At 41.8% G+C, this 72,089-nt stretch overlaps 1 long non-coding RNA gene and 1 other non-coding gene across 3 annotated transcripts; both read right to left on the bottom strand.

Moving 5' to 3' along the window:
• Positions 1 to 24,435: 24,435 nt before the first annotated feature.
• LOC114811065 lies at positions 24,436 to 47,405 on the bottom strand. Of its 2 annotated transcripts, none has more exons than XR_003758757.1 (3): positions 47,333 to 47,405; positions 26,673 to 26,839; positions 24,436 to 24,622 (listed from the first exon to the last, which is right to left on the bottom strand). It is a non-coding gene; the product is annotated as an uncharacterized LOC114811065 (long non-coding RNA). The 2 variants fall into 2 exon arrangements; XR_003758758.1 differs by lacking the exon at positions 47,333 to 47,405 and adding an exon at positions 42,871 to 42,939.
• Positions 47,406 to 62,309: 14,904 nt separating this feature from the next.
• On the bottom strand, positions 62,310 to 62,447 carry LOC114811673. Its single transcript, XR_003759369.1, has one exon. It is a non-coding gene; the product is annotated as a small nucleolar RNA SNORA7 (small nucleolar RNA).
• Between the last annotated feature and the right edge of the window lie 9,642 nt (positions 62,448 to 72,089).

Genomic DNA, 72,089 nt, shown 5'->3' with positions numbered 1-72,089 from the left:
AAACCTGTCCATGAAGCTATGAAGGAACCGCTGCATTTGTCAGGGTAGAAACAGTTCTAGATTCACTCCCTCAGGAATCTGTGTGTAGTTAATCCGCTTTCTTTGTCCTTGATTCTCTATGAGCTAATCACTTTCTCTAATGGTGTCCATTTTTGCCTTAATCACCACCTACATCCTAGGAAACCTTGCTGGTTTCTCAACTGAGTGTAGGATTTTTCAAAGAGTTAACTTGAGGTTTTAGTAACTGGAGGTGTACCCATTTTCTTTTGCTCACTTTGGAGGAAAATAGTTGAATAAAAGGATGAAATTCATTTTATACCCGCTGATATTAGTAATATAAATTTAATCCAGTGCAAGTCAACTGCAAATCAACTATCTAATTTAGTAATAGAGAGGATTATCTGGGTGGAACATTAATAATTATGGAACTAGGGAGCAGTAATACCCAGTAGAATAAAGCCCAGTAACTCAAAAATGCCAAATTATTATCCATAAATCAAAGAATTTAGTTATGTGAGAACATAAATTATATTTAATATATCAGACCACCCATAAGAAAATCATGAAAAGCAAAGAAAAAATTAAGAAAAAAAATATGAAAAACCTTTGGATTTCTCTGAAGGGAAAAATAGGTAGTTTTCAAGCCATTTATATCTAAACCATATTTTTTTCCCAATTTACTACATTATAGTCAGTTACATGCCTAGAAAAATTTGTCCAGGTTCAAAACCAAGACACAAAGCATTTTAATTATGAAAGAAAAATTAAGGCCATTCCCTAAAATAAGCCTCTATTATGGGACACAAAAAAGCATTATGAAAATAGAGCAGAACCAAAGAAGATAATGAATGGATTAATATAGAAAAGCGTGTATAACGATCCTACACCTACTCAGCCCTGACCACCTGGGCAACCCGAGGCACACTGTCTTCACACCCTTCAAAATGTTGGGAAGCTTCCAGCAGCTACATGCTGCATCATCCTGAGGGAAGACCTGTATCATGCCGATTATCTCACTATGTCCTGTCCTCCTCCAAAACCTCTCCTATCCATTCTTGTTACACTAACTCACCACCCCAACAATTCCCCACAAATACCTTCCGGCACCTCACCACTATATGCTGCATCCCGTGCTCTCTTCTTCCCCCACTTTATAATTCTGTTCTGCTGTATCTAGGGAACCCCTACTGCTCCTTTATCCTCTTTTTCTTCAAAAAATGGTATTTGTTAAGTGGTTATTATGGCACCACACTAACTGCTGGGATGGATACACGATAATCAGGTTGGACACAGTCTATGTCCCACATAGGGCTCATAGTCTTAATCCCCATTTTACAGATGAGGGAACCGAGGCCCAGAGAAGTGATTTGCCCAAGGTTACACAGCAGAAAAGTGGTGGATTCAGAATTAGAACAAAGGTCCTTCTGACTCCCAGGCCTGTCAGGCCTCTCAGCCACGCTGTTGCTCTAGTCCCTTCTCTACCTGTTTCTGTTTTGCTCACTCTTCCCACATGTCATCACCAACACTTGGCTCTTGCCCGATGACATTGTCTCCCCTGCTGCCCTTTCCCAAGATGATATCATCTTCCAAGCTTCCCAACTCATATGGAGAAGGGAAGGAGTTGCTTCTCTTCCTTTTTTCATCTCTCCATGTGCCTATGGCCAGTCTGCTCTCCCTGTTTTCTATTTTTAGAATGAAAGCACCCAGAGGACAGGGACCGTGTCTAATTCCCAGTAGTGTATTCTTTCCCAGACCTTAATAAAGTGCCCTGCAGACAGTAAGCACTTAAGAAAAATACTCTTACTACGACTTAGCTTACAATTCAGCTTTTACTTTCTTTCTGTGAATTTCACGTCATTCATTCAATAGTATTTGAGTGCTTACTATGTGCAGAGCACTGTACTAAGCACTTGGAATCATCCACCTTTGTAGTTAGTAGCTGCTTTCGATAACTGTCCTTCTCAAAAGCCTAATAGACTTTGGTTTTACTGGCATAATATCAACTTGGATGGCTCTTCTAACTTTCTGATTGTTCCTTCATAGTTTTGTTCACTGGCTCCACTTCATAAGAATTATGGTATTTATTAAGCACTTCCTATGCACTTAAACTCCTGGAGTAAATATGTATTTATCAGATCAGAGTCCCGCATGGAGTTCATCTTTTCTGTGTTTTACAAATGAAGAAACAGTTTCTCATCCTCTTATGGTGGGCTATTCACAAGACTCTGTTCTGGGTCTCTTTTTATGCCTTTGCTCTAAATTCACACCCTTTGGGAGTTCATTTACTCAACATGACATCAATTACCATTTCTATGCCAATTACTCCCAAGTCTACTTTGACAGCCCTGACCTCCATCCATCCTACAATCTCATTTCTCTTGCCACCAAGACAACACCAACTTGATATCACACCATCACCTTCAACTCAGTATGTCATTTTCCCCACCAAAACACACTTCTCCTGTAACTTTCCCATCTCTACTGATAACACCATCTTCCCAATTCCAGAAGTCTGCCACTTCGATTTTATGCTGGAATTTTCACTGTTTTGATTCTCACATTCGTTCTACTGCTGAATCTTGCCAACTCTTCCTACATATCTTCCAGACCCATTCCTTCTCCACCCAAGCAGCTACCTCTCTGATTTCAAGAGTGTAATGGAAATACATGCTATAGCATTCATTTATTCAATTGTATTTATTGAGCGCTTACTGTAGGCAGAACTCTGTACTAAGTGCTTGGAAAGTACAATTCAGTAACAGATAGAGGCAATCTCTAGCTAACAATGGGTTCACAGTCTAGAAAGGGGAGACAGACAACAAAACAAAACAAGTAGACAGGCAACAATTCCATCAAAATAGATATATACATATCCTTAAAAAAATAGAGCAATAAATATGTACAAATATACACAAGTGCTGTGGGGAAGGAAAGGGAGTAGAGCAGAGGGAGGGAGTAGGGGCAATGGGAAGAGGAGGAAGAGCAGAGTGAAAGGGAGGGCTCAGTCTGGGAAGGCCTTGCGGAGGAGCAGAACCCTCAGTAGGGCTTTGAAGAGGGAAAGAGACTTAGTTTGGCAGATGTGAGGAGGAAGGGCATTTCCAGGTCAGAGGGAGGACACAGGCCAGGGGTCAACGGCGGAATAGGCGAGAACGAGGCACAGGAGGAGGTCAGCGGCAGAGGAGTGGAGTGTGCGGTGTGGGCTGTAGAAGGAGAGATGGGAGGTGAGGTAGGAGGGGGTAAGGTGATGGAGAGCTTTGAAGCCAAGAATGAGGAGTTTTTGCTTCATGTGACAGTTGATAGGCAACCACTGGAGATTTTTGAGGAGGGGGGTTGACAGGCCCAGAGCGCTTCTATAGAAAGATAATCCAGGAGGTGGATTGAAGTATAGACTGAAGCGGGGACAGGAAGCACTGTGTAGCAGAACAGGAACAGGACGGTCAACCCTAATACACTAAAATAGTTAAATCATTAAACAGTATCCTTGTGACCTGAAAAACTAATGCATCCTCCAAAAAAAAATAGTATTTGAGTGTTCACCAGGTGCAATGCTATGTACTAAGTACTTGGGAAGTGACACATTTTCTGATCCCTCTAGACAGCATCACCATCCTCCTTGTCTCACAAGCTTTGGCATTATCCTTAACTCATCTCCCTCATTCAACCCATACATTCACTCTATCATGAAATCCTGTCAGTTCTACCTGCTCAATATCTCTAGAATCCACCTTATCCTCTCTATTCAAACTGCTACCTCCCTGATCCAAGCACCTATTTCCTGCCTTGCTTACTGCACCAACAACCTCTTCTCTGACTTTCCTGCATTCTGTCCCTCTCCTTTCCATCCACACTTTGCTCAGCTGCCTGGATCATTTTTCTGAAAAGCTGTTCAGTCCACATCCTCCCATTCCTTAAAAATCTCCAATTCCTGCCCATTCACTTTCACACCAAACAAAAATTCCTTATCATCCCCTTAAGGCAGTCTCCCTTCTACCTAACCTTGATGATCTACTACAGCCCAATGCACACACCTTTCTCCTTTAACACAACTTAATCTACCTAATTTAAACTACCCCACCACTGACACCTTGCTCACATTCTCCTTCAGGCCTGGAACTCCCTTCCCCTTCATATCTGACAGTCAACCATTCTCCACACCATGAAAATTCTCCTAAAAGTCACACCTCCTTCAAGAGGCCTTCCCTCATGAAGGCCCTTTATTTCCCCTATCTACCCTGACCACTGCATCACCTATGAACTTGACTGTGTACCCCTTGAGAAGATTTGTGGTGGCTGTTGAGCACTTACTATGTAGCAGGCACTATAGTAAGCACCGGGGGAGATACAAGCAAATCAAGTTGGACACAGTCCCTGTCCCATGTAAGGCTCACAGTTTCAATCCCCATTTTACAGATGAGGTAACTGAAGCACAGAGAAGTGAAGTGAATTTCTCAAGGTCACGCAGCAGACAAGCAGGGGAGCCGGGATTAGAACCCACAATGCTGACTCTCAGGCCTGTGCTCTATCCACTAAGCCAGGCTGCTTCTTGAACACTCAACCCAGCCCAACAGTAATTATGTAAATATTCTTATATCTATTTCTCCCATCTGCAATATTTTAATGTCCCTCTCCCCCTATAGACTATAAGCTCTTTGTGGGCAGGGCTCATATCTACCAACTCTGTGTTCTCTGCACTAAGTTCTCAGTATATACTACTGAGTGATTTATAAATTTCTGCCTACAGGGAATTTACACTCTAATGAAGGGGGGAGACAAAGAAAAAATATTTACAAATAGAGTAATCAAAATAATTAAGTCTTTAATTGAATAGCATATGTGTGAACACGATGAGGATGAGAAAATTTTGTAAGTATTGGAGATTTCTCATTGTTTGTATGATTTGGGGGTTCTGGGAATTGCCAGCAGGTTGGTGATCTGAGATTGGAGAGTCGTGAAGAAGAGGAGTTTTAGTAGGGGAGAAGAGTAGCTCAATTTTAGATATTTTGAATTTTAGGGGCTGGAGAGACATTCAAGGTGGAGATATGAAACTGTAGATTAGAGAGCTCAGGGTGACAGAAGAAGATTTGGGTGTTGTCCTCCCAGAGGCTGTAGCTGGTGATGCCATATGAGCAGCTTAGTTTCCCAAATAAGTAAGGGTAGAGCAAGAAGAGTAGGGAGCCCAGAACAGAGCCTTGCGGCATATCCATAGAAAAAACCTCCCGTCTCTCCCCACTTCAGTGTATACTTCGCACTGCTGCCCGGATTATCTTTCTACAGAAACGTTCTGGGCACGTCACCCCGCCCCCCTCAAAAATCTCCAGTGGTTGTCTATCAACTTTCATTTCAAGTAAAAACTCCTCACTACTGGCTTCAAAACTCTCCAGTTCCTTGACCTCTCCTACCTCACCTCCCTTCTCTCCTTCTACGTCCCAGCCCGCAGACTCCACTCCTCTGGTGCTAACCTTCTCACTGTGCCTCTTTCTTGCCTGTCCTATCCACCCTGGGCCTATGTCCAACCTCTGGCCTGGAATGTCTTCCCTCTTCACATCTGCCAAAGTAGCACACTTTCCCCCTTCAAAGCCCTTCTGAGAGCTCACCTCCTCCAGGAGCCTTCTCAGACTTCCTCTGCTAATCTTCCTTTCCCCATCGCCCCGACTCCCTCCCTCTGCTCTACCCCCTTCCTGCCCCACAGTACTTGTGATATGTACATATTTGTTATATTTATTTTATTAATGATGTGTATATCTCTATAATTCTATTTATATTGATGCTATTGATGCCTGATTACTTGTTTTTGATGTCTATCTCCCCCCTTCTAGACTGTGAGCTTGTTGTGGGCAGGGATTTTCTCTACTGCTGAATTGTACTTTCCAAGCTCTTAGTTCAGTGCTCTGCATGCAGTAAATGCTCAATAAATACAATTGAATGAATGAATACGATTGATTGAATGAATGAATAAATGAAAAGAGGAGTCAGTGAGATAACTAAGATGGTTAAAAGAGAAACAGGCTAATATGGTGTCTGCAAAACTGAGGCCTGATAGGGTTTTGAGGGCTTCCCTGATTAAATCCTTATTCCCCTGATCTGCCTACACTCCAGTGTCACCTATGAACTTGGCTATGTATCTTTTAAATACTCTGATACTCACCCCAGGCCCACGACCCTTATGTGCGTATCCTGGGTACTCTACTATTTGGCGGGGAACATGTCTACCAGCTCTGTTATACTGTACTCTCCCAAGCGCTTAGTACAGCAAGTACACAAAAAATATGATTGATTGATTTACCCTATCTGTAATTTATGTTAGTGCCTGTCTCCCCCATGTAGTCTGTAAGCTCCTCAAGGGCAGGGATCAGATCTTTTCTTGTCTTATGCCATCAAGTCATCTCCCACCCATAGAGATGCCATGGACACATCTCTTCCAGAACGCTCCAGTTCCATCTGCAATCATTCTGATAGTGTATTCACAGTTTTCATGGTAAAAATACGGATGTGGTTTACCACTGCCTCTACCAAATTTTTTATACTGCATTTTCCCAAGAGCTTAGTTCAGTGCTCTGCACAAAGTAAGCATTCAATAAATACCATCCATTGATTATCTACTCTAAGCACGCAAGAGGCTGAAGAAAGAATGCAGGCTTTCAAGTTGGCTACAAAGCAGTCGCTGATGAGTTTAAAGATAATATTCTCAATGGGTTCAAAAGTCTCACTGTAGTGAGTTGGTCAAGAAGAATGGTGGAGAGGAAATGAGGGCAGTGGGTGCATATAGCCTAATGGGTTCTCAGGGAAATATTGTGTACATCAAAGCAAATAGCTTCCTCTCAAACAAACATATCCTTCTCCACTATTCTCAGTGCTACTGTTCTTTGATGAGGTAGATGTAGGATGTTAAGACTCATCTAAGCTCCCATTTTGAATTCTATATTTTCAATTTTAAAATGCATTTTGATATTGTTAGGCTCAATCCCCTTGCACTCTTTTGAAGACAACTCATGAGATCTGTAATGTAAATTATGCTACAATAATAAAAACTTAAATTTCAATCAAATTCTATTTAAAATGGCTTTGTTCCATGCAGTGAATCTCACTGGCAAGAAAAATATAATGAACTTTAATGGAAACAAAGTTGGATATGTTTAGCTTTGAGAGATATGTTAAAGAGATATCTTCCATACTCTAGATGGTTTCGTGGAAATGCAGACATGCCAGAACATGGTAGAATGTGATTCTCTTCTCAGAATGTTTGTAATTTTAGAATCCAGTTAAGTTTACACTTAGGGTTTTGGGGGGCCTGCCAGAGATACTAGCCTTTGGGTTTACAGGCAGGGAATGTGCCTATTATATTGTTGTATAGTACTTCTCAGGCACTTAGTACAGTGCTCTGCACTCTCCCAAGCACAGTAGAGTGCTCTACATACAATATGTGACTGATACGTTATGTGATTATTTTAAAAATGGTATTTCTTAAGCTCTTACTATGTGCCAGGCACTGTTCTAAGCACTGGAGTAGATACATGATAATCAGGTTGGACACAGTCGCTGTCCTATATCGGGCTACAGTCTTAATCCCCATTTTACAGAGGAGGTAAAAGACACAGAAAAGTGAAGTGACTAGCCCAAGGTCATACAACAGACAAGTGGTGGAGTCAGCATTACAATCCGGGGCTGCTGACTCCCAGGCCCACTAGGCCATGTTGCATCTTTCCAACATTTCAGTTTACTAGTGTATAATCTAAATCAAACACTTAAAAAAAATGGGCAGTGAAGTTTAGTTGTACTAAAATTACATTCTGTGGAGAAAAAAAAAACTGCCCAGGGAAAGTGCCACCCAAAAGGCTGCAGTGTTCTCTCAAACATCTATTTTTTTCTCCTTAGAATAGGTATAGATGAAATATTGAGTACCCAGTCAGTGGACCGTACTGGATGTTTGGCAAATAAACAGTTAAAAATGACATATTCCCTTCCCGGAAGGAGTTTACACTCTAACAGAGGGAGATAAATGTAAAAATATTTAGAGTAGTCAAAATAAACAGTTGAAGCTACAATTAATTGGCCAGGTACATGAGGTTGCTAAAGCACTGAGGACCAAGTACCTCCTTTTTTATTTTCTATCAGTTTAAAAGACTGGCTCTTGGCCACTTATGAACCATGTCCTGTGGATTCCACAGACAGGATCTTAAAGATGGGCACATCTGCCAATCAGGGATTCCAGGCCCCATCTTCCCAATTGGTTCCCACAGACAGGATGTTAGCAGTGGGCACACCGGCCAAGTGCCAAGTCCTCTGCTTCCTGCAGAATAGATCTCTGTGTCGGGAATGGTGGGAAGAGGGATGAAAATGGCAATTTATTCTGACCTGAGCATCGACAGCTAAAACGGGGCCTGAAGACAGGTAGGGGTTGGCTCCCATCGTGCCTGTCACCAGAGCCCCTGGCCAGGCACCATGGGGCAGCTCACCCAACTGGGTGAGCACATCTAGTGGTCCCATCCCTCAAATAGCACTCCACATTCCACTCTGAGGACTGGGAGAGGGCCAGGAGCAGCCAGGCAGCTCACTGTGGGGAGGAATGTTTCTGTTATATTGTCATACTGTACTCTCCTGAGCGCTTAGTAAGTGTTCTGCATAGAATAAGCAGTTAATAAAAACGATTGACTGGTGAGGCAGTGACTATGGAGCGTGGACTCCTTTTCCTGGGGGGTGTTTTTATCTGCAATCCGTAATCCACATTTTCCTTACATGAGCACAGGTGCTATATTTTTTTTGGCGGCGGGGGTCGGAATTCAGAGCTGCAGATCAATGTATTTCTCAGTACGATGTTGCTACACCAGGTTCAGTGCACAGACTGTAAAGCACTCTAAGTTCCAGCTATTAAAACACAAAACAGGCTCTTATTTTCAAATGCCATTTTCATAAGATTCCACCTACCATTTTTAATTCAAATGTCAAAAAGAACTGAACAACCTCCTTTGAGTATCATTAATTCAAGTTACCTTATCAGGGAGAAACCAATTATTGTTATAAGTATTCATATTAGTAGTCTTTGGTCAGACAACTGTTTGATTCCCGCCAGAAACAATCTCAATTTTACCAACTTTGGCCAAGGCGTTCTCAGCATTCGTGGAGCCAGCCCCTCATGATTGACATTATCACAGCCTTGCTCCAGCTTATTGCACTGTTTGTAAGCAGAAAATTCTGAGGCTGTCATGTCAACTGCCTACTGAATTTCCAGAAGCTTTCACTGGCATTCTTCTTTGGCAAGAAATAAATTGTTCCTTTGTTGTTGCACAGTCTGATTGACACGCCTAATGTGAATAGGTTCCATTTCAGCAAAGCAGAGATGCTCCTTCTCTCTTGACTTATTCGGAACTCCTGCAGAATGGCCTCCTGGTCACTGTCAATCACTGGGCACAGTGGCACAGGATGTACATATGTGTGTCACTCACAGAGACTCACATGACTTCAGTAATAATAATGTTGGTATTTGTTAAGCGCTTACTAGGTGCCAAGCACCGTTCTAAGCGCTGGGGGAGATACAGGGTAATCAGGTTGTCCCACGTGAGGCTCACACACTTTTAATCCCTATTTTACAGATGAGGGAACTGAGGCACAGAGAAGTTAAGTGACTTGTCCACAGTCACACAGCTGACAAGTGGCAGAGCTGGGAGTCGAACTCATGACCTCTGACTCCAAAGCCCAGGCTCTTTCCACTGAGCCACGCTGCTTCTCCAATGAGGCACTATTTACAGCACCAAAGAGAAGGAATAAGTTGGTTTCAGAAACTTACCCTTCATGTCTCTCTGAGTCTGTCTCTCTCTGTCTCTCTCCAATGAACAGTAGGGTCTCGACATATTATGGTAAACTCTCAAACTAGGAGTCAGAACCCCATAAGGATCCCAGAGAACAGTCTCAAAGGTCAATCCAGCCTTTTCTCTCTTCTGAAATTCCCCTTGACTCCCTGTCCCTCCAGTCCCTCCCTCCTCCTGCCCCTTCTTCAATTTGCCCATTTTTCCCATCAGTATCTCAAGAGGACATCTACTGCCTTCTCTCAAAGTCCAACCCCTTCATCTGCGCATCCAGCCACATTGCCTCACATCTTATCAAAATACTTGCTGTCTCCCTTCTTCCTTCCCTAACCACCATCTTCAACTCTTCACTCTTCAGTGGCTTCTTCCCTACTGCTTTTAAATGAGCATGTCTCCCTTACTCTAAAAAAAAAAAATCCCTTGACCCCACAGCTCCCTCCAATATCACCCCATCTCCCTCCTACCATTCCTCTACAAACTCCTTGAGCAAGTCGAGGACCTCTGTCTCAAGTTCCACTCCTCCAATTCTCTCCTTGACCCCCTCCAATCTAGCTTCTGTCCCCTTCACTCCACAGAAACCACCCTCTCAAATGTCACCAATTATCTCCTTGCTAAATTCAACAGTCTCTACTCCATCCTAATCTTCCTTGACCTCTCAGCTGCCTTAGACTCTGTTGACCACCCCCTTTCTCCTGGAAACTTAATCCGACTTCGGCATCACTGACACTGTTCTCTCTTGGCTCTCCTACCTCTAGCCACTTTTCAGTCTCCTATGCTGGCTCCTCCTGAGCGTCACCTCGCTCCTACTACAACTCAGGCTGCCCAGTTCACTTCTCTAATGCTAACCTACTCACTGTATCTTGATCTCGTCTATCTCCCTGCCAACCTCTTGTCCATGTCCTGCCTCTGGCCAGGAATACTCTCCCTCTTCATACCTGACATTCTCCTCCCTTACCCCCATTTAAAGCTTTATTGAAGACATCTCCTCCAAGAGGCCTTCCCTAAGCCCTCATTTCCTTTTCTTCCATTCCCTTCTGCATTACCTTGACTTGCACCCTTTATTCACCCCCACTCCCAGCCCCATAGCACTTATGTATATATCCACAATTTATTTATAATCAATCTTTGTCTCCCCCTCTAGACTCTAAGCTCACTGTCATCAGTGAAAATGTCTGTTATATTATTATACTCTCCCAAGCACTTAGTACAGTGCTCTGCACACAATAAGTGCTCAATAATTATGACATTTTTAAAAACTATTTTTTCAATCAATGGAATTAGGTCCTTTTTGTATGCAGAGCACTAAGCACTTGAAGGAGTACAATGGATTAAACACCTATGCTCCCTGCCCTTGAGGACCTTACAATCTAAAGAAGTAAATTTTTGCTTCTTCCAATTCAGAGACCCATGTTTGCAGAGATGAAATACAAATGAGTCATTTTCATCTACCATATCAAGAATACTCATGCTAAAAAATTTCCTGAACTGAGATGCTACTAGGTAAGCAAGCTCTGTAGCTATCATTGTCATCATCAGTGGTATTCACTGAGTGTTTAATGTGTGCGAAGCCTTGCACTAAGCACTTGCAAGAGTAAAGTGCAAAGAGTTGGTAGACACAGTCCACGACCACAAGCTTACTCCCTAGAAGGGGAGATAGACATAAATATAAGTGAATAATTTATGATATACACTGATGTGTTGTTAATTTTAGGGTAGGGCAAATATCAAATTCCCTAAAGTCATAGTGCACTCTGTGGGGAGGAAAGAGAGAGACTCCCCTCCCACATTTCTCTTTTTTCTGAGAGACAGTCCAGGTTTAGTTTCTAAAACAGAATTATCTTTAGCTTAATCCACTCCACTTTGAGAGAAAGCAATTAAAAGAACAATTATACAGGGCTTTAGTTATAAAAGTTCTAGAGCTGGCATTAATGCTAAGTACTTAGAGGATACTAGAGAAGCAGCGTGGCCTAATGAAAAGAGCTTGGGTTTAGGAGTTAGAGGTCATGAGTTCAAATCCCAGCTCTGCCACTTGTCAGCTGGATGACTGTGGGCAAGTCACTTAACTTCTCTGTGCCTCAGTTACCTCATCTGTAAAATGGGGATTAAGACTGTGAGCCCCACATGGGACAACCTGATTCCCCTCTGTCTCCCCCAGCGCTTAGAACGGTGCTCTGCACATAGTAAGTGCTTAACAAATACCAACATTATTATTACTCGCTTTCACATCCTGGCTGTTACCACCTTTCTTTATAGTTTCATAACGTGACATTGTTGTATTCCACCTTTCCCCACTCTCACACCCAAGCTGTGTGCTGAGTGGTAACACTGATAATGACAAAGACCTCTTTTTTTCTAGCCAACCCATATATCATTAATATGTCCCTGTCCCTTTTTCTCCCTTTCTTCTCTCCCTTCCACCTCACCAAACTCCTGAATCGTAGCAACATAGTCAAGACTGCTATAATACTAAACCTCTAATGGTGTGGTTTAGCGTGAGTTGAGACCAGATAGACAAGGTAGACTTGGCTAAAACACTGTAAGCGTGAGACACTGCACCTTGAAAAGGAGACTACTTCCAGTTCAGTCTAGATTCAGTTCAGTCTAGTATGTATTCATTCATTCAGTTGTATTTATTGAGCGCTTACTGGGTGCAGAGTGCCGTGCTAAGTGCTTGGAAGAGTACAATAAAACAAAAAACAGGTAAACTCCCTGCCCACAACGAGCTTAGAGTCTAGAGGACTCTCCCCCCTTCTCTGTCTCTACTGCCCACTCTGTACACTCCTCTCCTCTGTCGCTCACCTCCTCACTGTCCCCTGTTCACTCCTATCCCGCCAACAACCTCTGGCCCAAGTCCTCCTGCTGTCCTGGAACGCCCTCCCTCCTCACCTCTGCCAAACTAACTCTCTTCCCTTCTTCAAAGGTCTACTGAGAGCTCACCTCCTCCAGGAGGCCTTCCCAGACTGAGCCCCCTTCCCTCTGCTCCCCCTCCCTCCCTGGCTCTTTCCCCTTCCCCTCCCCTCAGCACTGTGCTTATTTGTATATATTATTTATTACCCTATTCATTTTGTTAATGAGGTGTATATCTCCTTGATTCTATTTATCTTGATTATGTCTTGTTTTTGTTTTGTTCTCTTTTGCTTTGCTGTCTGTCTCTCCCGTTTAGACTGAGATTGTCTCTATCTGTTGCCGAATTGTCCATTCCAAGCGCTTAGTATAGTGCTCTGTGCATAGTAAGCACTCAATAAATACTACTGAATGAATGAAGATAGGTTACTGAGTTAGGAGCGTAAATGAAGTCTGTGACTAGGATCTGTTTAAACTATTTTTTAAATTTTTTAATTGGTATATGGTTCCTTGAAGTCCTTGGAAGAGACAGATAAAAATCCATCATAAAACCCTGCCAAACACCTGAAGTTTGGAAAATATGCTGGTGGCATAATCAAATTGAAATCATCTTCCTTCTGCTACTTTGCCACATGCTCAGGCCAAATTCTGGGAGTTACAGATGCTGCTAGTTAAATGCCATTATGACTCTTTCTATGTATATAATTTATGTCATGCGTAATAATGTACATAATCCATGTAAAGAATTATTACAAGTATAAAATTGCAATCCATAATTAAATGCCAGAAATTGAATTTGATTTTTCTTCCCCTCTAAACTATACACTCTTGTAGGCAAGGAATGTGTCTACCAACTCTGTTGTATTTAACTCTCCCAGGTGCTTAGTACAGAGCTCTGCATGCAGTAAGTACTCAATGCATACGATTGTTTGCTTGGTTTTTTTAAAAAAAAATAAAAACTTGGGTGGTGCTACTAATTGAGAGCAAGCACAGTATGCAGTAAGTGCTCAGTACATACTGTCGTTGGTTTGTTTTTAATCTTGGGTGGTATTACTAATTAAGAGCAAACACAGCATGCAGTAAGTGCTGGATACATACCATTGTTTGTTTGTTTTTAACTTTGGGTGGTCCTACTAACTGAGAGCAAACATAGTTCCAGATAAGGGAGTCAGCATAAAGCAGAAGAAGTATGAATGACTGGATTGTTAATCCAGAGATCGTGATGTCTCTGGAGGTTGGGGTCTCCAGGGTCCAGGGTGCCCCTCCATCCCTGCCAAACCAGCATGGCCTAGTGGCAAGAGCATGGGCTGGGGTGTCAGAGGACTTGGGTTCTAATTCTGGCTCCTCCACTTGTCTGCTGCATGGCCTTGGACAAGTCACTTAATTTCTCTGTGCCTCAGTTACCTCATCTGTAAAATGGGGGTTAAGAGTGCAAGCCCCATGTGGGACAGGGACTGTATCCAACCTGATAAACTTGTATCAACCCCAGCATTTAGAATAGCACTTAGCTCAGAGGAAGTGCTTAACAAGTACTGAAATAATGATTATTTTCTGTGCTTCAGCTACCTCATTTATAAAATGAGAATTAAGACTGTGATCTCCTGTGGGTCAGAGACTGTGTCCAACCTGATTAGCTTGTATCTACCTCGGCACTTAGAACAGTGCTTGGTAATAATGATAATAATAATAATAATGTTGGTATTTGTTAAGCGCTTACTATGTGCAGAGCACTGTTTTAAGTGCTGGGGTAGATTCAGGGTAATCAGGTTGTCCCACGTGAGGCTCACAGTTAATCCCCATTTTACAGATGAGGTAATTGAGGCACAGAGAAGTTCAGTGACTTGCCCATAGTCCCACAGCTGACAAGTGGCAGAGCCTGGATTCGAACCCATGACCTCTGACTCCCAAGCCCGGGCTCTTTCCACTGAGCCATGCTGCTAAGTGCTTAACAAATACCATAATAATAATAATTATTATTAGACCCTGCACTCTGCAAAAGCAAAAGACAGGAAGAAAGCCCAGCCCCAATATTTCCAGGGTGTGGCTGTTTCTCACCCAGGTCTGGTACTGGAATAGTAATGGGTTTAAGGGTGGTTCCATATAAACAACAATGAACTGTTATAGCAGTTTTTCTGTCAACCTTCCAATGGGTAAATTTTGTTATTTTTTCTTTTGTTCTGATGCAATCTAATTGTTCACATTTCCTTTCTTAAATGTCCCCTTCTCTTGGTAGAGTGTAAAATCCCTGAAGGCCAGGAATCCTGTCTGATTCAATTTCCACCAATTTTCCCTGCACTTGGTCCAAAGTTTCATTCATTAGAAGTGCTTAATCAATGCTGTTGATCATCAGGTACTGTAAACTGGGTTTTGGATTAGGGAAAACTGAGGTGATTTGACAGGGAGAAGCAGCTTGGACTAGAGGAAAGAGCACAGGATGGGGTCAGGAGTTCTAATCCTAGTTTATAATTAGGGTTCTAATCTCGGTTCTTTTTTTTGCCTACTGTGAAAATTTGGGAAAGTCACAACTTTTCTGGGCCTCAGTTTCCTAAGCTGTCAAATGGGGATTCAGTGCCTGTTCGCTCTTCCTCTTATACTGAGGACTGAGGATAGGGAAAAGAGGAAATGAGGGCTTAATCAGAGAAGGCTACTTGGAGGAGATGTATTTATAATAAGGCTTTGAAGGTGGCAGAGAGTGATAGTTTATCAGATGTAAAGAGGGAGGGCATTCCAGGCCAGAGGCAGGGCATGGGCGAGAGGTCGGTAGCGAGATAGATGAGGTCAAGGTTCAGTGAGGAGGTTGGGTTTAGAAGAGTGAAGTGTGTGGGCTGGGTTGTAGTAAGAAATCAGAGAGGTAGGGTAGGTGGGGGCAAGGTATTTGAGGGCTTTAAAGCCAATGGTAAGGAGTTTCTGCTTGATGGGGAGGAGGATGGGCAACCACTGGAGGTTCTTGAGGAGTGGGGAAACATGGACTGAATGAGTCTGTAGAAGAATGATCTGGGCAATAAAGTATGGACAAATTTGGGGAGAGATAGGAGACAGGGTGGTCAGCAAGGAGGCTGGTCCAATAGTCAAGGCAAGATAGGATAAGTGCTTGGATCTAGTTGGTAGCAGTTTGGGTGAAGAGGTTTGAAAAGCTTACTGCACCTGCTTTTTTCTTGACAATACCACTATCGTCTGATTTGTTTAGCCGCAGGCAGATAGAATTTATCCGGAATGGAATTGCCTATCCAGCATTCTACGGGGCTCTGCTAATGCTAATGGACATCAATGGACCAGCCCTTAGCATGAGTTAGATAATGGCACGTTCTTTTAAAACATTAAAAACCGAAGGCCCCACTTTCCCTCTTAGTCACAACGATTGAGAGGTAATAGAGAACTCAGTCTGAATTCAGTATATGGAAGGCCAATTTTGCTCTGATGAGCTCATCATCCACATAATGATCATCATCATTGATCCGTATTAATTGGCCCTAGGTGCCTCATAGTGATCTAGGCTATAAATACAATGCTGGGCATCTCATTTGCAAGTAATCTGAGTCAGATCTATGGGAAATGGAAAACCTAATGAAAAGTTTGGTTCGCTGAAACTCCATGTCAATGCTTATTTAGGAGTCAAGTGCCAAGGCATTAGGGGGAGAATTGCCTGGAGGAAGCATTAGCATTGAAGTAGGCCTTTCACGGGTTTCAGAACACTCTTTGAATGTGAAGTCAGAATAAAACCACTAATATGGCAAAGGCTAAGATTTATGCAGAAACTTGATTGAGTTCACAGCCTAACAGTCCACGCTATTATTATTTAATTAGAGGTATTACCCAATCTAGTAGCTTGACTATAGGAAGCCAACACTTTCATTATCAATCAACACTGAACACTTACTGTATTCAAGGCACTGTATTAAGAGTTTATTCCACTGACCCTTTGTTGAAACTGCAATTGTGGGTGATAAAATAATAATGCAAATATTTCATATTAAAAACCATTTGGCCCAGTGTCAAACTTTCTATTTTCCTAGCCTACTCATGACACCTAACCTACCCACCTAACCTAAATTTTTTCAGATGAAAGTGCTAAGAGTTGGTTCTTCATCTATACCCATTCCTTCGGAGAACTCATTCACTCCCACCTCTATGTGGATGATTCACAAATCTATGTCTCCAGCCTGATATATCTATATCTCTCCCTCTCTTCCTCCTTGCCTTCAAGACAACTCTACTTGGATTTCCTGCCGACACCTCATACTTGTCCAAAACATGTCCAAAATAGAATACCTTATCTTCCCATTCAAACCCTGTCCTCCCCCAACATTCCCATCACTGTAGAATAGTACCATCATCCTTTCCATCTCACAAGACCATAGCCTTGGCATTATCCTTGATTCCTCTTAGTCACTGAACCCACATATTCAGTCTGTCACTAAATACTGTCAGGTCACTTTCACAACATCATTAAAATCCATCCTTTCCTTTCCATCTAAACAGCAACCACCTCAATCCAAGCACTCATCCTATCCCCCCTTGATTAGTTTATAGTTTCCTTGCTCACTTCCCTGCCTCCTTTCTCTTCCCACTTCAGTCCATACTTCATTCTGCTGCCTGAATTATTTTTTCTACAAAAACATTGTCTATATTTCCCCTCCTCAAGAAACTCCAGTGGTTGCCTTCCACCTCCTCACACAGAAGCTCCTTACCTTTGGCTTTAAAGCACCCAATCACCTTGCCCCATTTTACCTCATCTCACTACTCCCCTAATACCACCCAGTCTACACACTTTGCTCCTGTAATGCCAACCTACTTGCTGTACCTCAATCTAGTCTATCTCATGACTGAAAGTTTGCTCATGTCCTGCCTCTGGTCTGGAACGCCCTCCCTCCTCAAATCCAATAGACAATTACTCTCCCCACCTTCAAAGTCTTATTGAAGACACATCTCCTCCAAGAGACCTCCACTGACTAAGCCTTCATTTATTCTTTTCCCACTCCCTTCTGTTTCACCGACTTACTTCCTTTATTCACTTCTGCCCAAACTCAGTCCTAAAGCACCTATGTACATATTTACAATTTATTTATATTAATGTCTGTCTCTTCCTCTAGACTGTAAGCTCACTGGGAGCAGGGAATGTGTCAGTTATACTGTTGTGTTGTACTCTTCCAAGTGCTTAGTACAGTGCTCTACACACAGAAAGCACTTCATTCATTCAGTCATATTTATTGAGTGCCTACTGTGTGCAGAGCACAGTACTTAATAAATACAACTGATTGATGAAGTAGCCAGTGACCTGTTTTCTTCTGTGGCGTAGTATGTGGAAGCTTGGTATTTACTGGACTTATCAGAGCTCTGGATTTCATTAATATTTGGATTTCTTTTTAAAATCATTTCATTAATAACAAGGATTTGAGTCTAGGGGTGCCTGGAATTGTACCAGAAGTCTTTAAGCCATAGCACCTGGTGATGGGCAACTCAGGAAAATGAAATTCCTGAAACTTTTCCTGCATGTAACCAGTCTGGACTACCACAACCACCTCTTCTGCCTCTGTCCTGAAACCTGTTTGTTGCACCCATCTTGAAGACCCCTTAGCAACACCAGATTACCTAGCAGTTCCCAGGACCATGGTCCAGACTGCTTTTCCCCACTTGAGCTCAGCTTTCCAAGTCCAGTTCTTAGCACCTACCCCAAGGCTGGGGCATTTTCAAATCCTTTCACCAGAACCTTGAAGCTCAGACCAAATCCTCTCCCCCATTAAAAGCCTGCAAGGTTGGAGCTGGGCATATGCCTTCCCTCAGTCAATCAGTGGTATTTATTGAGCACTCCTATGTGCAGAGCACGGTGGTAAGCACTTGGGAGAATGCAAAACAACAGAATTAGCTGACATCCCTGCCTATAATGAGTTTACAGTCAACTGGGAGAGACAGGCATTAATATGACTAAATATGTAATTGACATAAAGAAACATATACAAGTGCTGTGGGTTTGTGGATGGAACAAATATCAAGTGTCCAAAGGTCATGGATCCAAGTGTAAAGACAACGCAGAAGGGAGAGTGAGCCAGGGAAAAGAGGGCTTAGTCGGGAAAGGCCTCTTGGAGATGTGACCTTAATAGTTCTTTGAAGGTGGAGAGAGTGGTGGTCTGGCATACGTGGAGGGGGAGGGAGTTCCAGGCTAGGGGAAAGATGTGGGAAAGGGGTCAATGGTGAGGTAGGTGAGATTGGGGCACAGTGAGTATACTGGTGTTAGAGGAGTGGAGAGCGCAGGCTGGACTGTATGTAGTAGGCGTAGGTGAGGTAATTGTACTTTAAAACCAATGTTAAAGTGTTTCTGTTGGATGTGGAGATGGATGGGAAGCCATGTTCTTGAGGAGTGGGGAGACATGGACTGAGCATTTTTGTTGAAAAATGATCCAGGCAGCAGAGTGAAGTGTGGACTGGAGAAAAGAGAGAGAGGAGGTCAGTGAGGATGCAGATGCAGTAATCAAGATGGGATAGGATAAGAGCTTGGATCACATGCTAGCAGTTTGGATGGAGAGGAAGGGGCAGATTTTAACAATGTTGTGAAGGTGGAACTGACAGGATTTGGTGACAGATTGAATATGTGGGTGGAATGAGAAAGATGAATTGAGGACAGTGCTAAGATAACAACCTTGTTAGGGAGAATTGTGGAGTTGTCTACAGTGATGGGGAAGGCAAGAGAAGGATTAGAAGATAAGGGGTTCAGTTTTGGACATGTGTAGTTTGAAGTGTCACTGGGGCAACCAGTTAGAAATGTCCTAAAGGCTAGAGGAAACGTGAAATTGTAGTGAAAGGGAGATGTATTTTTGGAAATCATCTGCATAGAGGTGGTAGTTGAAGCTGTAGCAGGGAATGAGTTTGCTAAGGGAGTGGGTATATTTGGAGAATAGAAGGGGACCTAGAAGTGAGCCTCTCACTTCACTGTCAGAGCATGGGAAACAAAGGAGAAGCCAGCGAAAGAAAGAGTGGGTGGTCAGATAGGAGGAGAATTAAGAGAGGGCAGTGTCAATGAATCCAAGTTTGGATAAAATTTTAAGAAAGGGGTGGTCTACAGTGTCAAAGGTAGCTGAGAAGTCTAGGAGGATTAGGATAGAGTAGAGGTCACCGGGCATATAGTAATCACTTAAAACTGCCAAAAAACAATTTTAAAAAAACCCCACAACTTCCCTGTGCCTAAGTTTTTTCATCTGTAAAATGGTAATTATATTCTATTCTCTCGTATTTACACTGGGCTCTATGTGGGAGAAAGACAGTGTCTAACCTGTTTATCTTGTATCTACACAGCACTTTATAACATGCACTTAACACCAGAATTATTACTATAGGGATAGATTCATTCAATTCATTCAATCGTATTTATTGAGTACTTACTGTGTGCAATGTACTGTACTAAGCGCTTGGCACTGTATTAAGCGCACAGCTCAGACACTCCATTACAATTTATCTTATCCCCATTTACTGATGAGGAAACTGATGTCCAGAGAGGTTAAGGTGATTTCCCCAAGGTCACCCAGCAGATCCTTATCAGAGCTCTGATTAGAACCCAGGTCGATTAGACTGTAAGCCCGTCAAACAACAGGGACTGTCTCTGTTGCCGACTTGTTCATCCCAAGCGCTTAGTACAGTGCTCTGCACATAGTAAGCGCTCAATAAATACTATTGAATAAATACTATTGAAAGGTCTCCCAATTTATAGTGCCATGCTTTTCCTATTAGACTGCACTGTGGTCCCCGATTAATTCCCCCATTACCACTGTCTTTGGAGCTCTAGGCCCTTTGTACTGTTTCCAAGAGGCACTTTGGAAATGATGCACCCAGGATTTACCTCAGCCATTCTGCCCTGATGGTATTTAGTTCTCTTAACAATTATGTTGATCATAGAAATTGCTCAGATTCCCCCCAACCTCAGATTGAGTCATATGATTCCAAATGTTCCAGCAGATGTTCCAAACCACTCAGATCCCATCCATGGGAAGCAAAGGAGATGGCTTATGAACATGTGGTAAAGCAACCCCTTCAATTGAGTGAAGGATGATCAGTTAGGGGTGCCCAGGAACATCCATAACCCGAACATACCTTGGGCAATTCATTCATGCAATCATACTTATTGAATGCTTACCATATGCAAAGCACTGTACTAATCTCTTGGGAGAGTACAATACAATAGACACATTCCTGTGCACAATGAGTTCACAGTCCAGAAACCTTATCCCATATCCACACCTATATCCCACTACAACTACCAGACCCCTTTATTGTACTGTACTCTCCCAAGTGTTTAGTACAGTGTTTTGCATGAAGTAAATGCTCAATGACTGGATCCCTTCAAAAATAAGGTCTGGGCAGCAATGGTCTTAGCCTTCCTCTTCATACTGCAGAGCAGGAACATTCCTCTTGTCACTAAAATATGACAGAGGGCATACTCTTGATTGAAACTCTGCTCCCAATTTACATGAAGTAGAGGTTAATGTTCTTTAATTGGATTTTCATTGTATTGAATTGGGATTCATTACCCTTGGTTTGCCTTATTTCAACCAAAGAAATGTATTCCATGTACCTCACATACATTTCGCTTTGGCCTATCTCTGAGCTGGCACCCATAGCATTCTTCATCTTTAGGAAGCCCTCCCTTTTCCTTTCTGGCAAATTGTATCCTATCTCTCCCTCAGAATTCTGCTGAAGACTCACCTTCTCCTGGTGAAGACTCACCAGGGCACAGATACCCCTTCCAAAGTACTCCAGCATCCTACATAACATGGGCCGACCATAAGCTCCTCCCCTTAGATTGTAAACACCTTGTCAACAGTGAATTAGTCTACCAACTCGGTCGTATTGTACTCCCCCAAGTGCTTAGGACAGTTCTCCACACAAAATAAATGCTCAGAAAATACCAGTGATTAATGAAAAATATCCCAAACCAGATCTTTATATTTAAAGTGATTATATGTCCTACTGACACCTCCTCACACATCCCACCCAGAGCTGCTGTGTATAGGTGAGCACAGCATCAGATCTAGAAGACTGCCTTCAATCTAGGATTTAGTTGTGGTGTTGCCCGATAGACATTTTCAAAGGCAACTTTCAACCTAAAGTCCTCCATCCCCTATCACGCTGCTTGACACATATACAGAGCTAATCAACTTCATAATCATGAATTACACGATTATATTCTCTCCAAGCAGTAAAAAGGAAGGAAATCAATATCCTAACTACTTACTTGGCAGGAATCATTATTTGTTTCAGATTAGTGTGCAAGAGGCTGCTTTAAGTTTGCAGAACGAAGGGAATTTGAACCAGGCCATGTCCAGAAGGCTTCAAAAGCCAAAATTGCAATAAAAATTGGATACACGTGATCCTTTCACCCACTACTGAAATGCATATTTGCAGCCATGAGCAATGTCCAACTGAAATTAAAAAAAAAGTGCTCCTGGAACATATTGTAGGAGCCTGACAATGCTAAAATTATGATTCTGTAGGACTTCGTTACAAACTCATCTGTTCAGCAGTTTATAACTTTTGCAAATGTACTTTGGGCAATCAAATATGCATGTTGTTCTTATCCTGAAAGCAAGGGTTTTGGAAACTTCTTTGAATATTTGATAGGTCTTGAGCAACCCAAATGAGAAAAGAAATCTGGTTTTCAGCTGTTGAGGTTTTTCAGATGCTTTTTGGTTCTTATGCTGCTTTAGTGGCTTTGTAATAAGCGTTCAGACTTGGAATGTTGGTAATACTAAATAAGAAATACACTCTTTGCCTGGCTGGAAATGATTATGCTCTGTGGCTAGTTTATATTTTAAAAATAACATCTGGAATGATCACTTTTTTCCTTTAGTCTGAAAACGATATCAAAATGATTATTTGGGCTTGGAGGTAATGTGAAGGTTTATTCATTCATTCAGTTATATTTATTGAGCACTTAATGTGTGCAGAGCACTGAATTAAGCATTTAGGAGAGTACAGTGCAACAATGAGCAGACATTCCCTGCCCCCATCTAGATTCATCTCCCCATGTTTTACAGTACAGTAAGTCACAGAGTTGGTGGGAGACTATTTGCAGAGGGCAAAGCCAATGGAATTCTCCCTGAATTTCATGCAGCAGGTTTATCTGACAGAGGCGAAGATATTGAAGGCTTCTTCTTTCCCCATCTTTAACCTGCTTTAAATCCCCTTCTGTAATATGGAGATTCGATATTTGTTCTCTATTCAGACTATGAGTCTCCATGTGGGAGAGGGACTTCGTCCAAATTGATTCATTTGTATCTAACCTGGCACTTAGGGCTTGACATATAGTAAGCGCTAAACAAATACTATCATTATTTAAATGCTCAGCTTTCCAGAGCACGAGTTGTCAGAGCAGTAACCTTACAATAATACATACTGGAAGTAGGCTTCTGGTAATAGGGTTGTGACTGCCAGGCTGAAATGATGCTACTTTGCCTCCCAGAATGGGTTTAGAATGAACTAATCTGTAAACTCTAGACTGTAAACTCACTGAGGGCAGGGAATGTGTCTGTTATGTTGTAATACTGTATTCTCCCAAGCACTTAGTACAGTGCTCTGCACAGTCAGTTCTCAAGTACGATTGACTGATTAATATAAAATTATCCATCGTTAAACACTTAATTATGGAGACTGTCCTAAACACTGGGGTAGATACTAGCAATCTGACCAGATATAGTCCCTGTACTTTGATATTCACCCTACAGCACTTATGTACATATTTTAAATAATATATTCTGTTATAAATTGCTTATCTATTCATATTAATCTCTCTCTCCCCCTCTAGAGTATAAGCTTCTTCTGAGCAGGGCTTGTTGTACTCTCCCAAGTGCTTAGTACAGTGCTCTGCACATAGCAAGTGGTCAGTATAAATACGATTGATTGATTGATTGATTGAATACCTGATTGAATTGAGAAGTAGCATGGCAAAGGCGAAGCAGAATGGCATAGTGGATAGAGTGCAGGCCTGGGAGTCAGAAGATCATGAGTTCTAATTCCAGCTCTGCCAAGTGGCTGCTGTGTGACCTTGGGCCAGTCACTTCACTTCTATGTACCTCAGTTACCTCATCTGAAAAATGGAGATCAAGATTATGAGTACCCCATGGGACAAGGGATTGTGTACAACCCGATTTGCTCGTATCCATCCCGGCACTTAGTACAGTGCCTGGCACATAGTAAGCACTTGAATACCATAATTATTATTACTATCATTACCACCTCAAAGGACTTACAATTTGAGGAAGGGCAGATAGTTATTTACATGCTTAAGGAACTGAGGCAACAGAGAGGCTAAATGACTTGCTCACAATCACTCAGCATATCAGGGGCAGGCAGGGATTTGACCCTGGGTCTGCTAACTTCTAGTCCCACGCTCTTTTGAGCAACCCACACTGGCTCTCGAAATGAGATACAGCATGACAGTGAAAAGAGCACAAGCCTTGGAGTCAGAGGACCTATGTCTTAATCCCAGTTCTGCCAGCTGCTCGATGTGTAACCTTGGGCAATTTAACTTCTCTGTGCCTCAGTTTCCTCATCTTTAAAATGGGTATTCAATACCTGTTCTCCTTTCTACTTAGATTATGAATCTCATGTGGGACAAGGACTGTGTCCAACTTGATAAACTTGAAGCTATCGCCATACCTAGAACGGTGCTTGACACGCAGTAAGCATTTAAATGCCATAAAAATATTTAATGCCTCTATATTCTGAACCCCTGGGAGCTAAACTTATTAAATGAACTTTTCTATGAGTGACTTTGTTACTGAAAACACAGATTGGCAGTATTGTATATCTGTAGGCCTGGAAAGTTTTATTTTTGGTATTTTCTCATGGCATCAACAAGGGTACATCTCAAAAGACAAATAAGCCAACGATTCTGTCCAAGAGGGTTACTAGAGCAGAAAGCCCATCACTCCATTGGCTCACCTCTTCTCTTTGGTCAACATCCTTCTTCCAGGCACTTTGGTATTTTCTTCCTTATTAACAGGTTGGGACAGTAAGGGGACAAAGATGAAATTCAGATGTAGTATTTGTTAAGATGTAATGGAAGGGATGATGGAATGTCAGGCAGTCATTCATATTTACTTAGTGCTTACTGTGTGCAGAGCACTGTACTGAAAGTTTGGAAGAGTACAATATAAGACATACTCCCTACCCACAACGATCTTACATTCTAGAGGTTTGAGGAGGTCGGGATGTCTTGGTGTGGGGGGGTAATCTGGGGATTATTTTTGTCAATCCTCAGTTAATTAGTGCATCTGTGGTACATAACACTTTTATGGGACCTTGTAGCCACTTGGAGATGTCATTCACTCAGTCAGAGAACATCATTGAGCTCTTACTGTGTGTGGAGCACTGTATTAAGCACTTTGGAGAGTACACTAGAGAGCATTCATCGTCATAGAGAGAGCATTCATCTTCACAGCTTTGGTAGGAAGCACTGTCTGATTTAACAGCTGAGGAAACTGAGGCGAGGCCCAGAAAGTGGAAGGAATTTTCATAAGGGCTTCTGAAAACACTGTCATTGAAAATGCAGAATGAACCTAGTTGTCCTGCATCCTGCTGCCCTGTTCAGGGCTCTAAATTCCAGATCAAATAATGTGCTAATTTAATTGTTCAGCTGGTACAGGGAATGCTAACGCCATACCAAGTCCAGTAGTACTTTGCACACAGTAAGTGCTCAGTAAATGCTATTTATTTGATGAATCAGTACTCTCTTTTTAGAAAGTTAACCTTGTTGAGCTGGAAGTTGGGAAAGTATGATTTTTCCATTTATTAAGGTATTGTGAAGTACTTATTATGTGTTACGCAGTGTACTAAGCACTGGTGTAGATACTAGCTAACCAGGTTCCTTACAGTCCATGTCCCACATGGACTCAGTTTTAATCCCCGTTCTCCAGATGATGAGGTAAGAGGCACAGAGAAATGAAGTGATTTGCCCAAGGTCATACAGCAGACACATAGCAGTGCTGGGGTTAGAACACAGGTCTTCTGACTCCCAGGCTTGTGCTCTTTCCAGGCTGCTTCCAATAATTAGTTAAATTAGATTCTGGCTACATCCTCCATGGTAATAGAAGATTCAGGGTAAGAGGGTGCATGTTAAATAACTGAATTGATGAGTGGTATTTATTGACATGATCTTCTGTTAATCATTGCAATTTCATCATTACTCATTATCCATGGGGATCTACTCATCAACATTCCTGGCCTAGGTCTTGTGGGTGACCATGTTTATAATGGTAAAGCATTGTAGAAATATGGGAAATTATCTAGTTAAATAATAATAATAATAATGTTGGTATTTGTTAAGCGCTTTGTGCCGAGCACTGTTCTAAGCGCTGGGGTAGACATAGGGGAATCAGGTTATCCCACGTGGGGCTCACAGTCTTAATCCCCATTTTCCAGATGAGGGAACTGAGGCACAGAGAAGTGAAGTGACTCGCCCACAGTCACACAGCCGACAAGTGGCAGAGCTGGGATTCGAACTCATGAGCCCTGACTCCAAAGCCCGTGCTCTTTCCACTGCGCCACGCTGCTTCTCAATGAGGTAGTGGAGATGGACAATATAAATTAGAAGCAGCTTGACGTGGTGAAAAGAACTCAGACCCAGAGGTCGGAGGATTTGTGTTCTGATTCGCATTCAGAACTTTGCCTCGGTGCCCTAATTTCTCTGCGTCTCACTTTTCTCATCTGTGAAATGAGGATTCAATACCTGTTCTCCCTCCTACTCAGACTGTAAGCCCCATGTAGGACGGGGGCTGGGTTTGACTTGATTATCTTGTCTATAGCCCAGTGCTTAGGATAGTTCACACTGCAAGCATTACCACTATTATCATTTTTACTGTTAAATAGCCTGGCTGAACAACCTGCTTCTTCAATCATCTGGCTAAAGGGAAAGGTATCTAAATGAAAACTGTTATTTTGCTTTTGGAAGTGATTACGAACGTTTGTAATTGTGGAAAATTCCTTCGGTTTCTTTGTATTTTGAAGACTCTACTGATCCTAACGGAACTAACAGAGAATTACCTGGTACCATCTTGGAAAGATAGAAGACTTATTTTCTCTGCTATATGATCCAGCAGCCATTTTTGTTCAAGAATTGTATTTGTCATGGAAAGCGAGAGAAGAGAGATCTTCCAGATAGCCTTATCCAAGCAGTCCAGGGGTTTCAGTCATTTCCTGATAAAGAATGACTAAAGCACAGAAGAGAAAAAAACTCAATGAATAATAATAGTAATGATGGCATTTAAGTGCTTACTATGTGCTAAGCACTGTTCTAAGCACTGGAGTACATACAAGTTAATCAGGTTGTCCCACGAAGAGCTCACAGTCGTAATCCCGATTTTACAGATGAGGTAACTGAGGGACAGAGAAGTTAAGTGACATGCCCAAAGTCACACAGCTGACACATGGTGGAGCCAGAATTAGAACTCATAACCTCTGACTCCCAAGCCCGTGCTCTTTCCACTAAGCCATGTAATGGTCCATCCAACCCGAACTTCGGTGCCAGAGCAACACGATGCTTAGAGGAAACATGGAATGGTCACCTTCTTGCCATCGTAATGTTTAGAAATTTGTCATTTAACATCCCTGACTCTGGTTTTCATTCATTCAAATGTGCTTGAGTGCTTACTGTGGTCAGAGCACTGGACTAAGCACTTGGGAGAGGATTATACAACAATAGAAAGACACATTCCCTTCCCACAATGAATTTACAGTCTAGAGGGGAGCAACAGACATTAATATAAAAATTACAGATATGTATATAAATGCTGTGGGGCTGGGGGCAGGGAATGGACATGAACAAAGGGATCAATGACGTCATCTGTTAGTGTATTGAAAACCTCATGAACCTGCTGATATTTTCAGCTGCACAATTTCCTGCGATAAACTTACCACCCACCATCAATAAATCAGAGGTATGAGTGCCTTACTATGCTCAGAGCACTGTACTAGCTCTTGGGAAAGTACAATGAAGTTGGTAGATTTGGTTCCTGCAAACGTGGAGGTTACAGTCTACAGGGTTGTAAAGAAGTCCTTCGTAATTCTTGTTTTGGATGTTAAAACTTTCTCCCCACTCTCCTCCCACCCTCCAGTGAAGAGTTATGCTGTTTGGGTGTAACCCCTGGAAGAAACCCCCAAAGTCAAACCTATTCTTAAACCCCAAGCACGTGTTTTCACTTCCAGAGTTCTATCCTATATGGAACCTCTAGATTAGTCTTAATTATGGTTTTCTTTCCCTTTTAATGTCAGACTAGGGTAGGAAGTCCAGAACAGCCAGGAAGTGAGTTTATCCTCCATATTTCAAGCTATAAACTAAATGTCTCTGGTGTGAGGTAATGAGATCAGAAATTACACAGGAAAAATTAGCAATGGTATTTTCTAAGCAAAGTCTTTGTATAGACAATATTTTATCAAGGTAATACAAGCACAGTCTGCTATTACTGCGTTTCCACTGCAGTTCTGAAAGGTTAATTACATTGTTGAGCAATATTTTAATTTATTCTAATTTGCCTCATCTGGATTCATTTGCCTAATAGATTTGCATATCTTTGCATTCATTAAAGCCTATTAAGGTAAAAACCTTTTTACCCAATACTCATTTGCGGCCACTTTCGTCATTTTAAAGTTTGAACCTCATTGTGAGCCAAATGTCAGACACTTTAGAAATCTTGGCATTAAAGGTCAGCATTCTGGGAATCAAAGTCTTCATGCTCAAATTATGACTCGGGAAGAGAAAGTGACTGGTTATTTCAAAAGTCTCAGTCAGATCTTTTAAAGCCAGGTACTGGTGCTAGGCTTTGAAATTGGCAACAACATCAAGTGAATTCTAGCATTTTTTTAAAATGGTATTTATTAAGCATTTACTATATGTCAGTAACATACTAAGCATTGGGGTAGGTACAAACTAATCAGACTGAACATGTCCATGACTCACATGGGGTTTACAGTCTTAATCCCTGTTTTACAGGCCTCAGTGGCTTGGAGAAATTAAATGACTTGCCTAAAGTCACATAGCAGACAAGTGGCAGAACTGGAATTAGAGACCAGTAACTACTGACTCCCAGGCCTCCACTCAGCTACAGTGCACCTCTCTTTTCTAAGAGTGAAAATAGGCCCTGCTTTAGAGCCCAAAAAGCAAACTTGCTGATCTGCAATCAGAAAAGCAAATGGTAAAAAAAAAAAACCCAAAACCCAATACTTTTTTGTCCACTTCCAGTTAGAGTGGACTAGTGCCATGATCATGACCTATTTTCATTACTCAAAAGTAATTCACATGAACCCTTTAGGTTCTACCTCTTAAAAGCATCCTAATGATTAGGGTTCATGTACCTAGGTGGATGCTTGCTGGAAGAAAAGACTAACTTAGGCAACTGAGAACCCATGGGGCAAAAAGAAAATACTATTTCATATTTGAATTGTTCCAAAAAGTGGTCAAAGAGGAAGCTGGTCTTTCAGACTTACAGAAACCAGAGTAGAGCCACAAAAGTATAGTGAGTTGGAAAATTTTCCAAAAGTTGGAAAAAAATAAAAACCTTGAGTTTTTAAAAGCCCCTACAAACTAAGCTTTTATTTTTGATTAAAAACATTATATGTTTTCATGCCTCCCCACCCATGAAAATAAACATATCCCCCCATTCTAGATCTATAATCGATATTGGGGGAACCTAATAGAAATCAAGCACTGTGCCTGAGAAATCGAATAAAAATATCCTTCTTTCCATTCCTTTTTTATTTGGTTTTGTGGGTTCCCTTCAGGAAGTGGAGGTTGGGTTCTGAAGACATTTGATAAAGCAGAGCCTTGTGTTTTCTTAATAAGAAGAAATGCATCCATTCAGTTCCCTGAACCGCAAGCTCCCTGTGGGAAGGAAACATGTCTACCAACTAGAGAAGCAGCATGGCTCAGTGGAAAGAGCACGGGCTTTGGAGTCAGAGGTCATGGGTTCGAAACCCGGCTTGGCCACCTGTCAGCTGTGTGAGTTTGGGCAAGTCACTTCACTTCTCTGGACCTCAGTTACCTCAGTTACCTCATCTGGAAAATGGGGATGAAGACTGTGAGCCCCACGTGGGACAACCTGATTCCCGTGTCTACCCCAGCGCTTAGAACAGTGCTCGGCACATAGTAAGCGCTTAACAAATACCAACATCATCATCATTACCAACTCTATTGTATTGTACTCTCCCAAGTGCTTAGTACACTGCTCTGTGTATAGTAAGCACTCAAATACCACTGAGTGATTGATTAGAAAGGAATGGGAATGGAAGACCAAGAAGAAGTTGCAGTGATGTAGGGAGAAGTGATGAAGGAGTCCGACAGAAGTATTTACATATAGTGAAAATAAGAGGAAGAACAATAACTGTAAGATCACCTTGGGCAGGGAACACTTCTGACTCTTTTGTATTGTACTCTCCCAAGTGCTTACTACAGTGCTCAAATAAGGCAAGCACTCAATAAATACCATTGAGTGAATGATTAGAAAAGAATGGAAATGGGGGACCAATGGGGGACCAAGATTATCACAAGATGCAATGGAACAGGGAGAAGTAGTAGAAGAGACAAACAAAAATATTTACACTGTGAAAACAAGGGGAAGAACAAGAATAAAGCAAGAAATAAAAGCTGAATCATTTCATGTAAAGATAAATATATGAATAAAAGGACATGTGCACACAAGTGATGACATAGAAATAGAAGAAAACATAAGTGTGGATATTGTGAGTTAACTGGGGAAGAGGTCCTGAATGACCACAGTAAAATTTCAACCACTTCATGATATAATGGTAGCTGGGAAAAAAAGGTTTCATGAAAGTAAGTGACATTACCTCACATCCTTTGCCAACTGTTCAATGTCAGGAAAATGTAGAGTTACTGTAAAATGATATTACATGAATTTGTCTCAGGAGAAGCTGAGAGATTTATACTAGTGGAACTGGCAGAAAATCCATAATTTGTTTTTATTCCCCTTTGAGGATTTTTATTCAATTGTAATGTACAATAATCTCAAATTTTAGCTCATTTTATACATAATGACTTGCTCAAATGCTTTCACATTTAAGCATCCTAAAATATCTTAAAAAGTTTTGTTCACCCTTTCTCCATTTATAGCTAGTGGTGCTGCTATTCACCTAAAGATTAGCAATTGTCTGATAGGTGAGTATTAGAGCTAACTTCACCTGAAATTAATAATATTTACTGAGTACTACGTACAGAGCACTGTATTAAAGTATTTGGGGGAGTACAGTGGAGTTAAAGGATATAGCCCCTGTCCTCAACAAACTGAGGGACTAAAAGGGGAGACAGGCACAAAATAATAGAGAATGAAAAAAATGAGAATGTGGATGAGTAAGTGAAAAACTGAAAGCGATGCAGGGAGAAAATGGTTGCTCGAGTCGGGAATGGAATGTTCCCCTGGACCAAGCCCGTGAGGGTTTCTGATTATGGACTGGAGGTATAGAAAATTGATAATCTTTCCCATCACCAATAGGGCCCCCCATATCTTCATATGAGGTAATCAAACTTTCTCCCACCCCTCACTATCTTTCCCAACGCTGTGTATGACCACCCTTATCTATATGACTTGAACATAAAGGGACATAGTGTGACCTAGTGGAAAAAAGCACTGACCTGGGAGTCAGGGGATCTGGGTTCAAATCCCAACTCCACCACATACCTGCTGTGTGACCTTGGGCAAGTCACCTAACTTCTTTTTGCCTCAGTTCCCTCATCTGCAAAATGGGGATTCAACACCCATTCTCCCTCCTATTTAGACTGTGCACCCCATGTGGAACCTGATTATCTTGTATCTACCCACTGCTTAGTACAGTGCCTGGCACATAGTAAGTGGTCAAAATTTCCACAATCATTATTATCACTAGTCATGGGGCAGAGTAAGATTGAGCTCCTGAATATGTTTTCCAAGTAGACTTGCCAACTCTAAGCTTTGACTTCCTTTGTTTGGCGTGAAGGGAGGATAAGCAAGAAGGGCACGATAGTAAGGAAGGACAGAGACTGATCCAGACACATAACAAGCATATCAAAACTAGCCAACACACACTTAGACTACCTGAAACTTGGCTTCTCACCCAACTGCCAACTAATAATAATAATGTTGGTATTTGTTAAACGCTTACTATGTGCAGAACACTGTTCTAAGCACTGGGGTAGATACAGTTCCAGTGCACCTAAGCTCACTGTGGGCAATGTGTCTACCAGCTGAGTTATATTGGACACTCTCAAGCATAGTACAGTGCTCTGCTCACAGAAGTGATCAACAAATACCATTAATACCAAAGATGATGCAGAAGGGAGAATCAGGAAAAAAGAGCTTAATCATGGAACCACGAGCAGTCTGCAGTGGTTCCATAATCACTGAGATTGACCACCTGAGTGGTCAAAAAGACAATACCTCATTATTTTAACCTAGGCCTGGATTTCCTCAGTTCTCTTGAGAATTTGACATAGGTCACATAGCACAGATTAATTCCTAACCCCTGTAAAATAAAGGCAATTACAAACAGCAGTATCACTACCAGATTGCCAGAACCAGTAGTTTGGGCCATTTGATGGGAAGTCAGATTCCTGAATAGGGACTCCCGAGAGGATTCTGGGAATGGGTGATATTGGGAGACAGGGTCAAACTGTTGTTCTTTACCTCTCTGGAAGAACACAAAATGTGGCTTACTCCCCAGGTCACCAGACAGATACTAGAACATGATTTAGAGAATTGAATCCAGATGACTAAAGAAGGAGCCCATATAGTAATTACAGAGGTATTCAACAGAAATGTTAGCTCAGCGGCTTGATGCCCTCCTGCTACCTTGTCCGGGGTCTTATTTTTTCTAGTAGGACATCTGATATTTCAAGAATTATTTGGGGAAAATTTGTTTCAACTATCTGAATCGTTATCAATGATATTTATTGAGTGCTTTCTTTGTGCAGAACACTATATAAGGCATACAATAAGTCCTTTCAGGCTGTAAACTCCTTGTGGGCACGGACTGTGTCTACCAGATCTTCGGTATTGTACTTTCCTAAGTGCTTGTACAGTGCTCTGCACAGAGTAAACACTCAAATACCATTGACTGATGGATTATTAGGTACTTGAGAGAGAACAACACAGTAGAGTTGGTAGGCATATCCCCTGCTCACAAGAATTTCACAGTCTAGAGGGGGAGACAGAAAATAAAATAAATTACTGATGTGGGGAAAGGGGCAGTATAGGGGTTATACACTTCAGTGGTTTTGGAATGGGCAGAATATCAAGGTCTTTATGGGTACAAATCCAAGTTTGGTCAGTAAATTTAGGATCGGTCTCCCTGGCTAGACTGTAAGCTCACTGTGGTTAGGGAACACGTCTACCAATTCTGTTACACTGTACTCTTCCAAGCACTTAGTACATAGCTCTGCACCCTGTAACTGCTCAGTGAATATTATTCAAGGCTAAAATCATGTATCATGTCTTCTAGCTCTACTGACCTCTCTCAATCCATGGAATTTGCATGGCTTAGTGAAAAGAGCACAGGCTTGGGAGTCAGAGGTCATGGGTTCTAATACTGGCTCTGCCACTTGTCAGCTGCGTGACTTTGGCCAAGTCACAACTTCTCTATGCCTCACCTCATATATAAAATGGAGATTAAGACTGTGAGCCCCACATGGGGCAACCTGTTAACCTTGCAGTGTTTAGAACAGTGCTTGGCATATAGTAAGTGCTTAACAAAAAAAAAAATTATTATTAAACACTTATTGCATGCAAAACAGTTACTTAGTACATTGTAGGAGCTCATTAAATATCAATGATTAATCATCTTAATCCTATGTGGCATTAATTCAGTCTGGTTTGGAGATGGAGCTTCCTCACAAGTGAGTTATCCCTGACAGGACACGTGTTCTTGTTGTAGGTCAAACAAGATTGCTAATAAACCAGTTTGGATTTCCAAGAGGCAGCCTAGGTTTGTGTTTCACCATAGCTTCTTACCTCATGGGACAATTAGTCTCCATAGTTAAGGGTTATTTCTAAGAGAAGCTTTCTCTACTGCTATTTACACTTAATGGGAAGGAGTTTAACAGAGCCCAGGTGAAGAGCAAGAGAAAACATACACTTTACACATTTCAAAACAAAGAAATAAAAATCCAACCCCCAATTTTCCAAATCACCCTATTCACAGTGGTCCAAGGAAATAGTGCCTTATAGGCTCCCTTTTTTTTCAATTAGAATTATAAACTCCTTGAGGGCAGAGATCATGTCTTCTAACTCCACTGTACTTACCCAGGTGTTTAGGACAGTGTTCTGCCTACAGGAGGGGCTCAAGTACTTAATATAGACATCAATTTATATTTTATGTTTCACTTTGTACTGCAAACCCTGTGGAGGACAGGAGTCATCTCATTTCTTATATCCTCTTCACACAGCAGTAGACACTGAGTCAGTACTGCTGATAGTGATGAGGAGGAATACTCCTCTTTAAGAAGTCCAGCTTCCTGTTTGATGTTCCCACATTCTGACTTTTTCTGCTCAGTGCAGACATATTTCCCTGAGCTGTATGTTTGTTGTGACATATAATATATTGGTGTGAGAATACAGTTGTTGTAGGGAGTATGAGAAGATGTAGCAAAAACCCACTTCACTAACTTCAATAAATGGTCATTAGAATCTAAGTTGTCTGTATTTGGTTTTGAAAAATGGGTGCTGTTTCCTTCTGCCTGTAACTTATTTTAGGGCCTGAATCTTCCACTGGATCCTGAAGTCCTTGAAAGCAGGGATTGGGTCTATTAATTCTCTATTACACTTACAGTATGCAGAGCACTAAACTAGGCACTTGTACAGTGCTCTGCACACAGAGAAGCAGCGTGGCTCAGTGGAAAGAGCCCAGGCTTGGGAGTCGGAGGTCATGGGTTCGAATCCTGCTCTGCCACTTGTCAGCTGTGTGACTGTGGGCAAGTCACTTAACTTCTCTGTGCCTCAGTTACCCCATCTGTAAAATGGGGATTAACTGTGAGCCTCACGTGGGAACCTGGTTACCCTGTATCTACCCCAGCGCTTAGAAAAGTGCTCTGCACATAGTAAGTGCTTCACAAATACCATTATTAGTAAGCACTCAATAAATACGATTGAATACAGTGCTCTACACAAATAAATGTAATAGTAAGTAAATACTATTGACTGCTGGCAGCTGCCATAGGGTTAATTAATTTTCTGATAGTCTACTTTGGAAAGACAAGGACCCACAAATGCACAGGAAGGATTTCATTCTTGTTTACTTATATTCTTAATCATAGGAAATTTATCAATTTTGGTCTCATCATCTACCCGTTAGAGACCCACTTCTTATTTTGCATGTTCCCCAGATACCTACTATGCTGCTTTTAACATAGTTTCGCAAATATTATTGATGGTGATTACAATATTATATAGGAGAACTTGCCTGACTATAGGATGATTCTGAGATCTTGTCAGCAGATTCAGTTTCTAATACTAATGAAACAGATGTAGGTAAGATGGTATCTGAGACTGAATGAGGCACTGGAATAATTGCCATGGCAATGGGAAATAACGCATTCAATTAGGGAGAGGAAAAAAAAACACTGAAGCCCCATGAAAGGATGATGCAAATGAGCCTCTTTCAGTTGCTCTCCCAGGTGGAAATAGACCCTTAATTCAGTGGAGGAGAAAAAAGAACATGTTTTTAATTGTTATGTTTTTTCCTAAAGAGTAAACATTGGCCTAGAAAATGGTACAAGTAGAGGTTTGTCATTATGTATTAGCTGAGAGTCTGGCTTTCTGTAAATCCCAACCGAAACTTTCCTCTGCAAAGGATTGAGGAGCCTTTGTATTTTGAATGTTCTCAAACCTTTTTAACCATCTTTCTTAGCACTTCACACATATATCTGATGGGTCACTGTGGAGCATGGTAAACCAGGATTAATACAAAAAAGAAAGCATTAGTTAATAAAGAAAAACTATATTTCAGAGAACTCATACTAATGCAGTTACATGTGGCTTTTTCATGATAGGGAATCATTTTTAAAAAATAGGTCTAACACTTTCCAAACTGGGGGAATAATATCCCAGAAGGATTTTCTGCTTGTGATTTCTATATTACTTTTACATCCCAGATCTTCAATTTCTTTTTCTTTGGTGGGGGCGGGGGGAATGACTTAGATATGATCATAATGAAAGAGCAGAATATCAATAAAATATGCTAATGAACCTTGCAGATGACACAAATTTGGGTGTTATTCAGCTTCCAAACACCAAAGAACTGAAGAAATCACATGGAAGTGTGGCGAACAATTCAGACTTCAAGTAGGAAACCACAAAATTGAAATCAATTTTTAAAAAATCTCTGTGAAAAAGTCATTTGAAACACCTATTCAGTGGGAGAACAAATCTGAAAAGGAGCATTATTAAAGGCAGTTTGGGCAGCTTTGCCAAGCGTTGCAGTAATCCTGGAGTTGTTCAGAAGCAGGGGAGCAAACAGCAGCTGATATTCTTTCCATTGTGATCCAGAGCTGGAACTCTCTGCCCTGCCTGCTCATTTTTGGTTTTTAAAATACTATTTAAGTACTGACTCTGTGCTGAGCACTGTTCTAAACATTGAGGTATACACAAGCTAGTCAGCTTGGACACATTCCATGCCCCATATGGGGATCCCGGTCTTAATCCCCCTTTTACAGATGAAGTAACTAAATTCCCAAAAAGTTAAGTGACTTGCCCAAGGTCACACAGCAGACAAGTGGCAGAGCCAGAATTAAAACCCAGGTCCTTCCAACTCCCAGGTTTGGCCTTTATCCACTAGCAGCTTGGCTCAGTGCAAAGAGCATGGGCTTGGGAGTCAGAGATCGTGGGTTCTAATCCCAGCTCTGCCACTTGTCAGCTGTGTGACCTTGGGCAAGCCACTTAACTTCTCTGTGTCTCAGTCACCTCATCTGTAAGATGGGGATTAAGACTGTGAGCCCCACCTGGGACAACCTGATTACCTTGTATCTCCCCCGGTGCTTAGAATAGTGCTTGGCACATAGTAAGTGCTTAACAAATACCAATATTATTATTATTATTAGGCCACGTTGCTTCTCAGTTCCACCCACTAGCAGGCCTTTAAGTGGGGCATCATTCAATCATATTTCCTGAGTGCTTACTTTACTGCACTGTACTAAGCTCTTGGGAGAGTACAACAGACCAATCCCCTGCCCACAATGAGCTTACAGACTAGAGGGGGAGAAAGACATTAATATAAATTTTAGATAAGTACCTAAGTGCAATGGTGCTGGAAAGATGGATAAATAAATGGAGCAAGTCAAGGCAACACAGAAGGGAGTGGGAGAAGAGGAAAGGAGGGCTTAGTCAGGAAAAACCTCTTGGAGATGTGCCTTCAGTAAAGATTTGAAACGGAGGTGAGAAATTGTCTGCCGGATACGAGGTGGGAGGGTGTTCAGGTCAGAAGCAGAACATGGGCGAGAGGTCAGCGGCAAGATAGATGAGATGGAGCTATGAGGTACAGTGAGAAGGTTAGCATTAAATAAGTGTGCAAGTGGGCTGGAGTAGGAGAGTAGAGAGTTGAAATAGTTGGGGTTAAGGTTGAGTGCTTTAGAGCCAATGGTGAGGAGTGTGTTTGATGAGGAGGTGGTTGGGCAACCACTGGAGTTTGAGAAGTGGGGAAACATGGCCTGAATGTTTTTTGTAGAAAAACGATCCAGACAGCAGAATGAACTATGGACTAGAGTGGGGAGAGACAAGAGGCAGAAAGGTCAGCAAGGAGACTGTTACAGTATAGATGGTTGAATTAACATCATAGTGGTTTGGATGGAGAGGAAAGGGCGGATGTTGAGGGTGGTGTGAAGGTGGAACTGACAAGATTTAGTCATAAATTGAATATGTGGGGCAGGGACTGTGTCCAACCTAATTACCTTGTATCTACCCCAGTGCTTAGAAGTGTCTGAAATCATAAATGCTTAACAAATACCATTTAAAAAAAATTGAGAGGAGATGGTCAGAGGGAGAAGTTGGGATGCAAGTCAACAAGTACAGCAGCAACAGTAACATTTGAGTATCCCATTTCCTAAAATTGTGGGTCCTATGTGGGACAGGGACTGTGCCCAATCCAGTCATCTTGTATCTACCCCAACACTTAAGACAGTGCCTGGCATGTAGTGCTTAAATACCATAATAATTGTCATCAATTATTCACCAGGGAGAGATTAATTTTAAACACACAAAATGGGGAGAAAAAAACAAATAAAAAAGCCCCCAAACTATCCTAGGTTGTTTATTTTCTTTCCTAGAGGTTCCTAGCAGTTCTGGGAGATTGTGATTCAGAAGAAAACAAAGAAAGGTGTTAGGGAAACCTGAGAAAAAAGCAGTGGGATGGGGGGGAGGGATTACTATGGCCTAATGTCACTGCCATTCCCTCTGAAATAGTGTTTAGCATCTAATGTAGAGGAGCAGACATCGCCAAACAGATTTAAATGTTATTCACTGAAATGTGCTTCTAGAAACCCTGCAGCATGAAAATGTGTCCTACTTGTTCATCCTGCTTATCTAAATCCTAGGCACATGGTGAAGTGGATAGAGCATCGGCCTGGGAGTCAGAAGGTCATGAATTCTAATCTCAGTTCCACTACATGTCTGCTGTGTGGCCTTGGGCAAGTCACTTCACTGGGCCTCAGGTACCCCCATCTGTAAAATGGGGATTGAAACAGGCTCAAGAGGGACAGGGACTGTCCAAGCCAATTTGCTTGTAATAATAACAATGGTATTTGTTAAGCACTTACTATGTGCCAGGCACTGTATTAAGTGCTGAGGTGGATACAAATAAATTGGGTTGGACACAGTCCCTGTTCCGCATGGGGCTCATTGTCTTAATCCCCATTTTACAGATGAGGTTACAGAGAAGTTAAGTAACTTGCCCAAGGCCACACAGCAGACAAGTTGTGGAACTGAGATTAGAACCCATGACATTCTGACTCCCAAACCTGTGCTCTATGACTACACCATGATTTCAGATGATAGCGAGTGAGGAGATTTCAAACCTGTGCTCTATGACTACACCATGATTTCAGATGATAGCGAGTGAGGAGATTTCATTATATTAAGTGCTGGGATGGTTACAAGCAAATAGGGTTGGACACAGTCCCTGTCCCACATGGGGCTCACAGTTTCAATCCCCATTTTACAGATGAGGTCACTGAGGCCCAGAGAAGTGACTTGTCCTAACTCACACAGCAGACATATAGCAAAGCCAGGAATAGAACCCTTGACCTTCTGAGTCCCAGGCCTGTGCTCTATCCACTATGTCATGCTGCTTCTCAAGAAACAAGAGTCAGAATTGTGTGTACCTAACTCCCACTCAACTGCTTGCCTGCTGTGTGACCTTGGGCAAGTTACTTAACTTCTGTTGCCTCAGTTACCTAATTTATAAAAAGGGGATTAAGACTGTGAGCCCCATGTGGGACAGGGAATGGGTCCATCCTGATTATCTTATATCTACTCCAGAGCTTAGTACAGTGCCTGGCATATAATAAGCATGTAACAAATACCATAAACGCCCCCTTACATCCAGTCTGAATAAATCCTGTCAGATTTTCCTCAGCAGGAGTTCCCCCAATCTGCCCTTTCTTCTGCCCAGAATGCCACTACACTGCGCCAGGCACTCATTATATTCTGACTGAAATATTCTTTCACCTTCCATATAGAGCTTTTGAAGTAAAAGAAACCCTAAAGAAAAAAAAAAGTCTGTCACTTAGGACATGAAAATAGCCTTAACATATGACAATGACAGAACCCAGACTTTCTATGAGTATTACCTCATTCTGTTTCTGAAGAAAGTTTTGACATGCATTGAAGCATACAGTACTCGGAGAAGCAGCCAGAGTCTTTAGATCTCTTACACAAAAACTCCTATCTGCCAATGACTAAGCTCTGGAAGCATCCAAATGGACATTTACAGTTAAAGTTGACAGAAGTTGTATTCCAAGCTGCAGCTATCCACTCTTCATACAGCCAAGCTTTGCTAATGGAAAGATACAACATGGTCCAATTATGCAAGCATAGAAAAAGTGGTACAGAAACATACCAAGACTTGTATGTCCCTCTAGAATACCCTATTAGCTGCCATATAATCTCCCTGCCTTCAACCTTTTCCTACTACAGTCCATACTTGCATCAGTTTTCTAAAATGTCATTCTGCACACAACTACCCACACCTCAAAAAACTTTTATGATTAATCATTCCTCTCTGCATCCAGTGGAAACTTCAGGCCATTGGCTTCTTGGCACTTCATCATTTCTTTAAAAAAAAAAAAGACAAAAATCAACAGTATTTGTTAAGTGCTGATTATGTGCCCAGCACTGTTCTCCATGCTGGGATATAGACAAAGTAATGAGGTTGGACACAGTTCCCATTCCACATGAGGCTTACAGTCTTAATCCCATTTTCCAAATTAGGTAACTGAGGTCTAAGGAAGTGACATGATTTGCTTAAGGTAACAGCAAGAAAATGGCAGAGCTGGAATTAGGTCCTTCTGACGCTCAGGCCTATATGCTATCCACTAGGCCACATTACTTCTCTTAGATGAGTTCTTTGAAGGCTTGGTCAAATGCTCTCCTTATATATAGAGGCTCAAAAAATATCACTGAATGTTTAGTACAGCACTCTGCACACTGTAAGCACTCAAATACAACTGGTTATGCTTCCCACCTCCACCACTTTTGTAAGTGTCATCTCCATGCCCTTACAACTCAGTTCTCCCACCCATGACTTCAGTAATGCTATTCATCTCTTCCAACAGAACCAATTGACAACCATTCAAATAGTAGAGACACTAAGGCTGGCATATTGTTATGGCTGGAATCCTGTCCTCGGCCCAGAACACATTGGTTTGAAGCAACAATGATTAAATGCCTTTTAGCAAGGATCCAGTTCTCATTAAGAACCTAATATCCAGAACCATATGCAACAGCTTATTCATTTTCCAAACATTTATCCAGAAAATGTTGTTAGGACCCTAGGCTGCGATGATCTGTGTGCTCTATACAGAGTTTAAATCTGATATAGTGGAATGTGACAGCTTCATACACTATCCCTTCAACCTTCTGCCTTGGGGCCTGCAAATATAGTTTGCCCAAAAGGCTTTGAGGAGGTTATCTAACCTTTGATGAAAGAGTTCATAATGAATGGCAAACAGGATGGGAGCCTGCAAATTAAGATGGAAGCCTAAAATAGCCTGCAACTTACTCTCTGGCTGATTACATTCTGAAGCACAAGGTCTCAGAGCAGAGAGAGCATAATCTTGCCCAGAGGTATCAAACAACTAGTTGAATTTCTGGTGGCAGGCTGCCACTATTCCCCCACTCCCCCAGGGCTGGTCATCTGATTGGCTCTCTGGGAAGTGGCAGGTGGGGCCATGTGGAATGGTGTAAAGTCATCATTAGAGTTCCCTGCCCTCAGCAGAATAAAATTAATCCACCGCTCATCAGATAATTGGGTACAGGTCACCCTGGTCACAGTGTGGCTCAGGTTGAGGAGGAACATGGCTTAGTGGAAAGAACAGGGGTTGCTAGTCAGAGGACCTGGGTTCTAATCCCAGATCCTCCACTTAACTGCTGTGTGACCTTGGGCAAGTCACTTCACTGAGCTTCAGTTTCCTTATCTGTAAAATGGGGATTCAATTCAATACCTCATCTCCATCCCTAGACTGTGAGCCTCAACATGGTACAGGGACTGTGTCCAACCTGATTAACTTCTTTAGAAAAATGCTTAGAAGAGTGTTTGACTCATAGCAGAAATACCACTAAAAAAAAAAAAAAAACAATATTATCCCAGAGCCACCTGAGTCCCAAATATCTAAGTCATACCCAGACTATTAATTGGGCTATCGTGCCCATCAACATCAGGCTGCAACTGTGACACCATCAAGGTTTCACAAGCAAAATGTGTATCCCAGCTTTTAGCAAACCCACCATAGCTTAAAAATCATACTAACTGTGGTATTAAAGCACTTACTGTGTGCCAGTCACTATATTAATCACTGGGATGGGCATAAATCCGGTTGGACACAGCCCCTATCCCATAGAGGGCTTACAGTCTCCATTTTACAGTTGAGGTAACTGAGGCACAGAGAAGCTAAGTGACTTACCCAAGGCCACACAGCAGACAAGTGTCAGAGCAAGGGTTAGAACCTAGGTCCTTCTGACTCTCATGAGAGTCCATTAAGCCCACCCTTCAAGGGGCTGATGGTTATGCCATAGATTTAGTTAAGCCTCATGCCTGTAATCAATACAACTACAGTCAAGTCTCATTTGGATTAGAATATCCTCTTTGAGAAGCCTAAGAGCAGGAGGTGTTCTGGGAGAGGAAAAACAAAAACAAAAAAAAATGAAGAAAATGGGTGGTCTGAGTTTGAAGCAAAAGAAACCCTAAAGAAAAAAGTCTATTACTTAGGGCATGAAAATAGCCATCTCGTATGACAAGTTGAAACAGAAGGAGAAGCCAGACTTTCTATGAATATTGCCTCATTCTGTTTCTGAAGCAAATTCTGACATATAATGAAGTGTGCAGTATTCAGAGCATCAGCCGAAGTCTCTGATTCACTCATACAGAAATTCCTATCTGCCGATGACTATGCTCTGGAAGCACCCAAATGGACATTCTTTACAGAATCACTGATTGGCTATGGAAGAGGTACAGTGAACAAAGTTGATGGTGGTTTTATTCCAACCTGCAGCTAGTGAGGCTTCATGCAACCATGCATCGTTATTGGAAGCATAGACCTATTCCTGCTGCACAGTTAGTACACAGTCCAATTATTCAAAGGTAGACAAAGTGGCAGAAAGAAAACAAGATGACTTTATGTCCCTTGAGACACAAATAGGGCATGGCACCAAGATGACATTGAGAGTCAGATGGTCACAGGACAGGGCTGCTAATCGTTTAAGGTGCATTTGATTGGGTTATAGCATGCATGGGCAACTCTGAGCATCCTCTTCCCAGTTGAACTGGTTGATTTACAGCCCACGAATGAGCCACGTCCTCTAATTGGTACCTGCAGACAGGCTCGGATTCATTTGGAACATGTGCCAATCATATGACTAAATGGCACATGTATGGGGGCAACCCAGTTTCCCTGCAATTCACAACTCTGCATCCCAGTGCCTCGGGTGGTAGGGTGGGGAGGAAGTTGTCCCTGGGAGTCTCACAAAACCAGGAGTGTCACAGTGCCGTGTCCTACCTCCTGGTGTGGGGAGTCTATGACCATAACCATCAACTCCCATCCTTCTGGGAGGGTGGAAAGGCAGTGGAGGAGGCTCTCCAGAGGTGTCACGCCACTGCTACTCCTCCTGAGGACAAGAGGAAGAACTGAGTCACTGTAGTAGAGGGAGAAGCAGGGATTGTGGAATACCCCCATCCCACATTTCTCTCACTCCTTCCTTTGTTGCTAGGCAGGTGACTTATCTTAAACTACCTAGACAATAGAGGTGACACCAAGATAAGGCAACCACTTATTGGGTCCTCTTGAAGGGCTTTGCCTGATAAACCAGTCATAGCTCAACATTTGCTAATCCTTGAAGGAACCCAGATATCACAGTTGAATTCTAAAGCAGTTTTATTAATTCCTTAATTAAATCACCTAGACAGGATTGCCAACAAAGAAGTCCTGTGATACAGTCAGTTATTAGTAGTAATGTCTATTATATCACATCTTCCTGGGTAAAAAATGTGAGAGGAACAACAGCATAATAATGAAACAGTTACTGCATGGTGATCTAAAACAGTGATACAGTATCAGGAATGTGAGAAAAATGTTTTAAAGATACAATGAAGCAAGGCTTCTGATGAGATAGGAATAGCCATGACAGAAGACAGACCAGCCAGCATACAGAATCAGAAATGGGATGATTGTCTTGAGATGGTGGATTCAAGAAGATGGCACATAAAAAAGGGAGAATAAAAATGATGCTACCTAGGGCATGGAGCAATCTTTAAATGCCTAAAACATATATAATATTGCCAATCATGATCCCATCTTGATTTTTCTTCAATAAAACTGGCAGATGTAGGAAATACTAACAATAGCTATCTTTTATCAGGTAGTTCTGTCAACTTTTAATACCTATACCTCGTCTTAGTCATATTTGCTAAGACTGGTTTCTTAGAAAAGCATTGATTCATACTAGTTATCAGAACATTTTGCGTAACAGTGTCTACCCAGTGATGTTCACTCTGACATTTTTCTAGCTAAGAGCAGGAGCTTGGAAACATTTCAAAAGTTTAACCATTTTGTTACTGATAAATTGACTTCAATCTACATTGTAGGAACATTTGTTTCACTGAAATAGCATTTTAATTGTGAATGCCATGATTAAAGATCTATATTATACAAAGGGAGAAATTAGATTACAAATCAATAAACCAATTGTACTTGAGTGTTTACTGAATGTAGAGCACTGCACTAAGGACTTGGGAGAGTACAATATAACACACATTCCCTGACTACAACGAGTTAATGGTCTATAGGACAAGACATATAATATACATGAATTAAGGATATGTATGTAAGTGCTGTGGAGTTGAGGGGGAGAGATGAATAAAGGGAGCAAGTCAGGGTGACTCAAAGGAGTGGGAGAAAAGGAAATGAGGGCTTATTCAGGGAAGGCCTCTTGGAGATGTGCTTTCAATAGAGCTTTGAAGGTGGAAAAAGTAATTGTTCTGTCAGATATAAAGAGGGAGGGCGTTCCAGGCCAGAGGCAGGATATGGGCAAGAGGTCGGCAGGGAGATAGATGAGATTGAGGTACAGTGAGTAGGTTGGCAGAGGAACAAAGTATGTGGGCTGGATCGTAGTAGGAGAGTAGCAAGGTGAGTTAGGAAGGACAAGGTGATAGAGTGCTTTAAAGGATGTTAAAGAGTTTTTGTTTGTTGCAGAAATGGATGGGCAATCATTGGAGATTCTTGAGGAGTGGGGAAACAATGTTTTTGTAGAAAAATGATCTGGGCAGCAGAGTGAAGCATGGAGTGGATGTAGGGAGGTCAGCAAGGAGGCTGGTATGTTAATTAAGGCAAGTCAGGACAAGTGCTAGAATTAACACTATAGCAATTTGGATGGAGAGGAAAAGGATGGATTTTAGCAATGTCGTGAAGGTCAAACTTATAGAACTCAATGACAGATCGAAGATTTAGGTTGAAAGAAGCATCAAAGATAATGCCCAGGCTACAGGCCTGAGACAGAAGGATGTTGATGCTGTCTACAGTGATGGAAAGGTCAAGGGGAGGAGAGGGTTTGGGTAGGAAGATAAGAAATTCTGTTTTGGATATGTTGTTTGAGGTGTTTTGAGACAACCAAGTAGAGAGGCCTTGAAAGCAGGAGGAAGTGCAAGGCTGCAGATAGGGAGGGAGATCAGGCCTGGAGATGTAGATTTGGGAATCATCCACAGAGAGGTGGTAGTTGAAGCCATGGAAGCAAACGAGGTCTGCAAGGGAGTGGGTGTAGATGAAGAATAGAAGGGGACCTAAAACTGAGCCTTGAGGGACTCCCACAGTTGGAGGGTGGGAGATAGAGAAAAAGACTGAGAGACTAAGAATATGAAGCCAGAAGGATAGGAAGAGAAACAGGAGAACAGTGTCAGTAAAGTCAAGATTGGATAATGTTTCCAAGTGAAGGGGATGGTTGACAGAATCAGAGGCAGCTGGAAGGTCGAGAAAGATTAGGATGGAGTAAAGGCTGTTGGATTTGGCAAGAAGAAGAGTATTTGTGACTTTTAAGAGGACAGTTTATGTGGCATGAAAGGGATGGAAATCAAATTGGAGGGGGTAAAAGAGAGAAACTTGAGATAGCAGGTGTAGACAACTCACTCAAGGAGTTTTTAGAGGAATGGTAGCAGGGAGATGGGGCGATAAAATATTCAAGTAAAAACAGTGGTCACTAGACCATATTGTTAGAAGGAAGGAAAAATCCCAGTTTTCCAATATTAAGATGTCCATAGCACCTCTCTCAAAATTAGATTCAGTAAACATTAATTGGATGTTGATGATGATGACAAAACACACAAAATAGAGGAAACATAATGGGTCACTGGAAAAATTAGGAAGGATTTTCCTCAGGTGGCCATTTGACATTCATTGAAGTCTAGGGCTCAAAGTTTGCCAAGGAATCTCATCATCCTTCTTGAAAGCATATTAAAGAGTCAGTTGCTCCACTTGGACACTCACATGTCTTCTGACATAGCCAATAATTGGTAGTTATTGAGGACATACTGGGTGATGAGCATTGAACTAAGCACTTATCTGTTTTAGAAAATAAATAAAAACCAAGTTCTAGCAAAGAAGCACTGCTTTATGCTGAGCGGTTATAAAAAACTGAAGACAGAAAATAAATCTCTCTCTCCTTGTACGATTCTATCTATTTGAAGTACTCCAATATTATCAGCCAAGATATTCTGCTTGCCTAACTGATAATAATAATAAAATAATGATGGTATTTAAGTGCTTATTATGTGTCACACACCGTTCTAAGCACTGAGGTAGATCCAAGCATTCAGGTTGAACACAGTCCCTGTCCCACATGGGACTCTCAGTCTCAATCCCCATTTTATAGATGAGGGAACTGAGGCACAGAGAAGTGAAGCGACTTGCCCAAGGTCACACAGCAGGCAAGTGGCAGAGGGGGGTTAGAACCCACAACCTCTAACATGACGTGATCTCGTCAGTCATCTGTTCTCAATAACTACAATTCAGGGGTTCTTAGGACTTATCTACATATAACTCCTACTCTCTAAAATAAAGATCAAATCTATAGTAGATATCTTCATTTCAACATAGACAATACTGGTGAAAAACATTTACATTTGTCCCCAGCTGACTATATACTTATAGTCCTACTTCCAAGAGTGGGATCCTTTTTCAGAAGCTTTTGAACTTGGTACCTATACTGAGACAGGCACCAGTTGGATTACCTAGAAAAAGAAAATGGTCCAAGATGGAGCTACATTGTTCCTGAGTTTAGTGGAACAAAGTGAGTATGTAAAATTGATTCCCCACCACCTACTCCTGGCTGTCAGTCATACTGATTTACATTTGAAGTCTTAATTTTATTTTCAAGGAATTCAGAAGTCAGTTTCTGGCAGCCCTAGAGATGATTTCATTATCAACATTTCATTTTGACCCACTCAACTATCACTTAACTCATTAAGAATCTGTGGTCTCTCCTAGACCAGGGAGTCATTGTCTCAAGTGGGGATTCCAGGCTGTAAAGTAAGGTTCATAGCTGCCAGTGTTTCACCAAAACCCATTCAAGGCCCCAGCCCATACATCTTGGCTTATTCTTTTGGTAGAAATTAGAGTACTATACTAGCCCTTCAAATAGTCCTCTATTCAATAGCCACTGGCAAAAGTACAGCCCTAAAAGAATCCTAAATACAAGCCTGGTCATTTCTATGGAAAACTGAAGTCCAACACAGAAAGGCCTTGGAAAGTTACTAGACCCACAGTGCCTCACTTGCCCTTCTACTGGAGACTTGCAGATTTCAATCTGTCCTGAGAGCAGGTACATAATGGACTCAACAAGTCCAGCCAGGTTCCAGATCATATTCCCCAGATTTGGGTTTCTGGCACCACTTTAGAGTGCGCTTGAATCAGTATCTTTCAGAGAGCCCCAAATCACCTCAGCACATTCTAGAATTGGAAGAGAACTACTTACTTATTCTGAGTTGGGGTGTACCTGAGTTGAAGAAAGACTACAGCAGCATTCCACTGCTACTAACCAATCTAACTCTGGCTCCTCCCTTTTCCCCTCCTAATCACCTGATATTCCAATCTGACTCCCTCATTAGGCTGTAATTTCCTTAAGCACACACATATGTATTTCATTTCTGTGATAGTTCATGAGATCCAGGTTTGCCAAGTCATACAGAATAGGCCTGAGCAGAGCCCAAATCAGGTAAATTTGTTGCACTGACTCTTTTTAGCTCCAGGAAGACAGTCACTGGTATTTTCATTCCCACTTGAGAATTATTTATCATTTTTTTGAGGCAGTCTGCTTACTTTCATAATTGATCTATAAAGGAGCTACATATGAGCCAAATATAGACTTACAGTGAAAGTAATTAGATAAAGAGTGTATTGAGGGAAGGGGAGACAATTTACAAATGACCTTTGTTAGTTACAAGTGTCAAGCACTGAACGAACATGAGGCAAAAGTGGCTAGAGAAGTGGAGGCAGCAAAGAAACAGAGAAGGGGTATTGATGTTATCAGAACTTTCCAGTAATCTGTCTGCTAGGCCAGGGTGCTTCCCAAGTGCTATGAGGCTGGGAAGTATTCCTTGTTCATATCCATACTTTTTTTTAGGCTCTGTCCCCTCCACTAGATTTTAAATTCCTTAGGGGACAGGATCATGTCTTCTAACTCTATTATACTCCCCCCAGCACTTAATACAGCACAGAGTAGATGCTCATCAAAGACTCCTAATTTACTGAGTAAAGCCAATTCACCCCAAACCTAAGAGTTACTCTCTAGTCCCTAGTGATGTTTGCCCTTTGATAGGAAACATGTCTATGAATCTGTTATAGCATACTCTCTCAAGCACTTAGTACAGTGCTCTGCACATGGTAATTGCTCAATAAATGTGATCAGTTGATCTCACCACCACACCACAGATCAAACAGCCTATGTCGAATAACAGTACTAGGGAGCACCGGACAGGACCTTAAAGTGGCAATGATCAGTCAATCAGTGGTATTTATTGAGCACTTACTAAGTGCTTGGAAGAGTACGGTACAACAGAATTAGCAGACATTAGGGATTCCATAATGAGGTTACAGTCTTGAGACCTTCCTAAGACCTCAAACCTTGGGCCCTGGGTCAGTTGGGTTCCAAAATAAAAATGCAAAATAAGAAATCTTGATACTTCCCTTCCAACTAGACTCTCAAACCACCTCATATTGCAGTTCCATTTGAATTACATCTCGTCGGCTTTGGTTGGCAGCTATAACATCTGATATGCATAATTCTCCCACTCTTAATATAGAAGATTGTCAGCACGTGCTCACTGCTTAATCCCACCAACATCTTCTCTCTTGGGCCTCCTCCACTGTCTGCCAAGAGGGAGGGATGTGGGCAGGCAATCTGTAGCCTGCTTGAAGCCATTCCTTATATGGAAGGTTTATTCTTTTATTTTGATCTCTTCCAGGTGTCTGGAACATCTATGCTTACTGGTAATTACTTTAACACACTCTATTGAAAGGAAAAAAAAAGGCATCCCTTTAAAAGCATTTCAAAACACATTCCTAATGTAGTATTTCATTAGCCAGAGATTATGTGCTGCTGATGGAAATGATAATTCAGGTACTCTCTTGATTGTGAACTCCTTGTGTCTTCCAACTCTATTGTATTGTACTCTCCCAAATGCTTAGTACAGTGGTCTGAATATAATACTCACTCAGTAAATACCATGGTTTGATTGAGTTTTGAGGGTGAAAAAACCCATCAGCCGAGATAGGTGCAAGTTTGAATATTTAGAAAATCCAATTATCTGAATTTGAACAGATTGGTTCCAGCAGTGCTATTTAGTGAGAAAATATGCTGCATCAAGCAAGTGGCATTGATTCCAAATGAGTCCATAAGATCATCACTTACAAATTTATAAGAAGCAGGATGGCCTAGTGGAAAGAGCCTGGGAGTCAGAGGATCTGGGTTCTAATATCCGCCTGGCCACATACCTGCTGTGTCAACTTGGGCAAGTCACTTAACTTCTCTGTGCCTCAGTTCCTTCATCTGTAAAATGGGGATTTTACAAATGGGGATTTGAGAAGTAGCATGGCTCAGTGGAAAGAGCCCAGGCTTGGGAGGTCATGGGTTTGAATCCCGGCTCTGCCATTCGTCAGCTGTGTGACTGTGGGCAAGTCACTTAACTTATCTTTGCCTCAGTTACCTCATCTGTAAAATGGGGATTAACTGTGAGCCTCACGTGGGGCCACCTGATTACCCTGTATCTACCCCAGCACTTAGAACAGTGTTCTGCACATAGTAAGCGCTTAACAAATACCAACATTATTATTCATCTGCAAAATGGGAATTCGATTCCCGTTCTCTCTCCTACTTAGACTGTGAGCCCTGTGTGAGAACTGTTTATAGTGCATCTATCCCAGTGCGTCCTCTCCATCCAAACTGCTACCACATTAATATAATCACTTATCTTATCCTGCCTTGATTACTGCATCAGCTTCCTTGCTGTCCTCCCTGCCTTCTGTCTCTCCCCACTCCAGTCCATACTTCACTCTGCTGCCGGGATCATTTTTCTACAGAAACATTCAGGACATGTTTCCCCACTCCTCAAGAAACTCCAGTGGTTGCCCATCTATCTCCCCATCAAACAAAAACTCCGTTCCCTTCAAGCGCTTAGTACAGTGCTTTGCACAGACATGGTAAGTGTTCAATAAATATGATTGAATGAATGAATTGGCTTCGAAGCACTCAATCACCTCTCCCTTCTACCTCACCTAGCTACTCTCCTACTACAACCCAGCCCACACAGTTTGCTCCTCTAATCCTAACCTTCTCACTGTACCTCGACCTTGTCTATCTCACCCCTGACCCCTTGCCCACATCCTGCCTCTAGCCTGAAATGCCATCCCTCCTCAAATCCTACAAACAATTACTCTCCCCCCATTCAAAGACTTATTGAAGGCACATCTCCTCCAAGAGGCTTTCCCTGACTAAGCCCTCCTTTCCTCTTATATTGTGCTCTGGGCACAATAAGCACTCAATAAATACGATTGAAGGAATGAATTAATACATTGTTTGGCAAGGACTTAACAAGCACCACAATTATTGGTATTATTAAATTTTCAAATCACAGTGATGAGCAATATCACTTTAAAAGGTCCTTCTTTCCAGCATTTGCAGGCACTGAATTAAACAATGGAAAAAGGTGACGATTGCCTGTAGGAAAAATGCTGGTAATTTAATTATAATTATAATAATGGCATTTGTTAAGTGCTCACTATGTGCCAAGCACTTTACTAAACACTGGGATGGATACAAGCAATTCAGGTTGAACAAAGTCCCTATTCCATGTGTGATTCACAGTCTCAATCTACATTTTATGGATGAGATAACTGAGGGAAAGAGAAGTGAAGTGACTTGTCCAAGTTCACTCAGCAGACATGTGATGAGCCGGGATTAGAACCCTGGACCTTTGAATCACTTTGTTTTTTAAAGGGAGAAGGTAGTGGTGAATGAGAGATTATGAAGGGAGACTAAAAGTTGTGAAGCCTCTGGGTAGAAGAGGAAAGATGGAGGGGCTCAGGGGAGAGGGCAAGGACCCATGGAGACATGGGTGGGGAGGGCCGATGGCAGCAGGCAAAACAGAAACAAAGTGGTGGAGCCAGTGGAGAAATGTAGAGTCCCAGGCAGGGGAAACAGTGTTTTCATAAAAGTAGGGAACGTAGACAGAGCAGATGGGAAGGACCAAGGAAGAACAAGGAGAGGAGGAAGGATGAAGAGAGAATAGTACTGATGGCTTTCTGGGGAGGGATAAGGGGCTTCACTTGAGTCATTCATTGATTAATTCAATCGTATTTATTGAGCACTTACTTTCATTCAATAGTATTTATTGAGTGCTTACTATGTGCAGAGTACTGTACTAAGCACTTGGAATGTACAAATTGGTTACAGATAGAGACAGTCCCTGCCCTTTGATGATCTTACAGTCTAAATGGGGGAGTCTGTGTGCAAAACAGTGTACTAAGTGCTTGGGAGAGTGCAATATAACAATATACAGACACATTCTCTGCCCACAACAGGTTTAGAGTCTAGAGTGACTAGACATCTTGATTTCAGCAGAACAATCCCAAAATGTGAGCTCTACCCACTGCTCACTTGATTCTCTGGGGCCCATTTATATCTCAAAATACCAAGATATGGCTCTGCTATTAGAAGGGGGAGATCACATGCCCACATCGCCTCGCGAAGTATTTCCTGCCCTAAGTTGGTGAGGGAGGAAAGAGTTGGAGTCCTCAACACAGGGACCTCATTGGCTTCACGTGGGTTCTGCCACCATTTTGTGAGTGAGGGGGAACATAACAGTTACAGCAATATGAGCCAAGATGAACCAAAGGAGCTGGGGATACCTCCAGCACTATTACCACCTGGACCTTGCCAATGGGATTTCCTGCACCAGCCATCCTTGGGTTCTATTGTGCCCCATTGGTAGAGTTGGGCAAAGAGAGGTAGCAGTGATGACTGGTAGGCCCCAGAGAATGGTAGAATGAGCCCTTCATTCATTCATTCATTCATTCAATCATATTTATCGAGCACTTAACTGTGTCCAGAGTAATGTACTAAGCGCTTGGGAGAGTACAATATAACAATAAAGAGATACATTCCCTGCTCATAAAGAGTTTCCAGTCTAGAAGGGGAGAGAGGCATCAGTATAAATAAAGAAGTTACAGATATGTACATAACGGCTGTGGGGCTGTGAATGGGGATGAATAAAGAGAGCAAGTCAAAGTGACCTGGAAGGGAGTGGGAGAAGAGAAAAGGAGGGCTTAGATATGGAAGCCCTGAATTGAGGAGACCATTCGTGATGGTGAGTTTTTTGTGTGACTGTAAGTTTATAATATGAACCCATGTGTGATCAGAGCTCCCTTGTTCTCACTCTTTCCCTATTATCCTTCCACATCTTTCTCTCCTTCTTAACTTGTGACATTATCTTTTGTTCCTTGACCACTGGTAGCACAGTACCTGCCTATCTTCCTATCTTTCTTGCATTTGTTTGGCCCTGGCCAGGTGAGAGGAGCAGCCACTCTCCCGCCTCAGTCTTCGCTGGCCCCTTCCTTAACTTGCTTTGATTAGCAGTATCTGTAATTTTATCTACATATATGTAATTTATTTGTTTATATTAATGTCTGCTTCCCCTTATAGACTGTAAGCTCATAGTGGGCAAGGAATGTGTTTGTTTGTTATATTGTACTCTCCCAAGAACTCAGTACAGTTCTCTGCAAACAGTACAGGTTAACAAATATGACCGACTGACCAAATGACCGTAGCCTTTAGGACTCAGCCTGTACTACCCCCTGCACCTTGTTTGCATCACTCCCTACTCCTTCTTCTCATCTCGGCCACCCCAATCTGCCATCTATTACTTGCCCCATCACCCCTGCAAGCCCCTCCCAAAACACACACACACTCCAGTCCATCCTACCTCAACATCTTTTCCACAAGCTCCGATCTGGTGCATTTTCTCTTGTCTCCTTCCCCTGTCATCTCTTTGTTCTGTTTCCTGACCCCTCCTCTGACCTCATGGCTCTGCTACTGCCTGCCTCCTCACCTGAATCTAGATGAGCACAGGCCTGGGTGTCAGAAAGACTTGCGTTCTAATCCCGGCTTCACCACACATCTGCTGTGTGACCTTGGGCAAGACACTTCCCTTCTCTGGACCTCACTTACCTCATCTGTAAAATGGCGATTAAGACTATGAGCCCTATATGGGACAGGGACTGTGTCCAATGTGATTAACTCATATCTACCCTAGCACTTAGAACAGTGCTTGTCACATAGTAAGCACTTAACAAGTACTTGGACAAGTTTCTTGGATTAGGATGGCAAAAAGCTTGGAGGTTGGACATAAGTAATTACCTTTTCCTCCTATTTCTCAGCCAAGGCATTCTGTTGACAGGCAGCTGTTGAGAAGCTCTTCCTGTTTGACCCTAAGGAATCAGCAAGTAGCAAGTAAGACCTTGGGGCACAAAGCTTCCTGGGGGATACTGACCCAGCCTGAGAAAATTACACTTGATTGCTTTGTGCTCCACATTTACAACTTGCAGGGTTTTTTCCAGTTCAAACTGCTGCTTTTGACTTCCAAAGTGACTTTCTCAGTGGGGGGAAAAAATCAACTAAAGATTGAGCTAATGAAAATGAGGTTTTGAAGCATATGGGAACTACAGAGTCCCATCTTTCTGGGCAACAAGAAACCACTTTGAGTCTGTTGGGTTATTTAGTTGTAAGAACTGAGGCAGGGGAAAGTCACAATTTAAATGTTCTCCTCAGTCCCCTGTCTCTTCCCTTCTATTGCTTTTCCTTCCCATCTATGTCTTCTTTCCTTCAGACACCTGCACTTTACTCTTCCTTATAGCTATGTGATTCTCTTCTATTTCTCTTCTGGGATGATTCCTTCAGCTATGCATAGAGTGCACAACACATCTACATTTCCCAGCTCCCTGATTTTCAATCAATCAGTGGTATTTATTGAGCACTTATTGTGTGCAGAGCTCCTCGGAGAACACAACAGAGGTGCCAGACATTATCTCCGTACACAGTGAGCTTACAGTCTCGAATACAAGACAGCTCCCTGTCCATTTCCTTTCTCCAATTCTCTTTTACTCCTCTTATATCCTTATCTGTCTCTTTTCCCCCTTTTTAACTTCTTAAACTTCTGTCCCTCTTGCTCTCCCCCTCACCCTTTTTTTAAATTCTGTCTTAATAATAATAATAATGTTGGTATTTGTTAAGCGCTTACTATGTGCCGAGCACTGTTCTAAGCGCTGGGGTAGACACAGGGGAATCAGGTTGTCCCACGTGGGGCTCACAGTCTTAATCCCCATTTTACAGATGAGGTAACTGAGGCACAGAGAAGTTAAGTGACTTGCCTACAGTCACACAGCTGACAAGTGGCAGAGCTGGGATTCGAACTCATGACCTCTGAATCCAAAGCCCATGCTCTTTCCACTGAGCCACGTGGTCTTCTTTCCCTCTGCCATTGTATAATGAAAAACAACATAGCCTTGTTACCTAACATTTGTTATTAACTACTGAAACATGGTTTGGCTTAATTGAAAGCATCCATCATTTCTTATATTTATAACAATAGTTGGGGTCCAGGAGATAGCTGTGAAAAGTGACACTATAGTCCATCATCGAGCATCCGGAGAATGTGTCTACCAACTCAGTTGTAGCATTCTTTCTCAAGGGCTTAATACAATGCTCTATTCAATACAGTATTCTATTCAATTACAGTATTCAATAAATACAATTGATTGATTTAGTACTTCAGGAGGACTACGTGCAAACTAATCAAGACAGATTAGGGCCTGGGTAATATTTTCAGGTTTCTAAGAAGGGAGAAGTTCATCATGGGCAGGAAATGCATCTCCCAACTCTGTTATGTTGTACTGTCCCAAGTGTGTAGTACAGTGCTCTGCACAAAGTAAATGTTCAATATATACCACTGCTAATGATGATTCCACAGCCTCCTTCTGTAGCTTATAACTCTTGTGACTTTTTCAATGGTATTTCTTAATTAACCAATCAGTGGCATTAATTGAGCCCTTTCCTGTGTGCTGAGCACTGTAATAAGCATTTGGGAGAATACAGTATAATAGCTTTGGTAGACACATTCCCAGCCCACAATGAGCTAGCACTTACTATGTGCTAGGTACTGTACTAAGTGCTGCGGTAGATACAAGCTAATCAGGTTGGACAGTCCACATCCCATGTGCGGCTCGCAGTCTTAATCCCCATTTCACAGATGTGGTCACTGAGGCACAGAGAAGTGAAGTGACCTGCCCAAGGTCACACAGCAGACAAATGGCAGAGCAGGAATTAAAATCTAGGCTCTTTAACTCCCAGGCCTGTGCTCTTCCCATTAGGCCACACTGCTTCTATTTATTGAGTACTTACTATGTGCTGAGCTGGGGTTAGAACCCAGGTCCCCTGACTCCCAGACCCTTCTCTCTGCCAAAAAGCATCTCCAATTTTAATCTCATTCTCTTTACAAAATAATTACCCATCATTTTAATCAATTTTATAATCTGCTAGCTTTCTATTCTCCAGCTGAACAGACTGCCAGGCTCCTCGGAGATTAAGTGTTAATAACACAAGACATCCTCACCCATCCTTTTCAAGGCATTTGAGCTTGTGAGGCTCAGAACAAAAGAAAAAAATGAATGAATCAGAATACAAAGTTGTCAGCAATGTTCGTGGCTGAACATATAGGTGTAAATAGTAGATTTGCTTCAACCCAGAGGAAAAAAGATGAGTCAACTTGCTAAGAAAAAATAGTACTCTTGAAAAGCAAGGGGTATAGGTGAGTGAGAGAGACTTGATTCTTTCCCCTACAACTTGATGCTTTCCCCTACATCCTGAGGAACTAATCCAAATGAGATTCCTTTGCACAGTTCACAGGGTCTCTGTACTGGGATCTCTGCCATAGGGAACAGAACAAAATGAAAATGGCCTCTCTGTGATCAATTCCTTTATTTTGACAAACCACTGCTTCCTATCCAGGGTGTGATTTATCTTTATAATACCTTCCCGAGGTCATCCCAATCAGTCAATCATATTTTAAATCAATCGTATTTATTATACGCTTACTGTAATCAGAGCCTAGATCCCAGAACTCTGAAAAATGCCACACACACAACGTTACAACCTCTTCCCTAGTATAACCCCTCCCTGGTCTAGATTGTAAACTCTCTGTGGGTAGGGAATTGTGTCTACCTACTCTGTTGTACTCCCCCAAGTGTTTATTACAGTGCTCTGCACACAGTAAGCACTAAATGAATATGATTAATTTAATGATAATACTGCGTTTCATTGTCAGGATTAGGGCTGGGGCTATTAAAACTGAATTGTGAGAAGATAAAATAGGTCCATTTAAATCAGTCAATCATATTTATTGAGCACTCACTGAGTGCATAGCCCTGTACTAAGCACTTGGGAGAGTAAAATATAACAGATTTGGTAGACCCTTTCCCTGCCCACAGAGAGCTTAAATCAATGCAACAGGGAATTATTTACAAACTCTCCAGGCTGGTTTCATTTCTTTGTATATGAAGAAAAGAGGGACATCCATCTTTCAAATTAAATGAGACCTTTCTATCTGGACTACATGAAATAAAAATATTTCTGTTTATGGGTTATTGTTGAGCTATGGGTTGAATGCAATAGGATTTTAGGGTGCATTGGATTTATTCTTGGGATGAACTATTCTAAATTTGTTTCTGATGAACCTACATAATTAAATTAAAATTAAACTAATAGAAATTGTTGAAAGAGAGAAACCAGCTTGACGCGGATGATAGTGGCGTTTGTTAAGTGCTTACTGAACTGTACCAAGCCCTGGGGTTGATATAGGATAATCAGGCTGAACAAAGTTCGTGTCCCACATGGGGCTCACAGTCTAAATCAGAGGACGAACAGGTATTGAATACCCTTTTTACAGTTGAGGAAATAGGCAAGTGACTCTCTCAAGGACACAAAGCAGGCAAGGGGTGGAGTCAGGATTAGAACCTAGGTCCTCTGACTCACAGGCCCATGCCCCTTCGACTGGACCACACTGCTTGCCCACCTTGAGGTAGCCTTCCTTGTCAGCAGACTGAAAGGGAACTTCTTTTGCCTCAGACTTCTCAAGAGGAAAGAGTCCATTTTAATCTTCATGTCATTTCCAGTTTTAGGTTCTGATAGTTTCCTCTGGGAGGTGGATCGTGTCACTCATTCAGCTCTTGCTGCTTGCTATTTCCTTGACTGTGTGACACTCGGCTAGAGTCCATCTATCTAGATGTCACCTTCTCCTAAATTTTTCTTTCTTCTTTCCTTTTGCTTCTCAGAGAACGGTTAGGTGGTCCCAATCCTCTCTCTTAAATGCTTCACCTCATCCAAAATGCCAGAGCAGCATAGCCTAGTGGAAAGAGCCCAGGGGTGTAACTCAGGAGACTTAGATTTAAATCCTGGCCCTGCTATTTAACTGCTGTGTGGCCTAGAACAAGTTACAGTCCTCTAGACTGTAAACTCATTGTGGGCAGGGAATGTGACTTTATTGTTGTATTGAATTTTCCCAAGCACTTAGTATAGTGCTCTGCACAAAATGAAAAACTCAATAAATATGATTGATCGATCAATCAGTGGTATGTGCCGAGTGCTTACTACGTGTTGATCACTGTAGTAAGTGCTTGGGAAAATACATGAATATAAATAAAAGCATTCTCTATATGTAAACTGACTGCTCTGTCTCCTTTCCTGCCATCTACTGCTTTCTTCCGTACTCTGCCCATTCTTCCAAAGGTGATCTTCCAGCAACCTAGCTTCAGCTATTTATATTGGAGTCTCCTGTGGGCAATTGTCCCAGAGGTCACTGTGCATTTGCAGCAGAATTTGCTTTATGAATGGCTTCAGAATGGTCTTGTATAGAACTACCACCTCTCTTTTGAGATGAGCCCATTATATGCTGCTAAATTCATTCTCTGTCATCTAATTCTCCATGTGCTCACTCCCATCCATAATGCCGACTGTCCCTGAAATTATATTTGCAATGAGGAAGACCCAATGTTTCTGACTCTTTGTTCTTCCCTAGCTACTGCAAACAACAGCCATTTGTATAAGAAAGATTTTCCAACGCCTATACAGAATCTGTGTGACTGATACTATTAATAAATTAATTGTACATTCAAGCCCTCACCACTGCAAGGATTGCTCTTTGCACCAGTGGCAGATTGTTTAATGGGCAAGTCATGTAACTTAAAAGGAAAAAGGAAGTAGGTTCTTTACCAGTAGAAAACTGTGCAATAAATGATGGGTGGAGGTAATATTTTCAGTGGGATGAATGTTATTTTTATTCAGAGATCTGGTTTAGAGCAGGTCCTATACACAGGGGAGCAGATATTCAATGGAACTAAAGTTGCTTTGAGTGATGTTGAGGGGATAATGTGCTTTTGACAGATTGAGGTCATGTCCTAGGGCCACAGACATTGAGGGAATGAACGGCCAGTGAGGATTCAGTATTAGGGGGCAGCAAGGGGAGGGGGTCGGGAGGCAGGAAGGGTTAGAAAAGAAAGACCTGGGCACAGCAAATACTAACTATACAGCTGCAGTACCAGTATTTCGGGAATTGCATTTCTGCTGCAGAGAAAACACGACAGGTGCCTCACTCATCACCTTATTCTGTGCAGATGCAGGATGGCCTGGTGGATAGGCGTGGGCCTGAGAGTCAGAGGACCTGCGTTCTAATAATGTTGGTATTTGTTAAGCGCTTACTATGTGCAGAGCACTGTTCTAAGCGCTGGGGTAGACACAGGGGAATGAGGTTGTCCCACATGGGGCTCACAGTCTTAATCCCCATTTTCCAGATGAGGTAACTGAGGCACAGAGAAGTTAAGTGCCTTGCCCACAGTCACACAGCTGACAAGTGGCAGAGCTGGGATTCAAACCCATGACCTCTGACTCCAAAGCCCGGGCTCTTTCCACTGAGCCATGCTGCTCTACCTCTGGTCTGCTGTGTGAACTTGGGCAAATCACTTCAAGTCTCTGGGCCTCAGTTTTATCATCCAAAAATGGACATAGAGACTGTGTCCAAACTGATTAACTTGCATTTACCCCATCACTTAGAATAGTGTACGACTTATAATAAGCGCCTAAAGAAACACCATAAAAAAAGGCCTCTACTGTGGGGCACGATGAAGTAAGCTGGTTGTGGGCAGGGAATGGGTCTACCAACTCTGTTGTATTGCACTCTCCCAAGCACTTAGCACCGTGCTCTGCATAGAGCAAGTGTCAATAAATACCATCAATTGAATGATTGAATGGCTGCTGTGAAGAAATTTCTGCACTGAGTAATCCATTAAAGTAGCTAAACCATTTGACTTAATCAATAGTATTCATTGAGCATTTACTTGGTGCAGAGTATGTACTAAGCATTTGAGAGAGCAGACACAGTTCCTGCTTTCTAGGACCTAATAACTGGGGAAACCAGGAGGGATTTTTACCATCTGCAGCTAATACTTCACTGTGTTGGGTTCCATACCACTGTGGCTGCCCCTGGAAGCACCTATTTTGTACCTTTTCCGGCTCCTATCAACCAAACAGTGGCATTTATTGAGTGCTGATTTTGTGCAGAGCTCTGTACTAAGCACATGGGAGGGTACAAAGCAGCATAGCCTAGTGGATAGAGCACGGGCTTGGGAGTCAGTACGATCTGGGTTCTAATTCCGGTTCCACCACTTGTCTGCTGTGTGATCTTGGGCAAATCACTTCACTTCTCTGTGACTGAGTTATCTCATCTGCAAAATAGGGGTGAAGACTGTGAGACCCATGTGGGACAGGGTCTGAGTCCAACCCGACTTGTCCGTATCTATCCCTATGCTTAGTACACCCCCTGGCACGTGGTAAGTACTTAACAGATACCACAGTTATTATCATTATTATAATGCAATAGGTAAGTGCCAATCCAGGAATTTTCAGCAGCTAATTGGGGCAGTTATGGTGGTAACATGCCATGAACAGCCAGCCATGCTGTGGAGTCAGGGATGGGGAGGCTGGTGAGACAGAAACTGCTTTTAAAAGGGCAGTTTAAAAGAAAGATGGGAGGAGGAAGGAAGGATAAATGCAGACAGCAGGTTGTAGGAAGATTAAAGAAAAGCAAAATAGAGCTTACCTGGTGTGAGCTGACTATCCATAGAAAGAGTCTTTCTATCACGAACAGTGATAATTTGCAAATATACCAGTTAGGCTACCTGAAAAAAAATTGACTCACAGAGTCCTCTATTCACTTATTCCCATGATCATGCTGCATTTGGGTCATAACTAGACATAAATTGGCTTTAACATGACTAAGGCACTAATCAATCCCTCTAAACTGCAAGCTCATTGTGGGCAGGGAATGTGTCTACCAACTCTGTACTGTACTCTCCCAAGTGCTTAGTACAGTGCAGATAAACTGTATTAAAATATTATTGATTGATCAATCAATCAATGGTATTTATTGAGTGCAATCAGAGTACCATATTTGGGAGAGTACATTTGAGAAAGGATACTTGATCCCTGTCCTCAAGGTGCTTACAGTCTAATAATAATAATAATATTAAGGGCTTTTGTTAAGCACTTACTGTGTGCCAAGCACTGTTCTAAGCACTGACAGACACTCTGTCCTTATCTCCTTAAAAATATACACCGAAAAGAATACATACTATTTACTTGGTTATACATAGCATCCTGGGCTGGAAAGAACTTTAAAATGTGATTTCCTCAAATTTCAGGCTGAACTATCCTCATAGATCCTAGAGAGATCATCACCCTCATCAACATCACTTAGCCAGGTGGTAGATGATACTAGGCAAATGTTTTTAAAAACTTCCCGAGAAGAAAACTAGCAGCTTCAAGACACGGTATATTTCCCAGATTTTTAAAAATCACACCCTCAACTGAAGAATTAGTTTCAACAACTCTGTACGCATATGAGTTTCTACGGTGTTTTCCTTGAAAAGTGCAAGCGTTGGATCGTCGTCGGTGAGTCTAAGGAAAGTTCCCAGAATTTAAACTATGCTTTACATTCTATGGTTCCGCTGAAACCCACTTCATGCCAGTGTGGGACCTAAATGTTTAATACATTATGACTCACATAAATAATTCAGCTCTAAATGGTGTTATTTTGGAGGTTTATATTCCTGGAATATAATTCAACATAACAATGCAACATGGCAATGTACCCTGCTACTTACCTATCTTCATGGGATGAATATTGATGGTACCTGTTAAGCTGATGCATTATTCAAAAAGGTCTATCCTTCTTCCTTTTTTCAGTAAAAGATCCACGTAAATCAAAGTTAAGATAAAAGGGAGTATTTTTGTAACTGGTTCATCCTTAGAATTGTTTTGAGTCCTGAGACACTCCTTTCTATGTTTTTAGAAAGCTACACTCAAGACAAATATGTTTGTGGTGGGCAGGGAATGTGTCCGTTATGTCATTGTTTAGTGGATCGAGCATGGGTCTGGGAGTCAGAAAGTCATGGGTTCTAATCCTAACTCCACCACTTGTCTGCTGTGTGACCTTGGACAAGTCGCTTAACTTCTTCATTCCTCAGTTACCTCATCTGTAAAATGGGGATTAAGACTATGATAATAATGTTGGTATTTGTTAAGCACTTACTTGGTGCAGAGCACTGTTCTAAGCGCTGGGGTAGATACAGGGTAATTAGGTTGTCCCAAGTGAGGCTCACAGTCTTAATCTCCATTTTACAGATGAGGTAATTGAGGCACCGAGAAGTTAAGTGACTTGCCCACGGTCACATAGGTGACAAGTGGCAGAGCTGGGATTCAAACCCATGATCTCTGACTCCCAAACCTGGGCTCTTTCCAGTGAGCCACACTGCTTCTCTAGCATACTCTTCACTATAGTATGCTAGTGTTAAAGAAGCAGAGGGTGCAGGCTGGGTTAATAATAATAATAACAATAATCACCTTGTCCTCTCTTACCTCACCTTGTACTCTCCTACTACAACCCAGCCCACACGCTTTGCTCCTCTAATGCCAACCTTCTCACTACCTCAATCACATCTATCATGTCGCCATATTGGGATGCTGGGGCAGTGGTCAAGTGGCGGGGGGTTGGGTCTTTTCTTCCAGGAACCTGGCACATTGTCAATTGTAGAAAGTTTTTGGTGGTACTCTTGTTTATGCTCTCAAATAATCTCCAACCCACAGTGATATCGTGGACACATCTCGCCCAGAATGCCCCACCTCCATCTACTATTGTACTGGTAGTGTATCCATAGAGTTTTCTTGGTAAAAATACAGAACTGGATTATCTCTGCCTCCTTCCATGCGGTAAATCCTCCTTCCTCGCAGTAAACTTGAGTTTCCTTCCTCTACTCTCTCCCACGCTGCTGCTGTGCAGCCCAGTAAGGTTTTGACTTGTAGCAGATTGCCTTCCACTCACTAGCCACTGGCCAAGCTAGGAATGGAATGGGTTTGCCTCAGCTTGACTCTCCTTCTGGTAGTCGAAACTGGTAGAGTACTGAAAACCCTCCAGGTGTGACCCTGAGAGGGGTTGGCAATAATACATATATGTATATATTCATGTATATTACATATGTTTTTCTCTCTATTATAGGTTTCTCTCTTTATAAATAAAATGTTTTTCTCTCTGTTTTATATATATAGAGAGAGAGAGAGAGATTAATACTGTCTATAAACCTATAGGTTTTATTACTGAGGTCTAATGATATTACAGTGGGTTCATTTCATTTTACGTATTTGGAACTATAGCCTCATGTGTACAAGGTCATGTAAATAGAAATTCAAATTGCCACAACTAGGGCATTTTTTTAAAGGAACTCTAGCACTTTTAAAACGACCATTATTTAGGAAGTTGATACCCTTTGAGTTGCCTGTGTTATACCTTTTCTGGAATAGTTGGAGGGCTCTTTGTTCCAGTCAAATCACACCAAATAATCTAGGTGGATGATGGAAGTGATGAGGTGGAACAACTTTAGTTAGATAAGAAATACGAGAAGCTCTCTTTCAGTAAACTCAAAAGCCAGAGGAGAGTATGATTAAATTACAAGGAAGAGAAGCAGCGTGCTCCCTGAGAAGTCATCGAGTTTATTTCAGCATGAGTCCAGTGGCCAATGACTGTTTCTGTTTACCTCCAAATCTCCTTTTCCTAATTGCCTTGATGTCATTGAAAAGGATGAAAATGCAAGGAATGAACTCAAGGATCAACTTGTTAGTAATTTATGCATTAAATCTAGAGGTCATCACTTGCTCGTGAATAAAGACATCACTTGAACTTGAAAACAAGACTATTAGAGGTACCACATTTCCCACAGTTTAATTACAATCTTTAATTCATGAACTAGCTCTATTAAAGTCATCAAATTTCCTCAATAATTATTTCAACCCAGTAGTATTTTTTAAATACTAGCATGAAAATGATCTGCAAAAAACCTCAAATTTTGGTAATAATACTTAATCTAATATCTTACTACAACATTTTCAGGTAATTAAAAATGACAACCTAATACTCACAATAAAAATAGCACTGAGAATGAGTGCCTTGCCTCTCCAGCAAAATGACTCAACACAAGTGAAGGACATGGCTTGTGAGGGAAGGGAATTCCAACCTCAGTTGAAGTCACGATGTCTTGGAGGGATATGGGGTAGGTCCATGTGACTTGTCGTTTATAAAGCAGCTCACAGACCTCTGGCATTAGCAGTTCTACAGATCACTAGGGTGTTTTGAGCCAAATATATTTTTATTTTCTTCCCCACAGTCTGTTCCCTTCACTCCTGCACTTGTCAGCTGAATGTTGTTGGTAGAAATCCAGAATTCAGCCTGACTTCTCACTTCAAATTCATTTTGACCTGCTTTAATTTAACCCCTCTTTTGCTCAGCAACCCCACATTTCCTCCCCCATAATAATAATTATTACTATTATTATTGTGATATTTGTTAAATGCTTACTGTGTGCCAGGCACTGTACTAAGCGCTGGGGAAGATACAAGCTAATCAGGTTGGACACAGTCACTGTCCTACATCAGGCTCACAGCTTCAATCCCATTATCTACTCCAGCATCCACAACCCATAACCACTATTCCAGATCTTTAACTCTCTCCTAACCTCTCTCCACCCTCTTCTTAATCCTGGAAGGCCTGACCAACTACTTTACTGGCAAAACAAACACCATCGAACATGAACTTCCTCAAAATCCACCCTATTTTCCCAATGGTCTCACACTCCCACAACTTCTTTCTCTTTCTTTAGAAGACATTTCCTGTCTACTCTCAAAATCTACCTTTTCCACCTGTGCCATGAATCCCACCTTTTCTCATCTCTTTCTTTGAACTCCCATTCCTCCCATACATCCAGAGGCAACTTCTGCCTCTCAGTTTCTTCCCTGCTGCTTTAAATCTCTTCTCTGTTAACAAAATACTTCCCTGTAACTTTCTCCTTGCTCCTACCCCTACACTCAATGCCTTTAATGAGATGTATTAGCCATCTACTTCACAGTACATTCTCTATAATCAGGATTTCACCCTTTTACTGACTGCACTGAGGTAGCATTCTCCAAAGCCACCCATGGACTCAGCCCAGAGCTAGTATTCCTTGGCCTCTTCGTCTCCTTAAACACTAGGGACCACTTACTCTTTTCTCCTTGAAAATGTATCAGGTCCTGGTTTTACTGACACAATAATTCACCAGTTTCTCTTCCCTTACTGTTGGCAAGTCACTGAATTTCTCTGTGCCTCCATTTCCTCGCCTCTAAACTGGGGGTAAAATAGCTCTTCTCTCTTCTTAGACTGTGAGCCCCATGTGGAACAGGTGCTGCATCCGATCCTATTGCATTGTATCTACCCCAGTGCTTAGTATAGTGCGTGGCACATGGTAAACACTTAATAAATAACCTAATAGTCATTATTATTATTATTAGGGCAATAGCTGTCCATGGGATGCTCTCCCAGGCAATCAGGAAGTTGGTCCAGGGATAATAATTATGGTATTTGTTAAGCACTGACTATGTGCCAGGTACTGTACTAAGCTCTGGGGTGGACACAAGCAAATTGGGTGGGACACAGTCCTTGTCCCACATGGGACTCACTGTCTCATTCCCCATTTTACAGAAGAGGGAACTGAGGCCCAGAGAAGTGAAGTGACTTGCCCCAGGTGGCACAACAGACACGTGGCAGAGCCAGGATTAGAACACAGATCCCTCTGACTCCCCGGCCGGTGCTCTCTCCACTAGGTCACAAGATCTTATGGAAAACATCCTGCTTGTCTAGCTTTCTAATGCTTCAGTGAGGCAATCTCAACATTTGCTAGCTTCAAGTTAGATACCATTCGTGGCATTAACATTCTAGCAGATTTTAGGGAGCCTTTCCAAGTTCCATTGCATTTTTCCATGCAGATGTAGCCATAATGTGTTCCTCTTCAATAATAATAATAATAATAATATTTGTTAAGCACTTATTATGTGCCAGGCACTGTACTAAGCCCTAGAGTGGATACAAGCAAATCAAGTTGGACACAGTCCCTGTTCATGTGGGGCTCACAGTCTGAATCCCCATTTTACAGTTGAGGGAACTGAGGCACAGAGAAGTGAAGTGATTTGCCCAAGGTCACACAGCAGACATGTGGCAGAGTGGGGATTAGAATCCATGACCTTCTGACTCCTGGCCTGTGCTCTATCCATGCTGCGCCTCTACGTGTTCATCTGTAAGATATCATTCATAATTAGGGGACTATAGAATTCCACTAGATTAGCTGGTGAGGGAAAAGGAGTGGAGGGAGAGAGGTGGTACCTAGATAGGACCTCTCTATGTTGGAGTGGAAAGAAGTTGATTTCAGATACTTGTAGGCATTCTTTAATTGGAAAGAGGTGAATCAAGTCATATCTGTGATTCTGACACTCTATGAAGGACCTAGGGGCTATGGAAAGCACCAGCAGCTTGAGAAGCAAGGTGGCCTAGTGGAAAGAGCACAGAGCTGAGAGCTAGAGGACCTGCGTTCTAATCCTGATCTCCCACTTGTCTGCTGTGTGGCCTCAGGCAAATCACTGAACTTCTCTTTGCCTCACTTATCTGTAAAATGGGGATTAAGACTGTGAGCCCAGTGTGGGACACCAACTGTGTCCATTGTGATTATCTCGTGTCTACGTCTTGTCGTGTCGTGTCGTGTCGTGTCTCGTGTCTACGTGCTTGGAGAAGCAGCGTGGCTCAGTGGAAAGAGCACGGGCTTTGGAGTCAGGGCTCATGAGTTCGAATCCCAGCTCTGCCACTTGTCGGCTGTGTGACTGTGGGCAAATCACTTAACTTCTCTGTGCCTCAGTTCCCTCATCTGTAAAATGGGGATTAAGACTGTGAGCCCCACATGGGACAACCTGATTCCCCTATGTCTACCCCAGTGCTTAGAACAGTGCTTGGCACATAGTAAGCGCTTAACAAATACCAACATTATTACCCCAGTGCTTAGTACATTACCTGGCACGTAGTAAACACTTTACATAAACCATTAAAAAGAAAGAAAGAAAGGAAGAGCTAACCATCAGATGGAAGGAATAAAGTTGCTGTGTGGACAGAGGAAACAGGAAATCCTTGTTTTAAAATCAAACTGGAATCTAGTATAATTCTTCCCATCTAATGTCTAATAGGAACAATTGGTAGGAGATGTCTTAAGAAATGCCAGTCCTGTCTGTAAAGTGTGATTGTCAAAATGAAAGGAAAGGAAGCTATCATTTAAAGTCAGGGAATATCCCTTCAACTGCAAGAAGAGCTTATTCACATGACAGAAGCATTAGCTGATTTCATCCTTCCGTCTTCTTTTGCTCACATTCTGTCTCATCTGAAATTAAGTTCTGATTGTCTCAGTGGGTGGCTAAGGCAATATTTGTAGTAATTATACTACTTTGAAGGAAGCCTATGAAAATAACTCCACGCCGTTATATTTCCCTTCACAGCCCTCCAAACACCATTAACGAGGAATCGAAAGTGCACCGCAATCAGAGCCCCAATATAAATACCAAATCACCCTCCTGCACAGCAAGGAGAAACAACAAGTGAGAGCTTCCTAACTATCCAAATGTTTTGCACATCCTGTGGCATTGAAATCTGGCTCAGTGTGAGGATGCCGAAGGAGGAAGGAGGCACAGCGGTGAATGTCGGCCACTGAGTCAGTCTCCCTTAAATGGTGCCACTAGACATTCACAGAGAACATTCTGTAATCATTCCAACAACTATCTCATGAAAGGGAAGTACTCAAACTTCTGAAAACCCGAGCGTCTGGACAAGTGAAGGACTGATGCCGTTTTGAACAATTGAAGATAAAAGCGAACGTTAGAAATAACGGAACTGAAAATAATCTGCGATGGTGACAGAAAGGCCATTGTGACTGGGGAGCAAATATTTTGCAAATGATTTTAGAAAAGTAAGGCCTCCTGGGATACAGCAAAGAGAGAGCCAAATGTAAAAAAAAAACCAAAAAAAAAACCCAAAAAAACATACCACTGATAGAACCACTAGCTCTTTGAAAAGATTTTTCAAAAATCAAAAATTACCACTCCCCCATGTGAAGAGATTACCTAATGGGTCCAGAAACTCTGTATTAGGCAAGATGGTCAGATTTTCAGGGCTTCTAGCCAACATCCAAAAGACCTTGTTCGTGGATGGAGGTGGTGCTTTGGGCTGTGGAGGTGGAAGGGAATCCATCTGCTTTGGCAGAGTGGACAAAACCTCGCCCAGCCTCCTTTTTCGTCCCCCTCCAACTCCTCAACGGTAGTAACGATCACTGCTGCCTCTTCATCAAACAATTAATGGTATTTATTGACTGCTTACTCTATGCAGAGTGCTGTATTAAGCACTTGAGAGAGTGCAGTATAACAGAACTGGTAGAAACATTCTCTACCCACATGGAGCTTACATTCTAGAAGCAGAGACAGACTTTAATATAAATAAATTACCGATATGTACATAAGTGCTGTGGAGCTGAGAATGGGTAAATAAAGGGTAAATATCTAAGTGCAAGGATAATGCAGAAGGGTGAAAAAGTAGGATAAATGAGAGAGTTTTTGGCAAAGCCCTCTTGGAGAAGGTGTGACTTTAATAAGGGTTTTAAGGTGGAAAGACTGATGGTCAGTCAGATGTGGAGGGGGAGAATGTTCCAGGCCAGAGGCAGAATGTGGGAGAGGGGCTTGGCCGCAAGATAGACAAGATTGAGGTACAGTGACTAGGAGGGAATTAGAGGAGTGAAGTGTGTCAGCTGGGTTGTAAAAGGAAATCAACGAGGTAGGATAGAAGGGGGCAAGGTGATTTAGTATGGTTGGAGAGGAATGGGTAGATTTTAGCAATGTTGTGAAGGGTGAGTCGACAGGATTTAGTGACAGATTCCTTCTCCCTTTCCCTTTCCTCTGCATTCCTTCTCTCTTTCTCTCATTTTCGTCCACTTTTCTTCTGTCTCTCTCTGTCCCATTTTTTCCATTCCTCAATCCCTGTGTCCTGCTATCACTCTTTCTGTCTATCTGGTCCCTTTCCCTTTTTCCTGTCTTTAGGCCTGTCCCCTGGAGGTCCCGCTAAATTAGTCTCTTTAATATTACATATTTATCACTTAGAAACACAAAATTTCAATATTGTTATCAAACAATCATTCAGTGGGAATTGTTGAGAGGACCCTGATGTTCACACTTGGCTTCTGGGAAAATAAGAACCTCACCAAGTCCACTGCTTTTTTTTATGGTATTTGTGAAGCACTTACTCTATGCCAGGCACTGTTCTACGTGCTGAGGTAGATACAAGTTAATCAAGTTGGACACAGTCCCTATCCCATATGGGTCTCACAGTGTTAATTCCCATTTTACAGATGAGATAACTGAGGCACAGGTAAGTGATAAGTAAGGTAATAAGGTGATAAGGTAAGTGATTTGGCCAAGGTTACACATAGTAGACGAGTGGTGGTCAGGATTTGAACCCAGATCCTTCTGACTCCCAGGCCCAAGCTCTATTTACTAAGACAAGCTGCTTCTCAAGTTCACTTTGCATATTTTGCTTCAACATTTGGAGGTTGGGGCAGAATCACAAACATTAGATGGGTTAGTTGTAGTGAAAATGACACAGCGTGGTAGCATAGACTTGGAGCATGCCTTTCTTCCCCGGAGTTCAAAGAGAGTTTTTATCTAAAAGCTTACCTTATCTTTACAGATTTTTAGAAAAAATTAAAGATCTTCCAGAAGCAGGCAGTAAACTGTGGCCTAGTGGAAAGAGAACAGAATTGGGTTCTAACCTTCGCTCCACATGTCCCTGCTGTGTGACCTTGGGCAAGTCACTAAACTTTCTCTGTGCCTCCATTTCCTCATCTGAAGAATGATGATTTCCTAACTATTCTCCTTCCCACTTAGACTGTGAGCCCCATGTGGGACAGTGCCTGTGTCTGACCTGATTATCTTGTATGTACCCCAGCACTCAGTACAGTATTTTGCATGTAGTAAGTGCTTAACAAGTACCACAGTCATTATTATTAGTAGTAGTAAGGAGGATCATTTCTTGATTCGGAGTGTGGCCATATGGTGGTGGTTGTAGACTGCAGACCTCAACACTGTTAATAACATAATAATTCAATTCACTCGTCTTTATTGAGCACTTACTGTATGCAGAGCACTGTACTAAGCCCTTGCAATATAACAATAAACAGACACATTCCCTGCCCGCAGGGTTTACAATAGAGACACCAAACACTGTATTTATAATTCCTCCTGAAAGGACCTACAGAACAGGAATATATTTAACCCTGAGAGGACCCTGATGTAATTTACATTATTTTTAGAAAGTTGTCTTTCGTAAGAATGCATTCTGATTAAATGAAATGTATTTAGTTCACAGTAGGTAGTTTTTCATTCCCATCCATACAGTATCTTAAGCCACAGGAGATGAACATTTGACAGCTTAACACAAAGCACAAATATGATGAACATGAGTCATCTATTTTTTCTTTGCTATTTGTATTTCCTTTCATAGTATTTATTTACTTTTAGATTACAATTCTTTATGACAAATGTCATTTTACTGGACAAATTTCAACCTTCAATTCTCAAAATCTCAACTTACATTTCGATTGTCTATTTGTACATTACATATGGTAATGTATTTAAATTTCTGCCTCTCTAGCAGTATAACATCAATTTCTCTGATGCAGTCATAATTGGGCAGCATTTATACCTGCAGAATTAATGTTTTAAATTCTAAACATCTGATTCAATCATTGAAAGTTCATAATTTTAAGATTCGTGTAATGATCTCCGAACAAGACAATCTAATTATTGAACTCACTCTAATCACAGAGACATTTCACCAAACTGCTTTTTAATGAAATAGTCACAATAATTGTGGCCTTTTGAAAAGGCCACAATAAATATTGAAAAAATCTAGGGTCTGTTCATTTTCAAAGTGTGATAGGAATTATTCATAAATATATACAGTTGTCCTTAGTATTGGAAGAAGACACAGCTGACAGAGAGCTTCATTTATGAGTCCATTTATGGCTGAAAACTCCATCTAGAGATTCAGGCTCCACAGTCAGCTGGTGCAGTGGATAGAGCACGGACTTGGGAAGCAGAAGGTTATGGGTTCTAATCCTGGCTCCACCACATGTCTGCTGTGTGACTTTGGGCAAGCCACTTCACTTCTCCCTGCTTCAGTTACCTCATTGTAAAATGGGGATTGAGACTGTGAGCCCCAGATGGGATAGAGACTGTGTCCAGCTCAATTTGCTTGTATCCACCCCAGCACTTAGTACAGTAACTGGCATGTAATAAGCATTTAACAAATACCATTATTATTATTATATTATCCAGATATATTATTACATATTATACTGTTATATATTATATTATTATTATTATAGTATAGTATATTGGAACCCAGGCACACTGGATATAAAAAAGGGCTGTCCCTTTTGGGGGTTTTGTACTTTATGTTTTCAGCATTTAGTGCTATTTTCTCTTTTACCTTCTTTCTTTCCATACAAAGTTTTGGCTTAGAGTTACCACTCCCTTCTTAATGGCAGTGTGCTGTGCATTTTTGTCCTCAGCTATTGATTCCCAGAGTTCAGCTGGGATGGAGCACTATTTGAGATTTTTTTTACCATGTTCCATTCCTAAAAGCAGCTTCTCTTCTTCCTAGAGAAGCAGCGTGGCTCAGTGGAAAGAGCACGGGCTTGGGAGTCAGAGGTCATGGGCTTGAATCCAGGTCGGCCACTTGTCAGCTGTGTGACTGTGGGCAAGTCACTTAACTTCTCTGTGCCTCAGTTACCTCATCTGGAAAATGGGGATTAAGACTGTGAGCCTCACATGGGGCAACCTGACTACCCCAGCACTTAGAACAGTGCTCTGCACATAGTAAGCATTTAACAAATACCAACATTATTATTAAAAGTCAGGAAGCTTACAGTATGATGGAGGTGTTCTGACATTGATAAGGCATGACTGATGTTTTATGCCCGCTGACCTCTACTACTAATAATAACTATTGTATTTCTAAAAGCAATAACTATGTGCCAAGCACTCAGCTAGTTATAGGATAATCAGTCTCACATGGGGCTCACGGTTTAAGTAGGAAGGAGAAAAGGTATTGAATCTACAGTTTGCAGATGAGGGAATTGAGACACACAGAAGTTAAGTGATGTGCCCAAAGTCACATAGCAGGAGAGTGGTGGAGCCAGGATTAGAACCTCTAAGTTTCAGGTCTGTGCTCTTTCCCCTAGGCCACACTGCTTCTCTAGCTTTTCTATTCTTCATCTAGCTAGTCTTGAAGAATAGAGTCCACCAGATTCAAATTCTCCTTTCCACAACAAGCATGGTGAGAATCTGCACCATCCTCTTCCTCATCCTTATCACTGATAATGTTGATTGTGTTCCTACTTTGTGCAGAACACTGCACCAGGTACTTGAGGAATATGCTTGAGGAAGAAGTGTAAGTATTAGTCCCTAGCCTGGAGAAGCTTATAATCAATCAATCATAAATATTGAGACCTTACTCTATGCAAAGCACTGTTCTAAATACATGAAGGAATTCAAAACAGAGAGTAGATAAGGTCCTCAGCCCTTCCAGTTAGTGGGGAAGACAGGCATGCATAAGTCAGTGAATACTGGCTTGAGACCATGAGGAAAAATCTAAATGAGAGGCAGAAGAGAAAAAAGAGATCAATAA

This window comes from Ornithorhynchus anatinus, chromosome 4 (assembly GCF_004115215.2).
Source record: "Ornithorhynchus anatinus isolate Pmale09 chromosome 4, mOrnAna1.pri.v4, whole genome shotgun sequence".
Classification (NCBI taxonomy): Eukaryota; Metazoa; Chordata; class Mammalia; order Monotremata; family Ornithorhynchidae; genus Ornithorhynchus; species Ornithorhynchus anatinus.
This window is presented reverse-complemented; position numbering and strand designations above follow the sequence as displayed.